At 39.9% G+C, this 72,089-nt stretch overlaps 1 protein-coding gene and 1 pseudogene across 1 annotated transcript; one reads left to right on the top strand and one right to left on the bottom strand.

Annotated features, from left to right (window-relative positions):
- LOC132013365 (lysine-specific demethylase 3A-like) overlaps positions 1 to 2,903 on the top strand; it is a 6,768-nt pseudogene extending 3,865 nt beyond the window's left edge.
- Positions 2,904 to 25,660: 22,757 nt separating this feature from the next.
- On the bottom strand, positions 25,661 to 52,138 carry WDR75 (WD repeat domain 75). The gene is made up of 21 exons (XM_059393026.1): positions 52,003 to 52,138; positions 49,992 to 50,121; positions 47,477 to 47,542; positions 46,516 to 46,606; positions 42,755 to 42,879; positions 41,229 to 41,299; positions 40,145 to 40,264; positions 39,732 to 39,820; positions 37,757 to 37,915; positions 36,647 to 36,706; positions 36,440 to 36,555; positions 35,324 to 35,499; positions 34,021 to 34,178; positions 33,359 to 33,539; positions 32,255 to 32,349; positions 31,359 to 31,454; positions 30,556 to 30,725; positions 29,957 to 30,016; positions 27,385 to 27,531; positions 26,869 to 26,960; positions 25,661 to 25,993 (listed from the first exon to the last, which is right to left on the bottom strand). The coding sequence occupies exons 1-21, from the start codon at positions 52,086 to 52,088 to the stop codon at positions 25,786 to 25,788; spliced, it is 2,496 nt and encodes an 831-aa protein (XP_059249009.1). The 5' UTR covers positions 52,089 to 52,138; the 3' UTR covers positions 25,661 to 25,785.
- Between the last annotated feature and the right edge of the window lie 19,951 nt (positions 52,139 to 72,089).

Below are 72,089 nucleotides of genomic sequence, written 5' to 3'. Positions count from 1 at the left end.
GGATTCATCTTCCCTGTGCAGCTCCTTATAATGAGCGTTTTTACATGAGGAAATACTCAGGCAAAGCTACACTGATGCATGAATATGCTGATGTAAACCTGTATCTTATTAGTCCTGGGCTGTGTGTGGTGGTGTGGTGAAAACATGAGCTCTAGAGCCAGACTGTGCGTGTTCAAATCCTGCTCCCTGATTTCTTAGTGTGTAACAAGGGGAACCTCTATGTATCTCGGTTTCCTGATATTTAAATTGGCAAGTAATGGTGCTTATTTTCATATAATCGATGATGCTTCATTCATACCTGACGTGAAAAACCCTTAGAAGAGTACCTTGGCACATAGCTTATTCATCTGAGAAATAACACACATACTTACATTGCACTCGTTTTTGAGTTAGCATGGAATGCCCACTGAGCTATAAAGCTTGGAGACTAAGAAAAAGTCCCAGAGGGCAGGGGCTGTGTCTGTGTCTTTGATCTGCATCTTCAACACTAAGTATGGCGCCTGACATGTAGGTAGTGGATGCCCAAGTGAATGAAATCGGACAGATTTGGGTTCTGGTCCTAGCTTTGCCATTTATAAGCAGCTGCCTAAGTTACCTGACCTCTCAGCTATAAAATAAGGGTAATTCATAGGTTTGTTGTGAGGATACAGTAAGCATGTAAAGTACTTAGTAGCTATCACATGCTGCATCAGACATGTCTGCTAATAGCAAGAATTTGGATATTGACAAATTAAGGAATTGATGGAATTGCACATTTGAGATGGGAAACTGTCTATGTCAGCCTGTTCAACTGTCCATCAAAGCTGTAGCTGGAAACCCCTGCCCAGGAAAGCAGTCTGTAGCACACTGATTTCCTCACTTCCTCCTCATCCTCCTGCTAATGAACACCCTCAAAACAAGTTTCTAAGTCTTCTGATTGTGCTTGTGTGGAAGGCAATGTTGGATGGCGTCCCAACAGTTAGTCCTTTCTTGCTGGCTGGTTCTCAGAGCTCCAGTTTGTTTGGAATGAGGAGATAGATTAGATTTTTGTTCCCAATCCTTCATTCTCTAATAGGATTTTACATCTACACGTTTTGGTATGTGACTTTGTAGCATTTCCACTGGAGTAGGCAGAGGACATACACATCCTTGCCCAGTTTGTGTTGGAGTTGGCCAGACAATTTGTTTGGCAAATGGAGTGTTACTGTACATGACATGAGCAGAGACTCTAAATGCATTTGTGTGATTTTTTTTCCGGCTTCCTGTGTACCTACCGTTTGCCATGAGACTATGCCAGGGGTGTCAGTCATGCCAGAATAAGCATATGCATCGGGCAGACATGAAAACACAGACAGCCCCGTATGCAAGCCCAGATGATCCCAGCCAAACCCAGGAGAATTGCAGATGGACTACGTGCCCATTAAATGAGGAACAAATGTTTGTTCTTATAAACCGCTAAGATTTGGGGGTTGCTTATTATGAAACATTATCACAGTGGAAGTTGGTTAATATAGGCACTAGTCTACCCACCACCAGAAGGAGAATCTTACTTAATATAAGCTAATACTGTTGTTCTTTTCCATACAAGAGAATTTTCCAGATTCACTTGGAGCTGAAGGTGGCCGAATGGCCCAGTCTTGGCCAGTGAAATATATGACGATATCTACCGGGGACTTCTGGGAAAGCTTTTGCCTTCATAGTAAAAGGCATTTTGGGGGCTGAAAGTGGTCTTGCCCTCTACTTTCTTGCTTGAAATTTCAGTGGGAAATTTTGAGACCATAATTTGAAAACACAAAGGTGAAAAACTAGCAGCTGTGGATGATGGAGCAAACAAGTAGAAAGTCCAGGCTCCTGACGGCATGGCTCAGTGGCTGCCCCGCATCAACAACCACATGTCTTCGCACTTCTTATTTAGTCACATTTTTTGCTTCTTGCTTTCTAAGCCATTCCTAACCTACAGCTGATATAATGTCAGTTTCATCATCTTAGTCACTATTTCTCTGAGGTGAGTGATGAAAAAGAAAAGGGAGCTGTGTATTCGCAAGTCTCCTCCCACAAACCTTGGAAACCTTGTTAGGTTATTACAGAGTGGTGTGTGTGTGTAGTCACTATTTGTTTTCCCTGTGTGGCCTCTTTGTTAAGTGTTTCTAATAATAATAATGAACAATGAGCTTATGGTTACTTTTTAACCAAAAACGTGGTGGGGACTGATTTGGATACAGAAAAACATATCTTGGCCAAAAGTGGAGATCACTATGTCAAACAGTGATTTCTGGAAAGGAAGCAGGGTCAACTGTAGAGCCACAATAAGAGCATCTTTTAGAGGGTTGCCAGGGAGTGAGCTGCCAAATGTATTCAAGAAATGTGTGATGTGTACAATACAACCATCTTAACTTGTTCTGGGTGTATCCTCAGTGTAAATTTAGAGTATGTGTGGATTCCTACCAAATGAAGAGCAAAAACTGCCGACAGGGTGCTACCTACCAGAGTTTTCCTCATTAGGATGAGTGAAGAGTCAGGTATATGACTAAGGAACTTGGTGTCTATACAGATTATTCTTGGAAAAGTTCTCTATAATGTTGGAGCCTGTTCATTTTGTAAGAGCAAAATGTGGGATAAAGGCAAGTTGTCCTTGTAAAAACAGGTAATTCAAGCTCTTCTCAAAGCCAGCCTTGGAGACATAAAGCAGATTCCTTTACTTTGAGAAAAATCTGTTCTTGAAGCTGCACTCCTATAAAACCCCTCAGCGGGAGCCAGCAGCTGTGGGTGAGAGTGCAGCCTCCAAGCCAATGACAAGCATTAAGTTGGCCTGTCTAGTCAGCACTTTTCCTATAAACTGGCCAGCAGACTTTACCAGAGAGAATGTTAACAAGGAAAACAATGACAAAAAGGGCACAAGAATACACAAAAAATCCTTGCTATAGAGGTGCCTGGGTAGCTCAGTGGGTTAAAGCCTCTGCCTTCAGCTTGGGTCATGATCTCAGGGTCCTGGGATCGAGCCCCACCATCGGGCTCTCTGCTCAGCAGGGAGCCTGCTTCCCCCTCTCTCTCTCTGCCTGCCTCTCTGCTTACGTGTGATCTCTGTCTGTCAAATAAATAAATAAAATCTTTAAAAAAATCCTTGCTATCTTTGCTTCTTTGGTAGAAAAGAAGATTTGCTCTGATTTATGTAAGAACCTCAAAGAATGATGACATCACAACATTCTGATAATCCTCACTATTGGATGTGGGGTAATTCCTTACTGTGCTTGCAAGATTCCAACAATAAGAGGAACTGGAATGAGTTCAAGGAGTACTAGACACAAGGGTACCCAGCAATGATGTATGGAGACATCATAAATAGAACACTGAATTTTGAAACCCTGAGTCTTTCGTCAAAGAGTTTGGTGACCAGTAAGTTGATCTAGTTAATTATAGGACTGTCTTAGTCTATTTGGGCTGCTATAGCAAAATACCATACATTGTATAGATTAAAAAGCAAGCATTTATTTCTCATAGTTCTGGAGACTGAGAAGTCCAAGATCAAGATGCTGAAAGATTTGGTGTCTGGTGAGGGCCACTTCTTGGATTCATAGACAACTGTATTCTTGCTGTGTTCTCATAGGACAGAGGCAAGGGAAATTTCTGGGGTCTCTTTTACACTGGTGCTAATGAATTAATAAGGGCAGAGTCTAATCAACTCCAAGGACCCCACCTCAAAATATCATCACACGGGGGGATTAGAGTCAAACAATGAATTTTGGGGAAGACACATTCATACTGTAGCAAGAACCAATGAAACCGTCACTGAAGTCACAACAGGAGACTTTTGAAATGACTTTGAAGGAGTTCTACATTTCTTGGAATGAAAAGGAATTAACAATGTTGAAACTTAAGGACTGCCTGCCAGGAAGAAATGTTAGAAATACGCTTTCCAGGTTTCATGATCTCATGGCCAACATTCCATTGCTTGAATACACAAGGTGAGATGGTGAACTGTATTTTGTCCCCAGGCTACTAAAATACTTTGGCCAGATTGAGATCTCAAGATGTATAATGTTTGTAGACTAATTACTCTGGAAGTTCAAGAATGTGGAGTAACATCTTTGCTGAGACATATCTGGTGCAGCTGATGTCATGGCCTATGTGGGAATTTCAAAAGGACAGTGTGATTGAGAAGTCCTTAAAACTGTCCAAAATGGAAATTTTCACAAACTCAAAATTAAGCAATTTATTGAAGGGAAAGAGAAGCCTAGAGTCTTCTGGTACATACATACCAGACATATATGAGAAGGCACAAAGAAGATTTGCACATTTCTTTTAAAGTTTTCAGAAAAGCAAGCTCAGGAAAACTCAGCAACCATGGTCTTACTAATCACATCTGGAATTTTTAAAAAGCCATACCTGACTTTGGAGGGTACTCGAATACTGTGTATTTCAAGTGCTTATGGATACTACATGTGTATGTGTAGTAAATATTCACAGAGTGTGCATCCTTAACCTGTGACTTCTCACCCAGGGCAGAGCTTTTACCAACCTGTGGAAACCACCCCCTTCCCAGCCTCAGAGAAATTCCTGCAGTTATTCCACAGCTACTGATTTGGATAGTTTAGGCAATGCATCTATAACTATTAGGAATCACTTTGCAGTTTATTTGGTTTGAATTTTGTTTCATGCTTGTCTAAGTACCCCTTCCTCTGCCCTTTAAGATTCTGAAGAGCAATGGTGGAAATCAACAACTAATGATGGAGCTTCCAGTATATTGCACTGGGCTGACATGAGGTAGAAATTAACTACTGTAAATCTCTGGGGGTTAATCTTTTTAAAAAAAAGCTTTATGGGGAGCCTTGCTGGTTTCAAGTGTTAAGCATTTTGCACATTTATATAATTTTTAAAAAGCTCGCAAAATACCTTTGCTGAAATAGAAGTAATGTAACATCAAATCATGCAAGGCAAAAACTAATAGATTTGAAAGAGAAATGGGACCTTATTATCATGATTTGAGACTTCAATAACCCTCTGTCAGAATGGACAGAGCCAGCAGGCAATATTAGTAAGGGCATAGTAGAATTCAACAACATCACCAATCAACTGGATACAACCAATATCCATAGGCCATTGTATCCAACAACAGCAAAACACATATTCTTTTTAAGCTCGCATGGAACATGCACATTCCAGCCATAAAACACTTAAAAAATTTAAAAGAATAGAAATCAAACAATATCTTCTCTTAGACCACAATGGAGTTAACTAGAAACCAATTACTGAAAGATAATAGGAAAATCCTCAAATATGTGGAAATTAAGCAACACACTTATTTCTCAAGTTTTTAAAGACTTTATTTATTTTTGCAAGAAAGACTGATTCTGCAAGCACACAAGAGCAAGCATGAGCTGGGGTGTGGGTAAGGAAGGGACAGAGCGAGAAGCAGGCTCCACTTAACTAACTAGCCATCCAGGTGCCCTAAACAGCATACTTTTACATAGCATAGTGGTCAAAGAAGGTATCTCAAAAGAAACTAAAAAATACCTTCAGGGCTTGAGTCCTGAATCCAGCTCCTTGCTCAGCAGGGAGCCTGCTTCTCCCTCTCCTGCTCCCCCTGCTTGTGCATGCTCTCTCTCTGTCAAGTAAATAAATAAAATCTTGAAAAAAAAAATAACCTTTCAACTATGTGAAAATGAAAATACAAACTTATCAAAATATGTGGAATGCAATAAAAGCAGCACTTAGAGGGGAATTTATATCATCGAATACATATATTAGAAAAGAGGAAATTTCTGCAATCAATAATCTAAATTTTCACCTTGGGAAACTAGAAAAAGATAGAGTAAATTAAATCCAAAGTAAGCAGAAGACAAGAAATAAGAATTTGGGCAGGAATCCATGAAGTGAAAATCAGGAAATCAATAGAGAAAATTAATGAAGCAAAAAGGTGTTTCTTTGAAACAATGAATGAAATTAATCTGCCTCTAGGCAGGCTAGTAAAAACGGGACACAAATTATTAATATAAAAAACGAAGGTGAAGACATCATTATAGATTCCACGGACATTAGAAAGATAATCAAGGAATAGTGTGGACAACTCTATGGCCCACAGATTTGATAACTTATATTAAATGGATCGATTCCTTGAAAGACACTATCTGTTAAAAATTCACACAAAAAGAAATAGGTGAAGCAAATAGACCTATGTCTATTAAAGGAATTAAATCAATAATCAATAGACTTCCAAAACAGAAAGTATCAGGTATATTGTGAATTCTACTAAACACTTAAGGAAGAAATTATACCAATTCTCTACAATTTTTTTCAAAGGAAAGAAGCAGAGGCATACTTCCTAATTCATCCTATGAGGCCAGGATTATCCTAATACCAAAATGCATTGCTAGAGAATAAAATGACGGATGAATATCTCTTATGAACATAGATGTAAAAATCTTCAACAAAATATTAACAAATCAAATCCAATGATGTATAAAAAGAATTGTATACCATCACCAAATGGGACTTACTGCAGGTATGCAAAGCTGAAAAATCAATTAATGTAATCCACCACATTAGTAGGCCAAAGGAGAACAATCTAATGATTGTATTAATACATGCAGAAAAAGCATTTGACAAGATCTAACAGTAATTCATGACAAAAACTCAGTAAACTAGATATAGGGAAATCTTCTCCAGCTTGATAAAGAATTAAAAGCAAACAAACCTTATAGCTAACATCATACTTAATGGTGAGAAACTTGAAACTTTCCCACTAGGATCGGGTACAAGGGAAGAATGACTCCTTTGACCACTCCTCTTCAACACTGCAGTGGAAGTCCTAGCAAATGCAACAAGACAGGAAAAGGAAATAAAAGATGTACAGATGGGGAAGGAAGAAATAAAACTGTCTTTGTTCATAGATGACATGATTGTCTATGTAGAAGATCTGAAAGATTCAACAAAAAACTCCTGGAACTAGTTATTAAGTAATTAGAGCAAGGTTGCAGGAGCCTAGATTAATGTACAAAAGTCAATCATTTTTCTATACACCAGCAATGAACAAACAGAATTTGAAATTAAATTTCAAATTTACCTAATATCATTTAGTGTCCAAAATATGAAATACTTAGGTATAAATGTGACAAAATATGCACAAGACTTACATGAAGAAAACTGCAAAATTCTGATGAACAAAATCAAAGAAAAACTGAATAGTGTATGTTCATGGATGGGAAGACTCAATATTGCTGTGGTGTCCGTTCTTCTCAATTTGATCGGTAAATGCAATGCAATCCCAATTAAAATCCCAGCTAGTTATTTTGTGATTATCAACACACTTATTCTAAAATGTATATGAGGAGACAAAGAGCCAGAATAGCGCACACAATATTGAGGGAGAACAAAGTCGAAGGATTGACACTCCCCAACTTCTAGACTTACTATAAAGCTACATTAGTTAAGACTGTGTGGGCATTGGTTAAAGAATGGACAAAGAGAGAACAGTGGAACAGAACAGAGAGCCAAGAAATAGATAAATAATGTCAACTGATCTTTGACAAAGTAGTGAGGCTTTTCCATAAATGGTGCTGGAACAACTGAATTTCCATAAGCAAAAAAAAAAAAAAAAAAAATAGACACCGACCTTATGCCTTTCACAAAATTAACTCAAAATGGATCACAGGCTGAAGTGTGAAATACAAAGATCCTCCTAGAGGATCACATAAGAGAAAACCTAGTTGACCCTGGCTATAGCTATGACTATTTAAATACAACACTGAAGGCACAATCTATGAAAAAATAATTGATAAATTGCATTTACTAAAATTAAAAACTCATATTCTGGGAAAGGCCAAGTCAATGGAATGAGAAAGCAACAGGCTAGGAGAAAAACATTTGCAAAAGACACATCTGATAGAGGATTGTTATCCAAAATATAAAAGAACTCTTCAAAATCAACCATTAGAGGGCTCCTGGGTAGTTCAGTTAGTTAAGCATCTGCCTTCAGCTCAGGTCATGATCTCAGCATTCTAGGATTGAGCCCCGAATTGGGCTCCCTGCTCAGCAGTGGCTCTGCTTCTCCCTTTGCCTCTGCCCTTTCTCCCTGCTGGCGATCCCTCTCAAATAAATAAAAACATTAAAAAAAATATTTTAAAAAATCAACCATGAGACAACAACCTGATTGAAAAAGCCAAAGATTTAAACAGATACCTCCTGAATGACGCTATCCAGATTACAGGTAAGGATATGAAAAGATGTTTCACATCATCAGGGAAATTCAAATTAAAACTATGAGAGACCTCTGGACACCTATGGAGTGGTCAAAATCTGGAACACTGGTAGCACCAAATGTTGGTGAGAATGTGGAATGATGGGAGCTCTGATTCACGGGGAGTGGAAATGCAAAATTGTGACGCCACTTTGGAAGTCAGTTTGATGGTTTCTTACAAAACTGAACATACTCTTACTATATAATCCAGTAATTGGACTCCCTGATATTTACTCAAAAGAGTTGAAAATTTATGTCTATCCGAAACCTGCACACAAATGTTTATACCAACTTTATTCATAACCGCCAAACTTGGAGGCAACCAAGAGATCTTCAGTAGGTGAATAGATACATTACGGTACACCCAGACAATGGCATAGTATTCAGCACTAAAAAGAAATGAACTATTAAGCCATGAAAAGGCATGGAAAAGCCTTAGATACACATTAGTAAGTGAAAGGAGACAATCTGAAAAGGCTACATATTGTATGGTTCTAATTGCAAGATATTCTGGAAAAAGCAAGACTATGGAGGCAGTAAAAAGATCAGTGGTTGTTGGGTGCTGTGGGAGGGGGATAAAAAATCTTATCTTAGATTGTCACATACTCCATTAGCCCACTTGCTGCTGCCATTCCCCAGTATTCAATTTACGTCATATGGCAACAAGTAGGACCTCAGTGCATCCTTACACAATTTTTTCAACTGGTTTGGCTTAAGGATTTGTAACATCTTCATGTTATAGGAAGTTGAAAGAAAGATACAGTAACTATTATAATAATTAACAATATATTGGCAGTATTGGGTGCTTACATAATATTACACAGAGCTTATTTGTGAACAGAATTCTGGTTTTATAATCAAAGATCCGAATTAGAATTTGAATTGTAGAATTTATTCATCATATGACTTTGAATAAGTCATTTAACTTCTTCTGGGCTATAACAACCATTCTTCTGACTCATGCAGAGTTACAGAGAGCAATGAGGTATTCAATGGGCATTGTATTTGGTACACTGCAAAGGGGTTAGGACAGGTACATTTCTTTTAAGAGTACATATCTTCAGAACAGATATGTGGAATGACAGAGCGGGGCAGCAGTTTGAGTGTGGTTGTTCTGGGGCTGGACATCTGGTGACAGTCTTAATGTTTCACATGAAATATATGCCTACATGTGATGATGATGGGCCTACTCTGAAACTGTTTGGTCTGACCTGTAATAAAGTCACCATATGCAGCACTGTTGCAGCTTAAGGACAGAAGCTGCATCTGACCTTTTCACAAAGTATAAAATTAAAATCTTGTTGAATGAAATGTATTTGGGGCACCAGAAATTTTTAGGCATTTCTTGATATGATGAGAACATTGTGGGTCTTTTCAGGGAAATAAAGCTTCCCTGGATTTCCTTGTGCTCCAGTGGAAAGCCCTGGGTCCCAAGACTCTTCACATACCGTAAGAATTAGATCTGTATCTACTTGTCTGGCTAATTGCTCTCATCTGAAATGATTATACAATTTCTTTTTTTTTTTTTTTTGGCTTATAATTACAATTTCAAATTAAAAAAAAATTAATTTTGTTGGTTACCACACAGTACATCGTTTTTGATGTAGTGTTCCATGATTCAGTGTTTGCGCGTAACACCCAGTGCTGCACGCAGTAGTGCCCTCCCTAACACCCACCACCAGGCTCAAACATCCCTTTACCCACCTCCCCTCCAGATCCCTCCGTTTGTTTCCGAGTCCACAGTCTCTCATGGTTTGTCTCCCCCTCCGATTTCCCCCTTCCTTCTCCTCATGCCCTCCATGCTATTCCTTATGCTCCACAAGTAAGTGTAACCACATGATAATTATCTTTCTCTGCTTGACTTATTTCACTTAGCGTAATCTCCTCCAGAATTTCTTTTATATTCCTGAGAGAGCCAAATGGCTACAGAACAGACTATGTCCCTAGGTTAAGACACAGTGTGCAGGTCAACCGGTGGCAGTGCTATCTCTATATGGACATATGGTATGAAGCCCAGACCTTGGCACCACCTCTAAGTCATAAAACCTGAGACACATGGGGCTATATGGTCCTTGGAGATATTTTACTCACATAAGGAATAAGGACCCAGACTCGTTATGTTTCTCAGAAGACTATTTCATTAGGGCAGGGGATAGCTGCTTCTTCAATTTTCACCGTCACTCGGCTATAGTGTGCAGATGTTTGTGCAGGATCTGTGACCTTGCTCTCATTTTGATACCCTCAGGGATGGAGGGGGAAGGGCCTAGTGACTCATTATTCATGTTCACTGTAAGGTAACTAACACGAGCTCTGTCTCTGATCCACAATACCTCACGTGCATATTCAGGATAAAATGATAGATATTTAAAACAATGGTTTTGGTGTAATTATAAAATAATAGTGAATTTCTAGCCAAGGGGACTGATGGCCAAGATGGGGCCCGAACTCTAGATCCCTCACCCAGCCCCTTTTTTAAAAATCCACACTTAGTTTAGGGAAAAAACAAACAAATATCTGAGTATGGGGCAGGACCCAGGCAGAGCATGTAGTGAGGGAGAAGTGAAAGGGCAGGAGATGATAGCACAGCTGGGACCTGGGAAGAGCCAGGAGTCTCCACTCCCGGAAGGCACATGGTAACAAGTTAAAGAGGGACACAGCAGCCAGGGGTCACAAGACTCGTAGGTGAGGGTTCCTTGGTAACTTATCTGCGGCTCTTCTAGGAGTCATACCCCTGGGTCGGGGCAGAGGTGCTCCAGAGGCCTGAGGGACATGCGGGTGTGCATCCCTTCCTGGCTAGGCTGGCTCCTCCCCAGCAGTGACAGGTCCTCTGGAGAACTACCCCGTCAGGAAGAGCCAGGCCACAGCAGAAGGATGCCCGGATCTGCAGAGCAGCTGAATCCACGGCCAGGTTGAGAAGAGGGACAAGGAGACCGAGGGCCTCCGGGGGTGGGGGTGGGGGCAAGTTGGCGATTCGTTGAGCACAGCACCGCTGGCAGGAGAGGCGACCCAGCGTTGTTGGAGGGAGGATGGCCCAGAGGCGCTGCCGCGTTACTGGCTATGGAGACCGCCCCGGATGAGACAGTGGGGCCCTTTGGCTCTAGGAGCCCCAAATGTATCTCAAACCTCCATGCGGCTACTTACTAGTGCTGTGACCCTGGGCAAGTCACCTAACCGTCCTGGGCCTCAGTCCTACCTGCAAAATAGGGAAAAGACGACTGCATTTTAATGTGTGACTACATGCTAAGGTGAGGACATGGTGAGCCCTAAAAAATGACAGGAGTTCTCATTGTTCAGTCATTACGCTCATGGGGCCCTTAGGGAGGTTGAAACTATTTCTGCGACGAGTTGTTTCATGTCTGACTCTCCCTCCACCCCGTAGCCCTAAACATGCAGACACATGTGGACTAAGCACCAAGAGAGAAGGACCAGGGCCAGTGTCATTGTGCCATGGGCAGAGGTAGTTGCCAAATCATGCTGCTTTTAATTGTATAAGGAATTCTGCACGCTGTAGTAGGCTTCCCTAGTCAATTAACATATTCAGTAACGAGTTACCGCTATAAAAATATTGCCATCTCTTCAAAAAATCTCTGCTTTACGGAAGTTGAAATTGCCCTTAAAGAAAGGGCGAGAGTGGGGGCACCTGGATAGCTCTGTCAGTTAAGCGACTGCCTTTGGCTCAGGTCATGATTTGGGGGTCCTGGAATCATGCCCCGCCTCGGGCTCCCTGCTCAGTGGGAAGACTTCTTTTCCCTGTCCTCCTGATTTGTGCTCTCTGTCACTCTGTCTGTCTCTCTCTAAAGGAAGGAGAGGGGAAGGGAGGGGGGAAGGAAGGAAAGGAAGAAATAAAAAGAAAGAGTAGGACTGTCCCAGGGCCACACAGCAAGTGAGGCTCTCTGTCTCCGCAGTCTGCTCTTCCAAACATCACATTACATGGCTATACAAATAGACTAAAGCCTAAATTTTTTCCTCAGGAAAATAATTCAATTTAGACCAGATCTAATACCCAGAAATCTAATCTTGGTCAAAATCAAAATCTATCATGAGTAAACACCTTTTAAAATTATTATTACCATCTTAATTGCAAAAGGTATTATGTAGTCCTCTTGCAGTCAAGAACTAAGTGAGCTGGAAGTCACTTCAGAGAGGACGGTCGCCTTCTACTTTACTGATGAGAAAATGGAAGCCAGGGAAATTTAAGTGATTTTTCCAAGCAGTTCGGCAGTGACTGAGTCAGGGATTGAGCTATACTTTCTTTGCCCTCTTAAGAGTGGTCTGGGAGGAGATACCACAACATCCTAAATAGAGACCTTATAGTGACTGGCATACAGATTGCTCCTGCTAGAGATCTTTAAAAAATGTAGAGATATTCAGGGTGACTTAATTTCCCATTAAAAGAGGACTTTGAAAGTGTTAGGAGACAAAGACAAAGAGAAAATATAGAATAGTAATTATTCTTGGCTCAAGGCACTCCCAATTACGGGGCATACCAATTAAAGGTGTACTTTCAGTGTAGTTTGGTTTCAGTAGTCAACCACACATCTGAACATCTTGGTATGTTTTGTAGGGTTCAATGTTTTCTTTCGGTTGTCTTGAATAAACGATAGGCTATTTTCTACCAAGGTTACGGACTGGAGGGATGAGAGGAGTGTTACATATTGGATACACGAGAGGGTAGGGTGGAATGAATTTGGATGCATTCAGTCAACAAGAATCTCAAAAATCTGCCAAATTACGGGGGAGACAGGGCAGAAAGGCAGAACAGTGAGAAAAATCTGAGTGGGAGTGCTCAGTCCCGGAATTGCAGGGACACGAAAATGGCAAAGATCTTAAAACTCCACCTGGAGGTTGCAAACTGGTTCAAATGCAGCAGAAGAGCAAGAAAAATGCAGAGGAGGACGGAGGAGAAGAGAGTCAGGGAGAAGCAGAGTCGTGTCATCGAAACTGAGTGCAGATGAGTTGCTTAAGAGGAAACTGTAGCTGCGAAAGTTGAGGGTAGCAATAGTTGAGGAGGAAAGAAGGAGTCATCAGGAGGCGTATCAGTGAGGGATCTGAGCAGTCCTGATGACAAGCTAAAGATAGCTAGCCTGGTTGCAAGCACTGGATCCTGCAAAGACAGAGGCAGCAGAAGTCGAATTTTTATATAGTTTTTGAAATTTATACTTTTATTTTGGGAACTTTCCACCTGTAGAAAGAAAATTTGCAAGAAGAGAACATTAAATATCCATATGCCCTTTACCTAGATTTACCGGTGGTTGACATTTTGCTAGAATTGCTCCTATCTCATAAGCATCTTTATGTAATGAAACATTTATATTATGTGTGAATTTTAAATAGTTTGTGTCACACTTAACACCTAAATATTTATTTATCATTATTCTCCAAGAACAAGGACATGATGACATGACTACAGTTTCTTACCACCTTCAGGAAATTTAACATTGATTTAGTCTTATATCTAAAATTTGTATATATGCAAATTTTCCCAGGTGTCCCAAAAATGTCCCCCAAATTTATAGCATTTTTCTCCCCTCCAATGCAGTATCCAAACAAGGATCACACATTGTATTTAGCTGTTGTATCTCTTGTGGTCTCTTTCAATCTACAATAGCTCCCCATCTTTATTTTCTTTCAAGACTGCTGTTTTTTTGAGTCCAGATCAATTGTTTTGCAGAATGTCCCTCAGTTTCGTCTTGTCTGTTTTCTCTTGGTTGAATTTAGGTTAAACATTTTTTTTGTGGCTGTACCGTACAAACGGTATTGTAGACAATAAGCTTTACAGTCAGTCACAGAGCACCGAAATCCTACAATCCTGCTGCTGATTGATTCTGCTAGTCATCTTGAATACATGTTTTGTGAAGAACATATGGGATGTGCTGAAAGCTGATCTGGACCTCGACGACATAAATGGGATTCATCTCAACATTCTACTTCCCTCTGTGCTACATGTCGCTCAGGAATCAGAGCTACTGGTTCCTTTACTGATAATCAAATCCTTTTCATATTCGAGTTTAGATTTTGTACTTTCTTTTGTCTTAAAGGAACTGACTTATAAATATAATATAAATACCAAGAATATAAATACCAAGAATTAACCTCAAGATAGGTTTTAGTCTTCACTGCAATTCATCGTCAAGTGAAAGTGAAATCCTTTCACGACACATTTTAGTCAGAGTGGTTGAATTTGCCAACTGCTTTGCTTAGCTTCATGCAAAAATGTGTATTTTTTTGAAAATCTTTATTATACATGATTATATTTAATGCTCAGGATGATCCTGTGAGGCCGTGAGATGACTGGGGCCTCAGAGAGGAGATTGGTTGGCCCTGATTTCCAGTGAGACTCACATCTTGGCTTGTTGGGGCCACTATACAGCCGTGCATACACTACCTTCCCATCTGCCTGATGGTTTCTGTTTCAGATTGGTTACTGGAAGGATCAGGTTAATTAAAATTTGAATCTCCACAATTTTTGTAGAAAAACGGCCAGTTCTAAAACAAAAATCTCATTTTAGTATGTTGTTTTAATTGCATGGTACCCAATAAATCATGACATCTATTTGCTCATTGAGTTTTCAAACTTTCATTTGGAACTCACTTTACTAGATCTAGGTTGACAAGTTGGATATGATACCTGTTAGGGTACGTGAATATTTGCATGCCCTTCTATTCAAGTCTGTGTCCAAAGAGATTTAAGATTGCTTACAGAAATATGTGTGATCTAACAAAAAACAGTAAGAGGAAAAATAAGTAAATGCAGTGGGGGTCAAAGAAAAAGGACATCGACCATGAGATTCACATGCGACACTGTTGGCTGTGGGCTTGTTTTAAAAGTTGAAGATATTTGAGTGTAAGCACGTTCCTATGCCAGGGGAAAGGAGAAAGTGAAAATTAGAGATAGACAAGTCAGGGGTGAGGACTGCTGGGCAGGAGCGAGAGTTAGTCACTCATCAACACAAAGGGTGTGCTTGTGGAGGACACACAGGGATGAAGCAGCAATGGTTCTTGTCAGCGTGGAACAGAAAGTAAGGCAGCATCCTCTCCCGATGCTGAAGCATGTGGGCAGTGATGTGGGCAGTAGACAGCAGCTTCAAATATCCGGAGAAGCACTGTATTCTAAGATTGGAAAAACCGGTCTGTATTCAGTTTTCTTTAGCTACCCAGGTGACTACTAAAACTCATGGACTGTGTTGCCTGTGTTGCAGAACATGGAAGTCCTCGTCGGTTTCTGGGAGCACTTGGGGCCTGGGAAATACACTGTTTGGATAGGGCAAAAGTTGTTCACTTAACTCACCACCTTTAGTCTGCAGGAGATTTCCTTCATTCAACACACGCAAGTGCCTCCCGTGTGTCATCCCGACTGCTCCCTCCTTCCAGCTTTTGCTTTTGCTCATCGCTTCTGAGGAAATTACCAGTGAGGAGAGCTCTCAATCTAATCTGTTCTCTTGGGTCAGTCTGCAGAGATTCAGGTCAAGTGCATCTCAAAAGCCCAAGTAGGTACAGGATCATCTTTCCTATTCAGAAATAAAATCTTTTAAGCTGCTTGTTTGCTCTTGTCTCCAGCGCCAAAGGAGGCTCCAATGAAGCAGGAAAGCCACACGCATTTCTTTGAGTAGGGCTGATGGATTTCTGGGCATGCTGGGGAACCACAAATTGAGAGGCCAAACAAAACAAAACAAAACAAAACAAAACAAAACAAAACAAAAGCCTTAGAGGACCATCTAACACAGCACAGCCCTCTTATTTTGGAGGTAAAAAATTATGTCTTCAAATAAACTTAATACAAGTGTACACCCAGAAAGAGGGCAAGCTGGAGCTACGAGTCTTCTGACTCCTAGACCAACGGTCGTTCTGGCCCACAATATGGCTCCCCAAATAAATCTCGACTATTGAACTTAAATTTCACAACTGCAAACAGGCATTTTTGAGGGAACAAGTTTAATTTTACCTTCCCATGTGAGCTAGAATATATCAATATTTGCATTTAAAGTGATTGTTTTCAGAGCACTTATATTTGTCCTTCCGTTAAAGCAGACAACAGCCGAGCAGCAAGGATTATCAAAACTCTATGCAACAATGGGAGGAACTGGTGCACTTTCATGTCTGATTATTTTGTTTTGTGAACTAAGTGCTCTGATCTCCCAAGGAGTTTCCAAGCTAGAGGTATGTTATGCTTGAAGATAGGAAACTAAGATAGCTATATCTCTACATATTTATATACAGATACTCCAAATTTAGTACTTGCAAGAACAGATTCTTGGCATTTGGGGGCCTGCGGAGGGAACAGTACTGTAATATACCGCTCTGGCATCTTAGTTTTGTGGTCACGGACTATCAGAGCTAGAAGAGGTCATTTTACTTCAGCAGTTTAGAGGAAGGAACTGTGATTCAGAGAATAAGTGGTTTGTTCATGGTTTTTGAAAAGCAAAACCAACTGGACAGTTAAGTCACTGACTGCATCTCTCTGGTTGATTCTATTCTCCTCACATCTACCCCTCCGTGGTATCCTACCATCAAATCCCAGCTACTTCATTGTGATTTCTCTCTAATCCCAATGCTAAGTAATCTACCTGGGATCCCAAATCCCTTTTGGGTCTTAGCTTTTACATTTCATTTAGGGTTGTGTGGTGTTACAGAATCTTGGCTTTGTTGTTGTAAGACAATTTTGCCATTTTCGTGGCTTTCAAAAAATAGAGCTAACAGAAGCAAGCACAATTTTCAGAAGCTGTAGTTCAGATAAAACAGCCTCATAGAAAAATCAATGCCATTTATAAGACTTAGTTTTTAACCAAGCTGTTATGTTTAACTTAGATTTCTATTAACAGTGAGCTTACACTAATTAATATGTATTCAGTTGGCTTACTTTTCATTAAAAATTTGCATATAACCAACCATATAACTCAAACAATATCTAAATGTTATATACTTTTCCTGTATTTGGAACATGATAGTACTAATCAGATAATCAAAACCATTTGAATAAGGAAGGAGAGCTTCATTTTATGGAAGAGGGGCTAAAGTCCAGTGGCTTGAAAGCCTTCAGCCAGGTCACAGAGCTGGCTACTATTTGTCTCTGTGGTTGGGACTGTCTAAACCTGGGCTCTCTATTCTTCTCTATTCTGCTTGTTTCTTAGTATGATTCCTCCCCAGTTACAGATGACTTTCTAATGCTAAGTAGCTGTCTTAAGTGCCTGGGAGACCATATGCTAGTCTAGAAAGAGCATAGGATTTAGAATTTGATGGAGAAGAGTGCTTAACTCCACTTTTTTTTTTTTTTTTTTTTTTTTTTTTTAAGATTTGTCAGAGAGAGAGAGAATGAGAAAGAGCACAAGGGTGGGGGGAACGGCAGGCAGAGGGAGAAGCAGGCTCCCTGCTGAGCAAGGAGTCCGATGTGGCACTTGATCCCAGGACCCTAGGATCACGACTGCTCAACCGACTGAGCCACCCAGGCATCCCTTAACCCCACTTCTGGAGGCCAGTGATCTAGATACAATTCACCTGCCCTCTCTGGAGCCAGTTTCCTCGTTTGTCAAATGGGGGTGACTACACGACATACGGAGTTGTTGTGGAGAAAGTGTGATGCATGGGGAATGTGTGGCACATGGTGAGTGGTTACCCTGTGGCGCATCCATCCCCCAAGAGGCTGACGCTGGACACTTCCTGAAGTACGGGCTGCCCCCGTGAAAGCACCACGTAATGGGTTCATGCTGGACAGACAGATTGGATAAATGAGGAAGGGGACAAGGGAATCATCTTTATTAGTTCACTTATTATGATGAAACTAGTTCTTTGCAAGGGCAGGGGGAGGAGTCTGAAGGGCCAGAACGGCAAATCTGGTGGACAGGTCCAGATTTTAATGACCAGAGTTGTCATTTTCCTTTTATTTTTATAGTTGTCTTTGGAAAAAGAAACAGTATATATACATTTTTAATGTTGGAGGAGGAATAATTAGAATAATTTTTTCCAAGTGTTGTCATGTCTTAGTGTTAGACTGATCAACTTTTTAGAAAAAGTAATTAAATCCACACAAAGCAACTATTCAGATTGTATAATAATCATTATTTTAAAAAGATATGTTTCAAATGACTTGATTGAAACTATGGAATCTTTCATATATAGCTGCAAAAAATATGTATTTCTTAAACTTGGAAGTACCATGTCAGCATCTGAATATGACAAAATAATAATGAAATTTATTTGTAACTATGTCAATATGTCCTACTTCGTCGGCTGAGAGCAGGCTGAGAATACCGGGGTTCTGGTCATCCTTCCCCCGGCTTGCTTAGGGCAGAGGATCCATGAGGAGGGACAAGCACAATTGAGGCTGTTGTCTCTCCCAGCTTGTAAAGCAGGGTGTCCCTAAGAGAAGGTGCCATTGTGCCTACCGCTAGTTCTGGAGCTGTGACTGACAGATTTTGTCCAGGGGCAGTCTGTAAGAATAGAGAACATTAATTGAAATAAACATTAACATTATTTGAAATAAAGTTCAAGCCTAAAGATGTCCCTGAAAACAATGGAGATTTTGGTGGTAAGTAATTAAGGGGAGGTTTGTAAGTAGCTCCATCAGTGCAATAAACTAACCCATAAACCAGCTAGTTTATCAGAAAGAAACAGGAAGAGACAGCTAAAAAGAATCCTCCTGGAATCAGAAAAAAACCCTCAAAAACTAACCCTGAAAAAGGACCTAAATTTAATGGACCAGATTATGGAACAATGAATGCTCCACATAATGTAAATAATGTAAAATTCTGGGACTGATTTGTAAGTCTCCTGATTCTTCAGAAAGTTAAACACAGACTTACCAAGTAACTTGGTAATTCCACTCAGGTGTATTACCCAGGAGAAATGAAAATAATTAAAAAGAATGATGTACTGCTTCATAGTATGGCATGAATGCCAAGGGAAAGAAACCAGCTAAAAAAGATCACATATATGCTAGGATTCCATTTACACGAAGTGTCCATGTAAACAAACCTATAAAGACACAAGTATTATGTTTGCCTAGGGTGTGGGGTGGGGTAAGTTGGGAGAAATGGGTAGTGGTAGCTAACGCAGTTTTGGCATGAGGAAAAAAATCTGAAATTGATTGCGGTGATGGCATATGACTCTGTGAATATTCTAAAAAACGAAATTGAACAGTTTAAATGAGTGAATTGAATAATGTGTGAGTTCTATCTCAATCTTGCTATTATTTAAAAAAAATTATATAGGCCTGACTTGGATACTGACTTAAACATACTGAAAAACTATTTATGGCAATTCCGTTAACATGTGTTGAGATGTGCTCTTATGATTTGTATACTTTACTGTTTTGTTTTCAATTGAAGTATGGTTGACACACAACGTTACATTCGTTTCAGGTGTACATTACCATACGCTCACCAGAGGCAATCATCTGTCACCGTGCAACACTGCTACATCATTGACCATATTCCCTATGTGGTAACTGTTATCCTCTTGACTAATTCATGACCGGAAACCTGTCCCTTCCACTCCTCTTCACCCATTCTGACCATCTCCTACCTCCTTCCCTCTGACGACCATCAGTTTGTTCTGCTATCGGTCTGTTTCTGTTTGTTCATTTATGTTGTTTTGTAGATTCCACATGTAAGTAAAATCATATGGTATTTATCTTTTGGTCTGATTTATTTCACTTAGTATAATGCCCTCTAGCTCCATTCATAAGACAAATGCACGATCTTGTTCTTTATGGCTGAGTAATATTCCATTATTCCACAGATGCACACACGCCTGCACACACACACACATCCCCTATACCTTCTTTATCCGTTCACCTGTCAATGGGTATTTAGGCTGCTCCCATATCTTGGCTATTGTAAATAAAGCTACAGTAAACAAAGGGGTGTATATATATATCTTTTCAAACTTGTGTTTTCGTTTTGTTTGGATAATTAGCCAGTAGTGGAATTACTGGATCATTTGGTGTTTCTACTTTCTAATGTTTTTAAGGAAACTCTATACTATTTTCCACAGTGCCTGTACCAATTTACTTTCCATCACTCACAGTGCATGAGGGTTCCTTTCTCTCAACATCCCAGCCAGTACCTGTTTTCCTGTCTTTTTAATTTTACCTGCTCAAATAGTTAATATCTCATTGTGGTTTTGATTTGCATTTCTCTGTTGATTAGTGAGTGATGTTAAGGATCTTTTCATGTGTCTGTCATCTGTAGTCTTCTTTGGAAAAATGTCTATTCAGGTCCTCTGACCATTTTTTAATTGGATTGTTATGCTATTGAGTTGTAGTTCTTTATATTTTGGATAGTAAGCCCTAATCAGAGATATTAGCAAATCTTTCTCCCATTCAGCAGGCTGCCTTTTTGTTAATGGTTTCCTTTGCTGTGCACAAGTTCTGTGTTTTGGTGGAGTCCCAATAGTTTATTTTTGCTTTTGTTTTCCTTGCTTCAGGAGATCTATCTAGAAAAATGTTGCTATTGCCGATGTTAGAGAAATTGCTGCATTTTTCTTTTAGATGTTTTATGGTTTCAAGTCTTACATTCAAGTTTCCAGTCTTACATTTATGTCTTTAACCTATTCTGATTTTTGTGTATGGTGTAACTTGCTCAGTTTCATTCTTTTGCATGTAACTGTCCAGTTTCCCCAGCACCATTTATTAAAGAGACCATCTTTTCCCCATTGTATATTCTTACCTCCTTTGTTGTAGATTAGTTGGCCATATAAGCATGGGTTTATTTCTGGGCTCTCTACTCTGTCCCATTGATCTATGTGTCTTTGTGTCAGTTCCATACTGTTTTGATTATTATAGATTTGTAGTATATCCCAGAAATCTGGGAATGGGATACCTCCATTGGTTCTTCCTTCTCAAGATTGCTGGCTATTCAGAGTCTTTTGAATTCCACATAAATTTTATTATTTGTTCTAATTCTGTGAAAAATGCTGTTGTTATCTTTTAGGGATTGCTTTGAATCTAGAGGTTGCTTTGGGTAGCATGGGCATTTTAGTATTAATTCTTCCAATCCATGAGCAAGGAATATCTTTCCATCTGTTTGCGTTTTCTTCAATCTCTTTCATAAGAGTGTGTTATAGTTTTGAGAATACAGGTCTTTCACTTTCATGGTTATGTTTGTCAGTATTTTGTTATTTTTGATTACTTATTTTTGATGCAATTGTAAATGGGATTATTTTTTCAAAAATTTCTGCTTTATTATACACTATTTCCATAGTGTATAAAATCACAACTGAATTATGCATAGTTTGTATCCTATAATGTTACTAAATTCACTTATTATTTCTAATAGTTTTGTATTGGAATCTTTAGGTCCTATGTATAATTCTTTATGTCATCTGCATATAGTGACAGTTTAACTTCTTCCTGACCAATTTGAATTCCTTTTTTCTTTTCTGGTTGCTGTGGCTAGGACTTCTAATACTAGCTTGAATAAAAGTAACAGGTGGACTCCCTTGTCTTATTCTTGGTCTTAGAAAAAAGCTGTGTCTTTATTGGAGTATGTTAGCTGTTTCTCCTATAGCCTTATTTATGTGTAGGTACCCCCACTTGTTGAGTTTTATCATGAATGGATGTTGAATTTAGTCAAATGCTCTTCAACTATTGAGTTCTGATTTTTATCCTTCATTTTGATAATGTATTATCATGCTCATTTGTGAATATTGAAGCCTCTTTGCATCTGAAAAATCCACTTGATTGTCGCAGATGAAACTTTCAATGTATTGCTGAATACAGTTTAATATTTTGTTGAGGATTTTTGCATCTATGTTCATCAGGCTTATTGGCCTGTAGTTTTCCTTTCTGTATTGTCTTTGTCTGGTTTTGGTATCAGGGTCATACTGGCCTTGTAGAATTTATGTGGAATCTTTCCTTCCTTTTCTATTTTTTGGAATAGTTTTAGAATAGGTATTATCTCTTCTTTAAATGTCTGGTAAAACTCACTGTGAATCCATCTGATCCTCCACTTTTATTTTTAGGGATTTTTTTTTTTTTAAAGATTTTATTTATTGAGAGAGAGAGAGATCACAAGTAGGCAGAGAGAGAGGGGGAAGCAGGTTCCCCGCTGAGCAGAGAGCCCGATGTGGGGCTCAATCCCAGGACCCTGAGATCATGACCAGAGCCGAAGGGCAGAGGCTTAACCCACTGAGCCACCCAGGCGCCCCTTAGGGAGTCTTTTGATTACAAATTTAGGTTTGGTATTAGTAATTTTTTTCAGATTTTTCTATTCCTTATTCAGTTTTGGAAGATTATGTTTCTAGGAATTCATTTCCTCTAGGTTGTCAGATTTGTTGGCATGTAACTTTTTGTAGTAGTCTCCTAAAATCCTTGTATTTTTGTGGTATTTGTGGCTATGTCTTTTTTTTTTTTAATTTTTTAATTTTTAATTTTAATTTTTTTTTATAAACATGTATTTTTATCCCCAGGGGTACAGGTCTGTTTTATTTCTGATTTTGTGTCTTTTTTTTTTTCTTGATGTGTGGCTGAAGTTTCATCAATTTTATCTTTTGAGAGAAACAGGTCTTGGCTTGGTATTTTATACTTTGTATTTCATTTATTTCTGTTCTGATCTTTATTTCCTGCCTACTATCTTGAGCTTTATTATTATTTTTTTGTTCCTTTAGGTGTAAGGTTAGATTTTTGTTTGAGGTAGGACTGGATTGTTATAAATTACAACTGTTCCCACTGTGTCCCTAGGATTTTGGACAGTTATTTTCATTTTTCTCTGTTTTCCATTTCTTCATTAATCCATTGGTTGTTTAGCAGCATGGCGTTTAGCTTACGTGGTTTTTTTTCCCTCCCCCTTGTGATTTTTAAGTTTCTTACCATAGTGGTTAGAAAAGATGTGTTATGAATTCAGTCTTAAATTTAGTAAGACTTGTTTTGTGGCCTAACATGTGATCTATCCTGGAGAATGTCCCATGTGCACTTGAAAATGTGTTCTGTTTTTGGATGGTATATTCTACATATCTATCTGTAAAGTTCATTTGGTCTAATGTATTGTTTAAAGACCGTTTCCTTATCGATATTCTGCCTGGGTGATCTATCCATTGATGTAAGTGGGGTGTTAAAAGTCCTTACTATTCTTTTATTATTATCAATTTCTCCATTTATGTCTGTTAATAGTTGTTTTCTGAATTTAGATGCTCTCACATTGGGTGCACAGAGCTTTATAATTATTTTAAGTTTTTGTTGGCTTGATCCTTATATCATTATGTAATGCCCTTGTTTCATATTATAGTTTTTGTTTTAAAGTTTATTTTGTCTAATATAAACATTGTTGCTCTTTTTCTTTCACTTCCATTTGCATCAAGTATTTTCTACCCTGATTCATTTTTGGTCTGTGTGTATCTTTAGGTATGAAGTCTCTTATAGACAGCATACATATGTACCTTTCTTTCCTCTCCCGCTCTACCTCTTTGGATTGAAGCATTTAGACCATTTGAAGTAGTTATTAGTAAGTATGTACTTATTGCCATTGTCATTTTCTGGTTTTCTTAGTACTTCTCTGTTTCTTTTTTCTCTTGCTTGCTTTCCTTGTGATTGATGCTTTTTTTTTTTTTAAGATTTTTATTTATTTATTTGATAGACAGAAATCACAAGTAGGCAGAGAGGCAGGGGGAAGCAGGCTCCCCGCTGAGGAGAGCCTGATGTGGGGCTCGATCCCAGGACCCTGAGATCATGACCTGAGCTGAAGGCAGAGGCTTAAACCACTGAGCCACCCAGGCGCCCCGATGCTTTTCTTTAATGTTATGCTTGGCTTTTTATTTTTTGTGTACCTATTAAAGGTTTTTGTGTAGCTATTACAGGTCTTGAATTTGTGGTTATCATTAGGTTTAATGTAACATTCTAAGTATACAGTAGTCTATAGTAAGTTGATAATCACTTAAGTTTGAACACATTCTAAAATTCTAAAAGAACTTTTTTACTCCCTCCATATTTTATGTATAAGCATTTTCTATCTTTATTCATAGTTTTCCTATTCCTAATTATGCTTTTTTTCTTTTTCACTTAAAGAATTTCCTTTAACTTTTATTTATCTGGGAAGCTTATTTCTCCTTCAATTTTGAATGATAACCTTGCTAGGCAGAGTATCCTTGGCTGTAGTTTTTTTCCCTTTAGTACTTCCAGCAGATCATGACACTCCCTTCCGACCTACAGTTTCTGCTGAAAAATCAGCTGATAGTCTTGTGGAGTTTCCCTTGTAGATGATTATTTGCTTCTCTCGCTACTTTTAAAATTCTCCTTTCTTTAATCTTTGACATTCTCATTATGTGTCTTGGTTGTGGACCTTCTTGGGTTTATTTTGTTTGGAACTCTGTGCTTCCTGAAACTGGGTGTCTTCCTTCTTTAGGTTAGGGAAGTTTTCAGCTGTTCTCTCTTCAAATAAGTTTTCTGCCTTCATTTGGGGCCTCCTATATATGCATGTTTGTTGGCTTGACGTTGTCCGACATATTCCTTACCCTATCCTCATTTTGTAATTTTATTTTTTTTTTTGCTACTCAGCTTGGGTGTTTTCCATTAGCCTGTTTTCCAGATCGCTGATCTATTCTCCATTCTCTAATCTGTTGATTTCCTCTAGTTTATTTTTCCTTTGTTACTGGATTCAACTGCATTCAGTCAGCCTTCAGTTCTAGAGGACGTGCTCCAGAAACAGATGTGATGTGTCTGTGGAGGAGGGGAGTTCAGGGCCTTCCTATGGAACTATCTTGGACCATAAAGTTGTGTGTACTTTACTGTTTTGTGTTAACTTTTAATGTCAATTTAATAAGAGTTGAATAGGAAATCTCCAAATGCTAAATGGTTAAAAAGTAGTCACCTTAGTACTTAAATGTAATATAGAGAATTGGATTCTCTTCTACTAGCAATGAGACTTTGGTTAAAATAGTGGTTCTTTGACTCAGTATACACAGCCATAACACTGACAAAATAATATCAGCTCCTCTTCTATCTTCCAAGACTTTCCTAAAAATTTATATTTACAAGTAGACCACGCTACTTGTGGTAAGGCCTTTCAGATAAGTCCTTATCTGAAAGCCTTGGGGACAAATGATTTGAATTTAGAATTTTTCTGATTTTAGGCAGCCCATATTATTAAATGCCCTCAGTGGGATCTGTGGAACACTGTATAATCAAATTATTTCTCTAAATTTCTCTTTGAGAAATAAACACACTAAAGAGGTATAAAGCAGGACTATGGAAAATATCACATCTGTTCAGGTCCTATTGGTCACCAAATAAATTTTGCTTGCTAAACTTAACAATATCATCAACAAAAAGTTCTGATTTTCAAAACTTTTTGTATCTCCAAATTGTAGCAAAGGGGATGTAATGATGTAATCACTTGTAAAGAAAATATCTGGTTATTTCTAAGGCTGACATAACTCAAAATAAAAATGAGATAGTGTGTGTATGAATGCACCCAGCAACTCTAAAGCATGATGCAAACACAGCTTTGTATTACCAATTACTTAAGAAGGAAAGCCTGTTTACATTTATTATTTTAAGGAGAGAAATAACATCAAAGTAGATGTTTTTGGAGTATCAATATATGATAAAAGAAATACAAAGTGCAAGAACCTTCCATCTCCCAGGCTCAAAGAACAGTTATCCAGCTGTAGTCTACTTTCCTGAATTTTCTTAGTTCTTTTTCTTCAGATTTTGACAACTGATGTATAATGTCTTCTCCCAGTTCTGTGTCATTTGTATCCTGGGTATTTTCAGTAAAATCATGTTCTTCATCTGAATCATCACCACTTTCTTTTTCTTCTTCCATATCTACATCTTCAAGGATTTCTTCACCACTTTCATAACAAAATAAAATATAAACAATTACTATTAAAAAATTTTCTAGATAACTCTCTAATTCAAGACACCTATATAGAATTGTAACCATACAGAAAAAGTAAATTAAAAATCTTGTTATTGAGTACACATCAAAAATGGGTGATTATAGAAGAATAGGTGAATTTACAAAGTATAATTTTTAGTTGTATAACAAATCCTTAAACTATACACACAAGAAATCTTAAATTTTCAATGTATTTTATTCACTTGGCTTAATAGTCCTATATCCTTTAACTGCATATTAAAGCTAAAATAAAGAGAAATACTTTTAACAACATGGATTTGGACTGTACGGATTCACTTATACATGGATTTCTTTTGGAATACAATATCATAAATATATTTTCTCTTCTGTATGACTTATTTCTCTAGTTTTAAGAATACAGTATATAGGGACACCTGGGTGGCTCAGCTGGTTAAGTGGCTGCCTTCGGCTCAGGTCATGATCCCAGCATCCTGGGATCAAGTCCCACATCGGGCTCCTTGCTCGGCGCGGAGCCTGCTTCTCCCTCTGCCTCTGCCTGCCATTCTGTCTGCCTGTGCTCGCTAGCTCTCCCTGTCTTTCTGACAAATAAATAAAATCGTAAAAAAAAAAAAAAAGAATACAGTATATAATACACAAACCATACAAAATGTGTGTGAATTGAGTGTTTATGTTATTAAGACTTTCAAGCACCATCAGGCATTAGCAGTTAAGTTTTATGGAAGTCAAAAGTTATGTGTGGATTTGACTATGCAGGGGGTCAGTGCCTCTACCCCACACATTGTTGAAGAGTCACAGTGAAAGAATATTCTAGGAAAAGGTAACAAAACATTTTAAAAACTGCTTTACCTCTTTGTCTCCTTGGACAGCAGCAATGAATTTACAAACTTGGAGCACAGGAAAGAAGCAGATGGTAGTACATGGGCTGGAGTATGAAGAAGCTAGAGTAAAAAAACAAAAACAACAACATTAAAACAGGGCTTCATTTAAAAAGACTTAATGCCACCAGCGGAATCCAATAGGGTTTGTTTCCAGTAATCTGGAATCATAAATTTATGTTATTTGTATATTGTGCAGTTCTAATACCCAAACCAAGTAATTATTCAAAAGTTATCTGTTACAGGCATGCTTGGGTGGCTCAGTCTTAAGCATCTGACTTGATTTTGGCTCAGGTCCTGATCTTAGGCAAGTGAGATGGAGCCCCGTGTCTGGCTGCTAAAGATTTTCTCTATCCTCCTCTGCCCCTCCCCACATACACACACTCTCTCTCTCAAATAAATCTTAAAAAAGAAAAAACAGTTATGTTACAAATTGTATAAACTCTAACTTAAGGCACTTTAAATCTGTTTGTTATGAATTACTTACCTCACTAATTGCAGGTATGTTTTCTGTTAAGGGTAGTTGTACTAATTCACTCTCCAAAGCCTCATTTATTTTTTTATCCTGCTGTTGCCTGTGTTTTCCCAATATGAAATAAAATGGTGTTGTTGGAAGACTTTCTTCTGCTAGTAGCTGTAAGGATTTAAGACAAAGGGAAATTTCTACAATAAAAAGGAGGAACTGACTTTGATTCAATAAAAAGTATTGGCAGTCATAAAATGTCAGAGGTGAAAGGAGCTTTAAAAATTATCTAATATGATTCTCTTTACAAGTAAAACAACTGAGGCCTAGCAGCCCACTTATTGGGGAAAAGCTAACAGTGGACATTTAGATAACAGAACAAAATACACACTACTGTTTCTCCCCCAATGACAAATGACAGCAAATGGGTTTTCAAAAGGACATAAACCCACAGTGAGAAAGAAAATGGGTAAGTAAGATGTTGGAAGGTTTTGGAAAACAAGTTCAAGGTAGTAGGTAACTTAGTAGACCTGAGAAAGAATTCTAAGCTGGCTGGGGGTAAAGTCAAGAAACACCCAAATTTATATTGCTGAATCCTACAAATGCTCAGGAATTGGTACAATTGCAACAGTACCTCAGAAAAAGGCTAACAATAACTGGGTGTCCTGGTTTAAAGTCCATTTAGAGAGCATGCAGATTCCTAGATTTCCTTCTGAGCCCCAAGAGAGGGCTGGAAGTACATTCCTTGGAGGGATGGAACAGAAGTATGTCTTTAAACTGAACTGCCTTGGTGGGGCTGGTAGCAGTGTCTTCACAGCTGAAGGCAGCTGTACCTCAGAGGGTGCTTTTAGGTTGCTATCCTCCAGTAAAGAATTTAGAAGAATTTTATCGGGGAAATCTAACCGGTCTAAGAAAAAAGACCTACAAACAATGACTTTGGAGACTTTCTCAAAAATAGCTAGGTGGCAGAGGCCCGCAGACAAACTCCATCTCGGCGGAACCTTCCAAATGGCTTTCTTGATCCCTTTTAAAAGACAGCCAAGGATGATCAGGCTGTGATGAAAACCTATGAAAGAGACCAAAATAGACGGAAAACAAATGATGGGAATGGGAACGTGCAAACCAGAAAAAAGCAGATTAGATGATGGGGATGAAACAATCTCCCAGGAAACAGAAGATGGTCCAGCACTAAATAACAAGAGTCCCAGAAAAAGAACGGAGAAAATGAAGGCAAAGAAGTAATTTCCTCAGTCATTTCTAGGACAAAAGTGTACTTTGCCTGGCCTACATAAAATGGCAAGCTGCACCCCACACCGCTTTTCCTCTATTCCTCCACCCATAATTCTTACTACTTCTAAAGTACTACATATTTCACTTACTTAACGCTTGCTGTATCTTTCTGCTAGACTATACACGTTGTAAGTTTAGAGAACTGACTGTTTTGTATTCCAAGCGTCTAGAACTGACCCTAGTCTATTGATGTTCAACAAAAAAATTGTTTTACAAATTCAACTGAGTTTTCAGAGGAAAATAAAGCTAGTTTACAGATAAAAAAACAGGAATAAGAATGGTATTAGACTTCCAGTAACACCCAAAACTATAAAATAGGACAATACCTTCAAAGTTCTAAGAGAGAATGATTTTCAACCTATACCTTTGCAACGCGAACAACCAGACAAGTGGGTGAGAACAGAGATTTCCAAACATGCGAGGTCTTAAGTTTACATCCCACGCACTAACAGAAATGTGCTTCACCGAAGCAAGGGGAAAGCTAGAGGAGGAATGAATGCCCAGACGATGGCAAACGGAGATCCCACGACTCCTGTGCAGCAGGTATTCACAGAGTAGCCGGTCCAGACTGAAGCAGGACAGAGGCTCTTGGAAATACTCCTTCAAGACTTGAAAGAGTACCTCATGTACCTGAAATACTGAGAGAAGACTCACACCACTTGAGTCTGGGGGTGAATTAGATGAGAAGTAAATGGAGAACTACGCAAAGAAGAAGATGGCAATCCTTAACTCTGGAGAAAACAGCTGCAAATAAAAGGAAAATAATCTGTCTGGTAACGACATGACTCAGCTAGGAACTGTGTTTACAGTGTTCTAACGAGTACTGACTGATTTATTCACACTGAGAAAACCGGGGAACAGGAAAGGGGTTTGTGTTATGTGCATGCGGGAAGTGGTGGTGTGGAAAAGAGTAACAACTTGAATAGATCAGTAAACAGACAATAACCGAAAAATGTAGAATTAGCAATAGAAACACGTTTCTTAGAGATAGGAAGGCAAATAAAAACTAGCTAAAAGAGTTGAAAGTGATTATCTTTGTGGGTAACGGCACAGTGGTGTTGGGAAGTTTTCCTGAAAGTCTTGTAGAATTACTTGACTCTTTAAATCACAAGCATATATTTTTGATATTACAAATTAAAGCTACACTTTAGAAGAGTAAATATAACCTCAAAGAGGCAAGTAGCTTTTAAGTTTATGCTTAATACCATGTTTGGGCAGATGGAACATTTTCCTCATAGCTGAACTCAGATAAGGTTATCTCTGGAGGGAGGCAATGCAGTCTGCACCACGAGCGGCTGAAACATACCTGTTTGCTGGTTGGTGTGAGTTTCTCTTCTGGAGACTTCGTACTGAATGTCAGTAAACTCTGAAAAGAGAGATTAATGATGCAAAATCTAAATAAAAATGAGGTCAATTCTTCATCCTTATATAATATGCCCAAAGGAAAGTAATAGAAGATTTATAACATATTTAATAACTGCTGGGACAATTAGAAGATTGTCCTGAGAAAAGTTATTGAAGAATTGGCAATGAAACAGATTCAACTCTTGGATCAAACTAAAGCCAGTTTTTATTATGGCAAAGCAAATACTAAAACTAAAATCTATCCACCACACTAATAAGTACCATTTAAAGTATTTTAGTTTAGTTTTTTTTGTTTTGTTTTTGTGTGTGTCATGGAGATAATGCAAACAATACCCAAAGAGACTCAAAGGTGTGGGGTAAAGTTGTGCTAATACACTTAATACTAGTAATACTGTTCTACTGAGCATATTAGATTTACTTCTTTTGGGAAGTAATCCTTTAATACCCCTGGTCCAGCTGTTATGGGCTAGTACTTTCAAATACTAAGCAACTGAAAATTACATATACAAAGTGGTTGCCTTTTTGAGGTGGGATGGTCACCTGTGACTTTGTTAGGAAGTAAAACTGGGATCTGTTCAGCCACTGGTAAGCTTCAGAGGTGAACGATTCGGGCACATCTCGTGGAACAAACACTCCCCACTGGACTTCCTCTCGGGAGATATTCTTTTGAATATACAATGGTCTTGGTTCACTAGGTTTAAATACAAACACTAGAGGGGAAAAAACAAACAGACCATAATATTTTGCCTGCGAAGGTTAGTTCCAGCCTCAGGATGACAGACCACACTAATCTGGGACTTACCCCACTGAGTAAAATGTTCAAGTCATGATTATTTTAGGCTTTGATTCAACAAATATCTACTGGATGCCTGCTATGTGCCAAGCAGCTTAGGAATGAGGGCTATGAAGATGAAAAGGAGGAAGAAGAATCCATGCTCCAGAGACCAGGTTGGCCTCCTGCAGCAGGCACCAAAATGTGATTGTGGAATTTTGTCTTAACATACTGGAACAGGGATCTGTAGACAGTGTACAGAGGAAGAATGATTAAAGCTTCTTAAAATGCTTCAGAGGGGAAAAGTCTCTCTTGGGATGTTCTGAATGTCGAGTGGGACTGGCCTGGTAAAAAATGAGGGATGTACTGGAAACCTCCTAGGAGTCAGTTATGAATGCGTACGGAACGAGATGTTGGACTAGGAACTCGAGAGAGGACAGTACTTCAGGTAGAGTGGCCTAAAATGAATACTTGATTTAAAGGCAGCTTGACTCACGCTCTATTAAAGTTGTCAAAAAGAAAATTTAGCTAATAGATCTCCTCTTATTATCAAAATATGGTCTGTACTTACAGTCTGAACCCGCTGAAGACTGAGAGACTGCAGCAATATTCTCCGAACAAGGATCGGGTTCCATAACTCTAATGGTTAACTTTGCGCTCCATTCCACTGGGGAGAAAAGAGCAATGCACTTCTAGAGAAAGAGTCACTGAAAGCTTTTTTACTAAGCCTGTTATTTAAAGTGGGTACTCAATTTTTACTGGGACAATCAATTCTATTAATTCTCAGGAAGAGGGATATTACACTTCCAAATAACACATGGAGACAAACTGAAAACGTCTGTGGAAGCTTCCTGCGAGGGGCAGGAAGCAGAAAACCCAGGTACTATGAAATGGTTATTATTTCAGTGCAACTACTTTCCGGTACTTTTCCGCAGCTGCTGAACATGGGCAAAATGTTAACCAGAACCACTGTAGAGAAGACATGCAGAGTTTCACACATGGTCATTACTAAGCAACCACCATGCCTTGCAAACATACTCAAATGCATAAAATACCAATAAGTAAAATGAGTAAAAGTCCACATTTGTTATTGAGGCTTGTGAAAGGAGACATTCAAAGTTAAAGCAGCCATGGATTCTGCACGTTAGTGCAGGTTACAGATTTGCAGAAACACTCCTCGGGTTGTTTATGAGATTATGGAACACAGAAGGCAACAGAAAGTTATACACAGTAGGGAAAAGCAAGGCTAATGGAAGTCAATTTATGGTCAAGTACACAGATTACAAATAATGTGCATTTCTTACATGCTCAGCACTCCAAAGTTTGCTGGTATAATGTGACATGTGAAAAATTATATGTACTCTACGGATAGAAACATGAAGATATGATCCAGAAGTCCTAAAATGCCAAAGCTTACTGGCCACTTAACAGATGCTTCGCCACTTTATAGTAAAGTAAGTATCTTACGTGCACAACTGAGCAGATTCCAACAGCAAAGAATGCCATTTTCAGTAGCGCCAAGAAGATACTTTGAACAAGTCAATCTCCCAAAGCAAAGGTGCCTATATTAAAAAACCATAAGAAGTTAACCATCAGTTCCAGCACGCTGAGTTCCAGCATGCAGATTTCTAGGATAGTTTTACGCAATGCAGATTTTTAGAAAGACACATTTTTGCTCTCAATTATCCTGCAGAAAAATGGGACTAAGGAGAGCAAAATATTAAGCTATTTTCTTTACAAAAATAGGTTTGATGACCAATTCTTTTCTTTAATATGCTATACAGTATAGTTTATTGAAACATACTATAAACATGTATGCGAAATATACAGTCATTTAACAAAACCCTTTTTTATGTTCATTTAACTTAGAAGAAAATTTGCAATATAAATTCTGAAGAATTTTTACAAAGCAATTTCAGAATCAGGTATGCTGGGAATTAAAAACTATTGTTAGCTTTTTTTTTTTTTTTTAAGATTTTATTTATTTGATGGACAGAGATCACAAGCAGGCAGAGAGGCAGGCAGAGAGAGTGAGAGGGGGAAGCAGGCTCCCTACTGAGCAGAGCGCCCGATGCGGGGCTCTTTCCCAGGACCTGAGCTGAGGTCCTGAGCCAGCAGGCGCCCTCTTGTTAGCCTTCTGCCATTCTTTCCTCAAATGGCAGTTGCCTGAAGTGCCAGATGTTGCTGTTTTTTCTTTCGCCTTTTTGAACACAACAATGTTTGAACATGACATTGTTTTTTTATAGGAAAACAAAAGAAAAGCATTGTCTGGATCCACTGACCCTTATTAGCGTTTATTTTTAGTAGCACAACCATGAAAAATATTGATTTTGAAGAAAAAAATCTGTAGGTCAAGAGTTAAATGTGAACTCTCATTTCAGAAATGGGTAAAGCCACAGCAAATGGTTCACATACCCCAAATTTTTATCTTCCTACATTTTGGTTTGGTCCTGACCCCCACTGACCCACAGACTACCATTAGCAGAAGCATAAATTACTACTAAAGTTTATGTGGAAAGACTCATTTAAATAAAAAACAAACCAGTATGACATACTTTCCAAATTATTTACCTTATATTCCCAGCTCGCTGACAAAATGTACATTTAAGCTCCCATGTCTCTGAATCCCATATTGTAACGATTTCCTCGAAACTAACTGCTAGCAGAGAGCCATCTTCAGAGAAACAACAGTTAGTCGCTTGGTATTTGTGGTAACTACCCACAAAGTCACAGGTCCAGCCAACAGCTTTTTCTGTGGAAACATAGAGCATATAGTTCAGAAATGGTATAAATGCTAGATAATACTTTAACGGTAGTTAGAAGCAGTATGGATTACAGAAGAAGCGACAAAAAACCCTGCTCCTTGAAACCGGAGTTAGAAATGCTCCAAAGCACTGACTGGCTTAAAATATATGCCCCATCCTGGAAATCCTGACCTCCCTCTAGTGGACAGTGAAGGAACCGTGAAAGAACCGCCCACCCCCGCCGCCCCCGCCTTAAACACAGACCCTCACTGAAATAATCAGCACATGACTGATCAAAAAAGTCATGAAAATGTACAGATTTTGGGGAAAAGGATGTAAAATGTAATCTCTTAAATCTTTTAAAATTAGGCAATAACCCACAGAAGTTAAATAAGGCAGAAAATGTCCTCCCGGAACGGAGACCATTATTAAAGAGGTTAATTCTTAAAATTATACACTCTTTAGACATATCATATTTAATTAACTTACTGTATATATCAGAATCATCTGTTAATATCCACACTTTGAAGTGACCATCTTTACTAGCTGTAACCAAGGTGGGGTTTTCAAATTTTTCTGCATTACAGAAACAGAGAGCTGTGATGTGGTCTTCATGTGGCATGTTAATCTTTGTATTGAGAACAAACCTGAGAAAGAGGCAATCATCAATTTATTCTTACCTCAGAACAATATGATATATTGTCATGTAAGAATTTTTTACTGTACATTTTACAATAGCATCTTTAAGAATGGGCAAGATACATTGTCATCTAGAATGACCAACAACTGGGTGCTCTATCCCTAATGGCCACAGAATACAAAGAGGTCTAACACATGACCTCTTTGTGTTAATTTATGCAATAGAGAGATTATGTATACTGTCAACCTACATAAAATAGCAGTCATCACAGAACAATACAGGGAAGCCTATCACACTAAAGTCTGCAAGAAAACTATACAGAACTCAGATGGCTATCTACTTTCAAAAATAAGCCCCAAAGCCCCTACCTGTGGCAAGAAAATACAGCAAACTACCTCTTCAAACCATCCTGGTTAGCATCTAATATTGAGCCATCCAAACTACCTCTCAAAGCTTGTTTCTAGCTTGACAAGGTGCTGCCATGAACGCATGATAACCTAGCATGGTGCTCTTAAAAGAACAGTGGGGCAAGACTCTGCTGTGATTTTTTTTTTTTTTTAGAAGTCCATACTACAAGAAAAGTGACTAGCAATCATCGATTAATCCCTCTGGGTCTGTTTCCTCAACCTTAAAATGTGGAAAACAAGTTCATCTTACAGTGTTTCTGTGAAGACTGGTTCTAGACAAGCCACAGGGACTTGATAAATGGCTACTATAATCAAGGTCTGAGAAACTAGTAAACTCCCTATCTAATCAAACATACATGTTACACTACAACATACCTCTGCTGCCTACCAGTGCATTTTCCCGAAAGTAATATAATTGTGAATAGAGCAAAGGAACTAAGAAATTTGGATTCTAACTCCGGCTTTGCTTGCTATTATGTCTGATGTTTTTGGGGATGAAGGTGGGGTCACGTTCCCATGTTTCCTCATTCATACATAGAGAGGATATTACAATTTGGGGGTACACCAAAGCTTACTCAGAGCAGAAAGCTGAAAGGCTATTTATTAGTACAGTAACACCTCCCTCATTCCTCTAATTCTAAAATTTATCAATATAAAACATTTTAAAGACTGACAAATGAAACCATAAAATACAAAGTCCCATATTTTCTACTCTGAAATTAATTAGTCATATCGGTAGTATTACCCTTGTGTTTTCTTGTCGTACATCCACAGTTTCATCTGCGACTCAAGCTCTGTTTCCTTTTCTTGACGTTGTTCCACTGTCGCAAGCCAGTTACCGTAGCGGTCAAATGCAGCCTTTGTTAGCTCGATTTGGATCAGACCATAATCATTGATATATTCCTGCTGTATTATATCTAACTGATGGGTTAAAAATATCCAAAAAAGTTAATTAATGTAAATACATAAATGTTAAAGTTTTCAAAGAAATGGTAACTACAAAGATAATTTCTAGAATCTGCAGTAATAAGTTCTCAGATAAAGGAAAAAACTGAACTATTAGTTATGGATATCAAAACTGCCATTAAAAAAGCACATTATAAGCACCAGTTCAGTGGCATTATTCTTTAATGACCTTTTAGTGATGACATGTACCTGTGTACATGACACAATAGAACCTTTAATTGACAGTAATGCTTTTCTCCCTTGTTTCTATGAACAAAGAGCTTGATATTAAATCTCATGGTTAAATTCCACATCACTAAAAACTAGAGTAAAAATAAAATCTACAATTTTGACATGGTAAAGATAGCAATGTTCTAAGTAGACTATTTTGTTTCTTTTATCCCATTCCCTTGTCTATTTACTAAACATGTATTGAGTAAGTTTATTTCCAGGCTCTGTACTGGAAATGTATAAAGAACTAAGTTTCCTTTCTTCGGGGGTTTAAAAGCAAGGGAAAGAAAGAGATCAAGTGGAGAGCTGCTATGACAGAAATTAATAAAGGGTACTATGGGGCATAAAGAAATAGCAAGTCTGGATTAATAAGCAGCATCCCTCTTTATACTGAAAATTTTATCATTGGTATGTACATATGACAACACTTTACCACAAAGCAGAAACATATTTGTATTTACAATCCTTATTTTCTTATTTCCCTACTCTTGTAATTCAAAGGCAGAGATATTTGAGAGCTAAAACACAATTACACGGACAGCCAGCACCGGAGTGCCAACTGCTACTAAGTGGGGCACCTGGGTGGCTTAGTCTGTTAGAAGCTACTAAGTAAGTTACTTAACTCTAGTGGTGTTGTTGGAAACCTCCATTAGTTTTAAGGTTAGTTAATGGAGGGCAATCTTACATTGTATAACTGCTTATCATGCTGTAGAGAATAAAACTGCAAATGGCCAGGTTTTCCATTCAAAACCAAAGCTTTAGTTCTGGGATCAATCATCAAACCAGTAAAGATATTGCTGTCTGCAAAAGAAGTGACAAACAATAGTTAAGATCATACAAATATTCACTTTTAAATTGTGCATGATTATAAATCCACTGGGTTTTGTAATACCTTTTACTAGGCCTTGAATTACTGCGGATGCCTCAAGGTTTCGGTGAATTATTATTATCTCTGTGGGTTAAAAAACAAAAAACAAAAAACAAAAAAACCTATAAATCAGTCAGAGCTTCAAGGTTAAAAAAAAAATCAGTTCAATTTATATCATTCTAAAATACAACAGAATACAAAACAACTTAGTAAGTTCAGTTTACTCAGTATTATTAGAAAATCAGGAATTAAAAAAAAAAAAGACATCAGGAGTATATTTTGGGATTTAGCTAAAAAACAGGCTGGGAAGGAGGGGCTTTTTTGTTTTTGTTATTGGAAATTTTAAGTTTTATCAGTTGTACCTATGAATATATTTCAAGTGTTAATTCAGAAACTTACATACCCAAAAAGAGATTGTTTACTTTGAAATGAGTAATTGCACTAACGGATTGCTCACGGTTATTTTTTTTTAAAGGTATTTATTTATTTGACAGAGAGAGACACAGCAAGAGAGGGAACACAGCAGGGGGAGTGGGAGAGGGAGGAGCAGGCTTCCCACTGAGCAGGGAGCCTGACATGGGGCTCGATCCCAGCACCCTGAGATCATGACCTGAGCTGAAGGCAGAAACTTAATGACTGAGCCCCCCAGGTGTCCCCAGTTATGGTTTTTTTTTGAAGGGAAAGGACGCAGTGGGCTCTGAGATCTACATTTAGGCTGAAAAGCAAAAGAATGAGCAAAAAGATCTGGAGGTATACAAGACTGCCTCTCATCTTGTCAGCACCCACAGGACCCCCCTGCTGAGAGTACGGAACATACCTCGTTCTTTTGAAAATATCACTGCCTTTTGTGAAGGCACAAAAGCCTCCCATTATCTCCACATCCCACATGTAAAGGTTTTGAAATGGAGACGGCACAATGAGAACCAAATACACTTAGCCCTACGTTTTTATAACAACTATCCTGAAAATGTGGATTCTGGTGGCCTCTAGAGTCAAAAAAAGGAAATGGAGAAAAGAGGAAGAATGGAAGAAAACAACGCTTATTAAATCTTAACGTTCCTCTTAGTTTTAGGTCTCTCGTTTTCCACTCCCCAGCTGCACAGTTCTATCTCTCCACGACAAAGTCAGACGTACTGTTATCAGAATGAGAAGTACAGAACAAATCCCCTGCTGGCGAGACTGAGATGTGTTCAATAGTAGCTCCCAAACGGGGGAGGAACTCCTTATTCTTCTCTGTTGCATCGCGCCACTCGACGAGGACAGATTCACGACCACCACTCAGCAGACTGGTGCCTTCCCATCCATCCACGCAAACGAAAAGGACGGTATTTGGGGGAAAAATAGAAAAATATAATCAACACTTAAATTTTTCCTACCATGCTAGAGATATAAACTATTTTGTAAAATATGCAAACAAGTATCTTCCTATCTTTTAATAAACTTGACAAAAAATTTTTTTTTAACAAATAACGTTTTTTTTGTCACATACAAATAATACAGGCCTGTATACAGGAATACGGGTCTGTAATTCATCAGTCCTACACAATTCATAGCACTTACCACAATACATGCCCTCCCCAGTGTCCATCACCCAGCCACTCAACCCCCCACTCCCCTACCCTCCAGCAACCCTCAGTTTGTTTTCTGAGATTAAGAGTCAACAGACTTAACAATCACTGATTCTGGGATTTTCCTTTCCAACAATATCTAACTAGTTTGTTCTGACCAACTCTTCTGCCAATAACAGAAAAACTAAATGAAACAAACATCCTGTAGGACCAGATGGCTTCAACGACAAATTTTTCCACTTAAGAAATGAACCTATTTCATACTCTTCCAAGCAACAAAAAAACCACAAACAAACAAAAAAACAAAGAACACTTCCCAACCTGTTTAAAAGAACAGCATAATCCTTTACCAACCCAATAAATTATAAGAAAGTTCTAAGCCAATTTCATGATCGATGAAAATTCCCAAAGTATTAGCAAGCTGAATCCAAGGATATATTAAGAGGATAACATATCGCATAGCTGAGTTTACTGTAAAACTGTGAAGTTATCCTAACTCTTGAAAAATAAGTGTAATTAACTCCATTTACATAACAAAGAGAATGATCATGAGTATCTTAAAAAATGTAGAAAGAGCAAAAGAATTCTACACCCATGATAAAAATTCTCAGTAACTCAGCATTAACTCGAGGTCCTAATACACTGACCTGAGACAAGAAGGGGTTAAGGACTGGAAAGAACTAATTAATTCAGTGTTCACACGGTGTGACTGGGCGCAAAGCATAGCCAAAACAGTTTATACTGTTCATATTTGCTTGAACTTATAACTAGTTCTCAAAGCAACTATAATTTGTAGCTCAATTACAAAGACAACTAATTTTCCTCCTCCATTCTCTTACACTGATACAGGACTAATGCTGACATTTTACTGACAACCTTGTACTAGATATACCACAAACAGTACATATATGTGTACCTATTTTTTAAAATGTTATTATTTATTTGAGAGCACATACAAACAAGAATGGGTGGAGGAACAGAGGGAGACAGAATCTCAAGCACAATCTCATGCAGCTTAAACGAAACACAAGTTCTGAATCTAAAATTATAAATGCAAATGAGGTAATCTAACAGTTAAAAACACATTTCTGAATTAGACTTAGGTCCAAATCCTACTTAACAACTGTGCGGCCTTAGGCGAGTCAGTTCTCAAGTACAAATCTCATGTCATGGGCAAAATGACATCTATTTCATAGCTTCAAGAACTAAGTGAGGTAGTAGACATAAAGCACAGCATGATCGTTTGTACCAGATAAACTACGGCTACTCTTACGGACAACAAGCACTTAGCCATGTGCTAATTACAATTACATTTTTAAAAACTAACGTAATTTAAATAGGTTCTTTATTGTTAACAAGGATTTTATCACTTGACCTATAATATATCGTACTGTGCTGAAGAAAGCTCAAACCACAGGAGTTATATACAAGTGTCCACAATTCCTTTGGTCCATGCAATTCTAAATCTTTCAAAGTATAAATGCAGTGAATACTAATCCAGGTATTTCAAAAGTTCACTTTAATTATTAAACTTCACTTACCTGTCACTGAAAAAGCCAAATCCATAACCATGTCATGGTGCCAATGTAAACATGTGTACGTGTATTTTTTATCATCATCAAAATTCCTCCTATTGGAGAAGACCAAAATTGTTAATTCGACCAAAGGCATTAAGTTAGGAAAGGAAGGGCAAAAAGTAATGAAAAGTTCTCCTCGATAAAACAATTTTAGGCAACATGGAAATTTTAACTCCTCTCTCAACCCCCAGGTTAGAAATTCAAAAATAATTAGTCTATGAAATGAAGAACACAGGAAGACAAGAAACAAAGGATGCCAGCAAAGCCTCATCTCTATTGCCAGTACATTCTTCACCCTGAACCACAGACAGCTCTGCTCTGCACGACTAATGCAAATGATACGTAAGGGGTCACCGTGCTCTCCACAGTGAACTGACCAAAGACGAATTTTGCCATCCTTGTGTCCCGTGGCTATGCAGTCTTCCTTCGGGTGACATGCTACACACGTAAAATTGTTCTTAGCATGTTTCTTATTTTTTGATGATGATAAAGTAAACCTAGAAGAAAAAAATTGTCAATTATTAAAGTCACTTGGTAAGTGGTGATAAAAAGTAGAAGGGAGTTCATGCCCTTATCAACCAAATTGGAGAGCATTGAAAATTCACTGAATATAAATGCATGACTTTAAAAAGAAAAATCGTGACTAAGAATCAAGAATACATTTTTTGCAAACACTTACTAATATACAATATAAACTCCATGTGACCAACATTCTACCATGATCACTTGTCCACAGAGGCCACTGACATCAAAGTAAAGCCCAGACAGTACTTCTAGTGGCTTTTGCTCGAGCCAAGCTTGTCCAAATTTCTTGTCAACCGAAGCTAAATTTTAACATTAGGTACGAACAAACCTAATAACTTATATCTAAGACAACTAACCGATGTGTCCAAAGACATCAGGATCCTTATTTCACTGCAAAGAAAGACACGTTAATCTTGACAGGGTGAAAGGGAAGAGGGGACCGTGTCACTGGAAGAGTCACTACTCGTGCCTGGCACAAGTCTCCTCAAAATGTGTTATTTCATTCCTCCTTACAATTCTATTAAATATATATTAATTTGAGTTACACTGAGCTTCAAGAAAGAGACTAAATTTAACTCATTTTAAACCCAGGTATTCTGAAGCCTACACTCACTCCTATAGCCAAAAAAAAGAAAAAAAAAAAAAAGGCAGTAAGGACCACCTGGGCTAGCCTTTTCAAACTAGATCCGATTTTGACATAAATGCACACAAGAATCTAAGTGGACAAGGGGTTTTGCTTGGACAAAGCTCTCTAGGTTTTTGTGACTAATGATTCCTTTAACCCTATCCATTGTGGGTTAAAAACTACCTCTATATGTAGCAATTTAATAATCACTTGCAACACGAAACTAGAACCAGCTCTGAATCATAGGTATGAAGTTGAAATAAAATTACAACAAACTCAAGTAAGTAAGGTGATCAAAAAGAAATTCTTACCTCGATGTTGTTTTCTTTTTGAAAAAATAGACAGACAAGTAAAAGTCCCGTACTGCAGCAACATACTCTCCCTAGTATTGTAAAGAGGTGACATTCACTAAGATAGGCAACACTTTTTGAGAAATGGTTCTCATCACAAAAGTTAACATAGTAACAACCCCCCCCCCCCCACACACACACTAAGCACAATAGAAAATGCTATAGTTAGCTGTGGATAGAATAATCCTTCTAAAATTAAAAGAACTTGGGTCCTCTATTTGAATTTTTTCCATTAAGGCATAATTTACATACAAAATAATGCAATGTCTGACATTTATATTCATGTAACAACCACCACAGGATTTAGAACATTTTCTTCACCTTTAAGTGTTTCCTTGTCCCCTTTTCTAGTCATTCCCAATGTCCCCACCCCGGCCAGCAGCCACTGATTTCTATTACTTCTCTGGTCTAGAACATCACACAGAAATCTTGCGCAATGTACAGTTTTGCGTCTGAACTCCAGCTCCTCCTCATCTTTCCGAGATTCGCTCATGCTCTGATCCGTATCATTAGTTTCTAGTATTACGAAGCAGCATTCCAGTACGTGAATACATACCACAAATTACTTATTCTCTTGTTAATGTACATTTAGGTTATTTCCACTTTGGAGCTCCTATGAATACTAAATCATTTTGGTCACGTCCTCATTTCTGTACGTAGGAGGCAAACTTCTGGCTCATGGAAAGGACAGATGTTTACCTTTGCTCTGTATCTTGCTAATGTTCAACACTGTCAGTCTTTACTATTAAAGTGTTTTCTCTACTATAAGAAATCAACCTTTTTTAGAACAAAGCCAAAAGAATGCTACCAACTTAGACTATAGAAACACGCCACCACAGTGTGTCATCTAGGGACTTTTGGTGGTGCTTGACTTGAAAATAACAAAGTGATTATTAATAAGGAAAGGCTAAATCAAGGTAGAAACATCACAGAGTTATTATTTCTGATGAATATTTAAATATACACACATGTTACAATATTAAATGAAGACAAAGGTAAAAAGCCTTCGGATCCTAATTCAGTTTGGGAAAAGTTATTTTACATATGCTTAGGAAAAAGTCCAGAAAGAGATTCTTCAAATATCAGCAGTAAGGTTTAATTTCTTCACTTTAAACTTCTCAATTTTCTAAAATGGGCACACTGATTATGGACAGGAAGGTCATATTTTCTAAAGACACATAGTCTAAAATGAAAGGATCTGAGTGGCTTTTACATGGAGCAGGCTAAGAAAGAGTTCCAGTGCTGAAGTATTGGTATTTTTTTGAACAATTAGAAGGTTTACAAGAACAATAGACATATACAAAATTAAGAATCCTAAAAAATCCACACCACAAATACAAGCTGAAGTAATGGAGCAAACTTCTTAGCTCTTAACAAAAATACTATAACTCAGGGCAATACTCATGGACTATAACATAAAATGCTCAGAGGAAACACTGCTGCCAAGAGGTATTATATACAAAATAGAAAACCAAAACAAATTTTACCTCATTTCCAAAGGCAATGCACTTGGGTGACTGGTTTATATAATCCAAAACAAAGGAGAGCTCCTTAGCTTCTATTTCCTGGCTCGATGATTTTGGCAGTTTCACTGAAACCAGCTGAAATACATCTAGCCAAAGGAAGCTATATTAATATAAAGCTTCTCTAAAAAAAATGAACATGTACACGTATTTATATGAAACTGTTAATTAGTATTCTAGAATTCATTGATGGCAATAATTCTAGGCCACCTTGAACAAAATGAGTCTTCAGGTTGGAGTACTCATTTGAATTTTCAAGTTTGAAACGGAAGTCTAATTTTACAACTCCTAAACATACATGCTCTATATGTGTTAAAACAGAAAACAGTTTATCTTTCTAGTATAATCTGTATTCCACGGTATTAAGCTGACCTTTACAATGGAGATGGAATATGGTGTACTGATGAACTTAGCAGCCAAAGGCAACAGCCCATCCGAGAGCTTTCAGAAATGCTATATGCTTGCCACATACTCACAAGATAGATCTCCTCTTATATAATACTGACATGCGGTTCTCTTTATGTCCCATTAAAAAAAATCTCCTGAGAAAATAGCTGTATTTTATTATGCTATTTCCTTATTCTCTCAGGTATTATAATGACTACAAACTTCTGTAACACATCAATTTACCATTTTCCCGTTTCCAGTCCACTTATTATTTGCTCTGAACTCCTGGTTCTTCTAGCCTTCTGAGTCATCTCAAACTTCACAAGCCCAAATGCTGAACTCTGGATTTTCCTTTTTAAATTTAGTCTTCCCCAATTCTGCCCACTGCAAGGAATGGTACCACCATTCCCCCAGTTGCTTAGATGGAATCCTCGTGTTGTCCTGGACTTCTCGCTCACATCTCACATCAAACTATCAGCAAACCCTGTTGGCTCTGCCTTCCAAAAACACTCAGAACACAATCAATTTCTCATCGCCTAAGCAATGACCTTTTTTTTAAAAAAAAAAAAAAAAAAAAAAAAAAAGGTTTTTATTTATTTATTTGACAGAGAGAGACACAGTGGGAGAGGAAACAAGCAGGAGGAGTGGGAGAGGGAGAAGCAGGCTTCCCGTCGAGCAGGGAGCCCTATGTGGGGCTCGATCCCAGGATCCCCGGAGCATGAGCTGAGCCAAAGGCAGACGTTTAATGACTGAGCCACCCAGGTGCCCCAAGCAATGACCTCTTAACTGTACTCTCTAATTCCATCCTTGTCCGCATTTACTCTATTCTCATCAAGCCAGATCATCCAGTACAATTAAGTCAGATCATTTTACTCTTCTGCTCAAGACTCTTCAATGGCTTTTTTAACAACTCAGAGTAAAAACTGAAGTCCATTCAATGGCCTTTATGGCTATATATGATCTATTCTCCCCTGGATCAAATTCAACTTCCCTGCTATTCCTCAAACATGCTAGATATCCTATAGCACATGCTTCTCCAATACTGTTCTTCTCAGAACATTCCCTGACCACTTATTTAAATACATATTTCTCCAATGCTGCCTATTCCCCTCCTGCTGTATTTTTCTCTAAAGCATCTTTCAGCTTATTATATCTGATGACTGATATAGTGCTTATTGTTGGGATCATCTGTTTTGTTCTCTGCAGCCAGAATAGTATCCAGCACATAGTACGTTTTTAGTTAGATATTAAATGAATAAATTATATACAGTCAAAAAAAAAAAAAGATACCATAAAAGATGAAAAGTAAATAAAAAATGTTTTTAAAACGGCAAAGCACACTTCAACATGATTTATACAATTTTTAATCAGAGACTGGTTTTGGATTGTGGAACAAAGAGGAAACAAACGAAGGATATATATTTAGATCTATTCTATGAAATGCTATTTTAAGCTTAATTCACATTTTCATGTTTACATTTATTCTCACATGCTGAGGGTTCATGTGTTAAGTACTGGAGAGTAACACTAATCCCACCATGAATCGAATTCAGACTACATTACAGCATTTGGTTAACTCCAAGAGGTGAAGGCCAAGGTCTTTACTTTAGAGATCAATAGTTTTCTATCCTGGCTTGCATGCTGGACTCAACTAGGGTATATTTAAGTAAACAGGCTCCCACACAGGGCATCTGAACATTTTGTGTTAGTTGAGTGATTCTTATGTTCAGCCAGTGTAAAGAATCACCAATCTCACTAACATGGATAACAAGTTTTGCTACAACTATTAGCAACTACCACTGCCACTGAGAAATCGTGGTGTTAGTACACAGACTGGTTACCAACTGTGAAGAATGAGCTTAATCGTCTGGGGAAGTAAAAAAAATTCAGATTCCTAGACTAAATTTCAAAACTAATGAATCAATTGTCAGGGAGATTAGGAATCTAAATTATTAGTATGTGGACAGACATTAACAATCTATCCATAAAAAGAACTTAAATACTGAAAAGTGTTACTTACCTAAAACAGTCAACTAGGAAGGAGACTTAATTAAGAAATGTTGCCATTTTCAGAACATTTTTTGGAAAGTCATTGAGAGGTGGTTTATGGGCTACATAAGAAAACTGAACTTACTACTGCTTTTATGATTTCGTGAAAACTGAACTTACTACTGCTTTTATGATTTCGTATCACATTTTTGATTAATAAAATACTCATTAATAAACTTCATCAAGTGATTTTTAGCTAGAAAATGTACTTTTTCCAGTTTTAACTATTCTCAGGTAATTTAAAAGTCCATGATATAAAACAATCTGCAAAATTTGTTCCAGCCAAAAACACACAAACACACATACACACACACAAAAATACCTCTCCTCCCTCCAACTAAATCCAGACAATAAACAAAAAAACACCCTGGAAAGGATTCATTTAGCTAGTGAGCCATGAGCCAGTCTAGCAGACTTCTCAGTAACCATCTTAAAGCTGCTTTCATCTTTGACTTTTTTTTTCAAGTTTTTTTAAATTTATTTGACAGAGAGAGATCGATCACAAGCAGGCAGAGAGGCAGGCAGAGATAGAGGGGGAAACAGGCTCCCTGCTGAGCAGAGAGCCCAATGCGGGGCTCGATCCCAGGATGACCTGAGCCGAAGGCAAAGGCTTTAACCCGCTGAGCCACCCGGGCGCCCCTCATCTTTGACTTCTAAAGACAGCTATATTTTATACAGAACACCATAGGATGCAGTGGCCTTACTGAATTCCAGTTTTAGAAAAATTCTTTGGATATATCCCTCATGTCAGTGTTCTGATGTATCAAATTCTCTGCTAAAGGGCAATTTTTGTTACCACTGAAGATATTCTAGGAATTCATAAAATGCTCTAAAACATGGCAATTTCAATGAAATCATGTTCCAATGATAATGAACATGTAATCAGTAACCCAGAACCACTACTAGCTCTTAGTATCAAACTGTTTTCTACACTATTTCTGACAGATCAACAAAATGGGTGTTCAATAATGGATAAAAGGACAGTGAGGCGTAAGAATGACCAATTAAGGTTAGGAGAAAGACAAACTCTAGCCCACCTCTTCAAAACAGCTTTGAAATTTGAGCTCTGCCATCTATTTTTACAACTATATAGTAAGTAATCATTCCCACACTGTATTTCAGAACTAGAGGGAAGCATCCTCAAAATGAATGCTGGAACAGAAGGAATTTAAACGCTTTAACATTTAAACTTAAATGTTAACTTCAAACTAAAACCAAACTCTCAAATTTTGAGAAATTATGGAAAGAGTAACCCAATGCTATATAAAACAAACTTAATTATACTATACCTGGTTTGTCTTTATTTATTATAACAAAGACAGAATCCTCAGCACAGGCTAGAGTAAACAGGGCATGAAGTTTATGTCCCACTGTGAAAGTCTGAAAGATAAAAAAAAAAGTACCATATTGTTTATCATCTGTCTACCCCCAACCCTCAAACATAAGTTCCATAAAGGGTAAGGACTTTTCTTTAATCCATTTTGTTCACTGCTGTATCCCCAAATCAGAATACCTGGTATACAGAAGACACTCAATATATATTTGTTGAATAAACTTTCAAATTAATACATATAGATCCACCTGCTTCTTTTTAATGGTTACATGGTATTCTACTGAATGAATATGAAACTTTAATGGACATCAAGGTTATATTAATTTTTTTTCCTACCATAAACAATGCTACACACACATCATTATTTCAACAAGAGATTCCTAAAAGTGAGATTGCTAGAGCAAAAGTTATTTTTTCATTTTCATTTGTACTCTAGTTGATTATGTACAAAAATCAAAGTATCTGTTTCTCTATACTTTACCTATCACTAAATTGTTTTTGCAGTTTGCAATTTGGCTAAACTGACAGGGGAAAATGCTGTGCCATTTCGTTATTACTGAGATTAAACACCTTTTTATGTTTACTGGTTATTATTTTTTTCCGTGAATTACATATACTCACCCTGTGCCAATTTTTTCCTACTAGGTTATTGGTTTTCCCTTACTGGTTTTCTGTATATTTTCTGTGTATTAGGGACAGTAACTTTTATAAATATTTTCTTTTGATTTTATTGCTCATCTTTTTGTTACAAGTTTAACATTTTCAAATAGTCAACTTTCTTTTCTTTTATGATATATGAGTTTCATAATTTGTTTAGAAAGGCTATCTAAAGATTAAGCCTTATAACATCGTATCTGTCATTAAATTATGTTGCCACCCCTTTTCAAATAAGAAAACTAGAAAATCAAAACACATACCTTTATTAAAATGCCATCTATATAGTCCCACAGTTTAATCGTGCCATCAAAGGAACAAGAATACAACTAAAAGAGTAAAAATAGTACAAAATTTATTACAAAATAGAACTTCATTAAGATATCAAACAAATAATTAAGTGATACAGATGACATGTTTTTGTTTATTCAATTAGTAGCCCTAAACAGGTAGAGTCATATTGTTTAGGAACTTCAAGTTTTAATTAAAATGAGGGGGCACAAAAGTCAGCCCTCTATCTTCAAGAGGGAGATGGTAAGTCACTAAGCTATGGAAGCACTTCAGAGCCTGCTGATATTTCTCGCAGTGCCCAGTGCTTTTTTATTAGCAGAACTGTTATCATCTTACATGGGTATTAAAAGAGTGCTTCTCAAATGATAAGACTGTCCTGTTTAAAAAAAAAAATTGTCCAACACATCCAAGGGACAATACTTTTATAAAGTACAACAGTAGTTATGTGCACTTGGATGCTGTGGCAATGGCGGGTGCTCTAAAGTTTTGGCCACTCAATTTCTACACCATCCTCACTGCAGTTGTAACCAAACGTTTGTGGCAGTGGGTTGTGCCCAACACTTTGGTAGCACCAGAAGGCCTTAATAACATATATTTTTTGTCCCGATGGACTTGATTTTACTTAGGTCACAGTGGATTCCTTGGTGCTGTTACTGTGAAAAATACTTTGCTTATAACGTTTATAAAGAATTTAGTTTTCTGAAAGTGGCAGTTTTAAGATTTCTGCCAAAGTGGACATGGAATTAGAGAACAGAAAATTATGACTACTATCTATTCAAGTAAAAGAATTACAGTGAAAAGAAACATGCATTGCAAGTACTACACATTAAGGAAAAATCATGAACATGGATCAGTAAAATCAAGTAAGGCAACCACAAAATCACTGTCGAAACAATGCTTAGCACACAAATCCCAAGACTCTGAAGTCCAGAGAATCTGCATTCCCGATCACCTCCACCAACGCTGTCAGTAAAATTCTCCTCCTCTAAGTTTGTTAACTTTCAGTCATCTGAGATAGATCTTTTATGCATTGTATATGTTGTTTTTTTGTTTTGGTATAAAATTTAGTAATACAGACTTCACAAATACCAATTTTAACAAACGGTTATTTCTGCTATGAAAAAGATTCAAATGCAACAAGTAACAGCACTTTTGTCAAATCCTCATAGGACAGTAAAGAAACAAATACGCGTTTGCACGGTGAAAAAAAGCTACTTAACTTTGATTTTCACAGTAGCTCATTTAATTCTGGAAAGAAAAGATCACTGTCTCTTTATGCCCTACTTCCTCTGTGATAATAAAGTGAATGGCAACGCAAATTTATTCTTGTATCAAGCAATAACTTCCACATGGGCTAATCCAGAAAAATGGAACTTGATAAAAAAACGAGAGCAAGAGTAAAATGTTTGAGATCTCTTTAGTAGCTGCTAGAATGTAAGGATAGGATGAAAATGACATTTCATTATTTTTGAATTCTGAGAAGAGCTGCTTTTGTGGGGTGAGTAGGAGGGTTGCATTAAACTGGACTCCCAAGTTCATCCTGCAATTATCTGGTCCATCCACTGACTAAAGAACCCCTTCTTGTCCAGCACTGGCTTTAAGATTAGGTGAGATCTGCACCAGCACTGGAGTCTCATCTGTAACAGAACATGTCTCTAACAGCAATCCCTTTTAGCCAGCATTTTCAAAAATGTGTTCCAGAAACCAAAGGGCTCAAGGGCATATAAACTGGAGAAACGAAATGGTATACACCCCTTCCTGATATTCACAACGCTTATAAAAGGACTTGAGAGGCTCTACAACCAAAAAATTCACCTAACTGTGCGTAGCCCTGAATTTCAGAAACTCATATAGCCAAGAATGTCTTCTTTTAAACAACACCTATCAGCATCCCTTGGAACAAATGGTTTACAGAATACAGTATGGGGGGCAATGTAGTTCTAGGCTGTGAACCTATTTTAATAACTAAAAATATGTGGAAAAATACCCTGAATCTGAAAATCTGATCTGTAAGTATCCTTTGGAAACCTTTTGCAGTGGAAATGGTATAAAACAAAAGTAACTGCCATTAATTCATATGGAAAAATTTTCCAAGACCCCAAAAATAACCTCTCTTATGCTTTTCTGACACCTTGGGACTCATCTTGCTGATGGATGTATGACATACATGGAGATAAAGCACAGATGCTCCCAGACAGTTTAAAGGTAGAGAGGTAGCCCCTGGGAAAGGAGACTGGTGGTGCCACTCTCGCTGGAAGGGTGCATGCTGCCTCTGTAACACCTTGTTGCAAAATAAATACTGAACACAATTTTTGCTTTTCTTTTTTCTTTGTAAAAATGAAGTGGCATAATACAAACTTTTGAAAAGCAAGAGATATCTGTATTTTTCTAATTATAACCTGGAAAGTCTCCCAGCCAAAATCAATTCATAATCTCCTGGGAACAACAAAGCCAATACTAAAATATCGATTATAAATCATTTGAGACCTGTAGATGATTGTTGGGGTTGAGTTCGATTCCGGTCACCAGATTTCTGTGTCCTTGCAATATGTGTACACATTCTTCTGTAGCTGTGCTATGAACTTTAACAAAGTCTCCAGAGACACAGAAGATATACCTGCAAATAAGAAAAAATCAAGCCTCATATATTCTGCAGAAAGCATCATCTTTTTTTATAGCCCATGAGAAAATTTGTAACTTGCAACAGAGGTTTCTTTTACAACAAGTTTCCGGAACTCTATAGTAAAACTTGTGCGGCATGTATTAAGTCTGACAGCAGCACTCTGACAGCATGGTCCCATGTCCCTCACGGTCCCTGATCACTGGGACCTGATCACTGGGACACCACCTCATAAACGCTCCGTCGGAGCTCTGTCCAGTTGGCAAGGCCTCTTCTGCAGCAGAGTACACAGACGATGACAGCTCTTGTTGCTAAACGGTTGGTCTTGCTTTTTGGATCTGCGGCAGAGGTTCCTAAAGTACTAAAGGTCGTTAAGTGGGGGGCAAGGTTTACTCGACAGTTTTCATTATGGATGCAGTCTCAGAACAAAGCTCAGAGGTCCAAATCTTCTAGTTTCTACAAAGAAAAAAGATGTGTGTTGTGTGCCCATTTCTACTAGACCCTGCACCTGCGTGACCGGCACCTGGAAGGTCAACCGCAGAATTCCTGGGCTCCACCTCCGCTCTGTGCCCCCCACGCCCTGTACGGGCCTCGGCCCGAGTCCTGCCCGCGCGGTGCCGAACCGCTTCTCTGCACAGGCGCGGACATCTGCGCGCATCTGCCTGCCGCCCAGAGTTCGGAAAAGGCCGTCACGGCCTCGGATTCCCACGTCCCATCCAGTCTGAACCGCATCACCCGACGCCCAAGGACCGAGGCACCGCGGGAGGAGGAACCCGCGCATCCGGCCTTGCCGTGCCGGTCCCCGTCGCGCTGCTCTTCAGACACGTTCGCCTCGGACCCAGGACGCGGCCGACCGCAGCCGCAGGCGGGGGACGCAGCAGATTAGGGACGTCCGAGGTGTGCGGTTCCCCTTGGGCTGCGGCCGCCTCTTCGCTCCCCGGAGCACCTGCATCCCGCGCGGCACCCGCAGCCCGCAGCGCCCCCGTCGCGGCCCCTGCCTTCTCGTGCCCCGTCCCGCGAGCCTGGTCCCGCCGTCGGACCGCAGCCCCCTCGGCCGCGACGCTGCGACAGTCGGTCGGTGTCCCCCGCCCTGAGGACACGGTGTAGACTTGAGCCCTGGGGCGCTGTGGCCGGTCTGCCCGGAGCCGCCGCCGCGGTCCCGCGAGCCCCTCCTGCAAACGCGCAGCCCCCGCGGCGGATCAGCACCGCGTCCGGGGACGCTCAGGGCGGCGCGGGGCCGGGCGAGGACCCGTGCGGAGGCGTCTCGGGCGCGACGCGGGGGCACAGGGGAGGCCCCGTGCCCGGTCCGTTCGGCTCCAGCGCGGCGAGGCCGGCCCCGGAGGCACCGCCCGGCGACTCTCGCCCACCCGGAGCACCGCGCCGTGCGGGACACGAGCCCCGGCGCCCGCACTCCTCCGGGGTGGGAGGCGTCTCCACCGACGCAAACGCGCGGGACCCCTCCGCCCCGCGGCCCGCCAGACGCCGGCAGGGACGGGGCACCCGGAGGCTGTGCGGCCGCGCCCCGCTCCCGGCCCCGCGAGACGACCGAACGCGGCTCCCGCACACCGCCGCGGCCGCCGAGGAGCGGGTCCCGCCGCGAGCGCCGGGCACGGGGGCGGGTCCCGCCGCGAGACCTGAGCCCCCGCCACGCGAGGCCCGGCTCTTCCCGACGGGGGCGCTCCTCGGGGCGCGCAGGGGCCGCGGCGGCCGAGCTGTCCCCGGGCTGCCGCGCCGGGTGGGGACACGCGGGCCGCCCAGCCGGCCGCCGCCGCACGCGCTTCCCGGAGCCACAGACTGCGAGCCCGGCCCGGCCCCCGCCCCGCCCCCGCCCCGCGACTCACGCCCCCCAGCCCGGCCCGACGCGCCGCGGCCGCGTACTTAGAATCCGCGGAAAACGCCGCCCGCCTGAAGCTCAGCTCGCTGCCGCCGCAGCGCACCACGCGCACACTCTCCGCCGCCACCATCTTCGCGCAGGCGCAGGGCCCCCGGCTCGCGGGCCGCCCCGAACGGCCTCCGGCGCGCGAGTCTCCGCCCACAGAGCCCGAGCGGGGGCTCCTCTAGGCTTCCGTCTCGGTGGTAAGACCCAGCCGCCATCTTTGGTGTGGGCGACATTAACGTCGGACACGAGTGGAAAAGGGGGAAGCGAGACGGAGACACAGAGACGCTCCGTTGAGGTTAGACGCCGCTGAGCGCGTACTTAGTACAAGGAAGCTTCTCCCGGCTCTGTCGATCGGCTTCTGTCCCTTCTTCCGCCAGGACTGAAGGGCGGCGTCGGGCTACCACGTGACGGCCAGCCGGCCCGCCCCGCCCCGCCAGGGGCCGCTCCCGCGCTGTGATTCGGCGCCGCGGGCTGGCGCGGGCGCTCGGCCTTCTCGGGGCCGCCGCCGCGCTCCCGGCGAAGGGCCGCTACCCGCTGCCCGCTGCCCGCGCGCTGGCTCGTCCCGCCGCCTCCTCGCGTGCCGCCGAGCGTGGCGCGGGTGCCCGTGGCCTGCACAGCCCCGAGGGTGGGCGCCGGCCGCCTGCCCCGCGACTCGGGCCGCTGAGGGCCTGCGCGGAGCCGCTCGCACCGCCCGCCGCTCCCTCCGACCTTCTCGTCCTTCGACCCTTTCGTCGGCTCCTCGGCGCCGGCTGCGTGGGCTTCGGCTGCCCCGTCGGTCGGCGGGCGGGGCCCTCGCGGTCCGTCCCCGCGCCTTCCCGTGCGGCCGCGGCCGGGCTCCGCTTCCCCGCAGGCCGGGCAGCCTCTGGTCCCCGCCCGTCAGGCCACCGCGCGCCGGGCCCGGCCGCGCCTCTGCGTCCCGCGACGGCTGCGGCTCGGCGGGGGGAGCGGGTGCGCCCTGCGGCGGCACGTCCCGCTGTGACGCGTGCGCGGCCCCGGTGCCCCGGAGAGCAGCGACGGTGCCCCGTGGTGGCCGGCGCGAGTCAGCGGGGGAGAGACGAGCCCGCCCGCCGGCGCGCGAGGAAGCGCGGGTCTCTGCAGGGCTGAGGTGCGACCGGGCGAGGCCGTGCGTGTCCGCGCCGCGCGGTGACGAGAGGTCCAGCCCCGCGGTAGCAGCTTTACTGGAGCCGCCGCGGCGCGGACGTGCGGTCGGAGCGGCCCGTCTCGGGCCGGAGACTTCGCCGTCGACGCCGGGCGTGTTTTCCGGCCGCGCGTCACGTCGCCTTGTCCCCGGCCCGGGCGCACGTCCCTCGCTTCGGCTGCGCCCGGTCCCCGCTCTTGAGCGACGGCGCCGTGTCCGTCGGGCGGCGCCGCGGAGCTGGCCGAGTCCTCGTCTGCAACGAGGATGCTGGCTCGTTGGCGCTGCCCAGGCGGCCGTGGGCACGGCTCGCTGCGGGGCCGCGGGACTCCAGCGCTGTCCGGGCCGATCGCCCCGTTCTGTCCGCGGGGACGTCCGTGGAACCGAGACGAGTCCCGGGGAAACCGGGCGGACGACTCACGGCAGCCGGGACCGGAAGACCCGTCGCCGCGTGTTGAGGCTCGGGTTTGGGACGATCCGCGGAAGACGAGGCCTGCAGACGGGGCGGGGAGGACCGCTGACGCGGCGTCCGGCCCGCGTGGCCTGGAGCGGGCGGCGAGCAACGGCCGGAAGGCGGCGGGAGCTGCGTGGTCGGCGTCGGGATGGGGCCTGTAACGCGCGCCGCCCCGTGGAGGAGGACGATGACCTTCAGCCCCAAGGCCGGGCTTCGCTGGTCCCGGCGTTGGTGCGGGGCCGCAGGCTCGGGTGCGCGCGGCCGTCCGGAGGAGGCCGAGGCGGAGGGGAAGGCGGCGGGTGCGGCCTGCAGGGGCGCGTGAGGGGCCGGACACTTCCCGGGCCTTCCGGAGACGGAGCCGGGCGAGGTGGCCATCTCCCCGCGATCTCCCCGCTCTCCTCCGGAGTCGTGCGAGAAGGTCCTTCCAGGGCGATCGTGACCTCGAGTAGCACCTGAAACCCTTCTGGCCACGTTCACCCTTTCAGGGGTGAGTCTCCGGGCTGAAATCCGTTTTGTCCGGAGTCCCCGGAGGAACAGACCAGTAGGATCGACGGCGGCCCACGTCGGGTTGAAAGGGACGGGGATGGGCGCGCTCAATTCCGGCGGCGGGAAGGTCCCACCGTCCGCAGGGGACACCCTGGAGGGCTGGTGCTCCGGGGCGGCTTGCGCGGGAAGGTGATGGTGTCGGTGTGGTCCGTGCAGGGGAAGACCTGTGCCCAGGCCCGCAGGCCGGTGCAGAGCAGCGCAGCCCTCGTTCCGACTCTGTCCTCGCAGGTCCGTAATGGGCCCCGAATGCCGCCCGCAGCGGGCAGTCCGCGACGCCATCCACTCCAGTGCCGGCTCCGTCTCGAAATCCCGTCGCAGACAAACCGAGAAGGAAGGTTCAGCCGAATATCTGGGAATCCACCCGATGACGCAGTTAGGTTGACGCATGAAATGAGCCATAAACCGGCAACGACTGATTGGTTCTTTGTCCCTACAGTTTTGCCTTTTCCAGATACTCAAACAGCGTCATCTAGTACCCAGCTTTCGAGTCTGGCTTCTTTCATTCCTTTTTCATTCCTTTCATTTCTGGTGATTCACAGACCTGTACCCCTGGGCCTAATAATACATTATATGTTTATAAAAAAATTTTTAAAAATTATTTTAAAAAAAGACAACTACTACTCATACACACAACCGTCTGGATATTCTTCAAAGCATTATGCTAAAATGTGATACACAGTATTATTCCACTTATATGACATTCTCAAAAAGACTGATGTATAATAAAAGACAAGAGATTGGGAAAAATAATTACAAAAATACATGAGTAGCTAAGCAATAAATACAGGTCCCAAACTTCAAAAAAAAAAAAAAAAAAAGAGTTATGCCAACTCTTGGTTTAGGAGGTAGGAAGGAAGTATGGAGGGTGTCCATGAAAGGAAATACAAATAATATTATTTTAATTTTTACAGATTGAAGACATACTGGGAAGTACCACTATAAAAGAGAACTTTTGTTGTTATACTGATACGTTGTTTTTCTCATTATAAAAGTGGCATCTCAAAATTTAAAAATTCTAGTTGAACTCTCAGATCTCAGTTTGAGAGACTAGGCAATAGAGCATAACTCCTTAAAGCTAAAAAGACTGAAGATTTTGTACAGCTATGCAAAAAAGTCCTTAGGTAGATCCTGAAGGATCCCCCCAAAATGTAATTATGCAAAAGACTATACTTTTAAGTACCTGGTGTTAATAAATACTTTATGCTAGTTATATCCCCAAAGAATATTCTAGTTACTGATCCCAATCTCTTGCTAAATTCTCATTACTATTTATAAACAAGTAGTTAACCTTAGCTATACATAGGAAGTACCCTGGAGTGTTTTAGAAAATAACGAAACTTGGTCCAACCCCTGGAGATTCTGTTGTAGTTGCTCTGCAGTGTCACATGGGTATCAGAGTTGTTGGGTTTTTAAAAAAATTGTGGTGACATACACATAACAAAGGTTTTTATTAGTGACATTTAATATATTCACAGTGTTATGCAACCATCACTGTATGTATCTATCAAGAACATTTTTGTCACTCCAAAAGGAAATCCTTTACCATTAAGCACTCACTACCTGTCCTCCTTCAAGTGCTAGTGTATAAAAATAAAACTGAGGGATGCCTGGGTGGCTCAGTTGGTTGGACGACTGCCTTTGGCTCAGGTCATGATCCCGGAATCCTGGGATCGAGTCCCGCATCAGGCTCCCAGCTCCACGGGGAGTCTGCTTCTCCCACTGACCTTCTCCTCGCTCATGCTCTCTCTCACTGTCTCTCTCTCAAATACATAAATAAAAAATCTTTAAAAAAAATAAAACTGATTTTTGTGTGTTGATATATCCTGCAACTTTGATGAATTCATTTATAGCTCTAATATTTTTTTGTTGTGTATCCTTTAGGATTTTTTTTTAAAATTTATCAGATTATGTCATCTATGAATATTTACTTCTTCTTTTCCAGTTTGGATATTTTTTGTTTCTTTCTCTAATTAATCTGACTAGAACTTCTAGTTCTAATATATCTAGATCGAATAGTTCTAGATCTAATAGATTTGACTAGAACTAGAAGTTCTAGTGGACATCCTTGTCTTATTCCTGATCTAAGGGGGAAGGTTTTCAGTCTTTCACTATTGAGTATGATGGTAGCTGTGGTATTTTCATGAGTTCCTTTTATCTTATTGAGAAAATTCCCTTCTATTACTAGTTTGCTGAGTGTTTTAATCATGAAAAGATTTTGTCAAATGTTGAGATGATTATGTGGGGTTTTTGCTTGATTCTATTAATGTGGTATGTTACCAAATTGATTTTCATATTTTGAAACGCTCCTGCATTTCTGGGATAAACCACTTGGTTATGGTGTATAATCCTTTTAATATGTTATAGGATTTGGTTTTCTTGTATTTATTGAGGATTTTTATTCCTACATTAATAAAGAATATTGGCCTATAGTTTCCTTTTCTGTGGTGTCTTTGGCTCTGGTATTAGACTGATGCTTGCCTGATAAAACAAGTTAGGAATTGTGTCCTCATCTCCATTTTTTTCTGGGTGACTGAGGGTTAGTGTTAATTTTTTTTAATTTATTTTTTTTTTAAATTTATTTTCAGCATAACAGTATTCATTGTTTTTGCACCACACCCAGTGCTCCATGCAATCCGTGCCCTCTCCAGTACCCACCACCTGGTACCCCAACCTCCCACCCCCCACCCCTTCAAACCCCTCAGATTGTTTTTCAGAGCCCATAGTCTCTTATGGTTCAAATATTTGGTAAAATTCATCAGTAAAGTCATTTGATCCTGAACTTTTCTTTGTTGGGTTCGTGATTGCTGATTCAGTCTCTACTTGTTATATGTTGAAATAATTCTGTTTCTTCTTCTGTTAGTTTTGGTAATTCATAAGTTTCCAGAAATTTTCTTATTTCATCTAGGTTATCTAGTTTATTTGCTTATAATTATTCATACTATTCGAATCTTTTTTTTTTTTTCTATAAGATTGGTAGTGATGTCCCCACTTTTCCTTCTGATCTTATTTTCATCATCTTTTTTTTCTTAGTCTACCTAAATGTTCAATGAAACATCTTGCTGATCTTTTTAATTTTCTCTATTATTTATTATTTTCTATTTTATCTACACTCTAACCTTCACTATGTTTTTCAACTGGCTGTGAATTAGTTTGCTTTCCTTTTTTTATTTTCCCCTAGTTCTTTAAGGTGTAAAATTAAGTTACTGATTTAAGATCTTTCTTTTTGGGCATCAAGTTTTTAAATGCTTTCCAGTTGATTCTAATGCTGAAAGACAAGGTTAAAAATACTGCTGTGTTTGGGGACAGGCTAGGCCTAACTTACTGGTTCTTTTCCTTGGTTTCCCATTAGAAACATCTGAAGATAGTTCTAGATTTGAATTGTGATCATCATTATGGACTTGTGATGTATTCTGTTTCTTTACAATGTATTTTGTCATGAAATTGGTAGCAGTGGGCACTCTTAGCACCCAGATACGGCTTCTAAATTCTGTTTTCCGCTAAAAGGAAACAAAGCTGCTTGAAGAAATGGCTGATTTTAGGTCTGAGACACAGATGAACAAAGCAACTTATCATTACCAGAGAGCAAGAGATCCATCAAAGACTACTGTGGTTGAGTTGAATGGACTCCAGAACAGCTTGAAGATGGTCCCACTGAGGTGGAACATTTTGAATATAAAAAAGAAGAATAACTGCAATGGATTGAGATATATGTTACGGATAAAGTCATGAGTTCATCATAACACAAAAACAAAAACAAAGTCATTGGTCATCTTTGAAGGATACCAGGAATAAAGTTACTACTTCAAAGAACTTACTGAAGCCCACCCAAAGAATCAAGCATTTATAATCAGGGGTAAAATGATAGAGGTAGGGTTTCTCTAGTAGAGGAGATTTTATCTAGGTATAATAGTTTTATAAAACTAATGGTACATAATAGCATAAATAACTAATATCAACAGATATTTCATAGTGGAAAATAAACTTCAGAGTGTTTTTAAATTTGGTTAAACTCTTACTTTATATGTATTTACCAAGGAGATTGTTTTAAGTCAAGTGGTAGGAGAGTATTGCATATATTTTGCAGCCCTAAGCAAGGTTCTATAAGAAAAATACTAGCTCAGACAAAATTTAGCTCAACTGAAAACTGAGAAGGAAAGACATGGAAAAAGCTGGGTTCATTATTCCAGCTTGTTAGTGAGAAAACCCATGCAGAAAGGCAGAAAATATTTGGCAGCATTAGATGGGGTCAAACAATAAGGGTAATGCTACAGGTCTGTCTTCAGCCCCTCCCTTTGAGAATATTAGAGGTAAACTAGTGGTTTATAATAGATTATGAGTGGTAACTCCTTATCTAAAACCATTACAATATTTCATCAAATCTACAAAACATTTTTGGATCTCTGAGAGAGGTCTTACAGTCAATGGCATCTTATAGTTGATAGCATCTTAATTCACTGTCTGTCAAAGAAGTCATAATGTTATTGTCTGTATATATAGGCTGGGTATTTGATATTCTGGTGACATAATATCTACAAACTCTTCACATTTCAGTCAACAGGCCATTTAGGGACATTTCTTATGCAGTGACAAGGGAGTTTTTATGATCCATCAAGTCTCTCAAAAGAATATAGCTGTAACAATTTTTGTGTGTTTTGTTCAATTTTGTTTTTTAAGAACTCTTAAGTAAACTTGAGGCTTATCTGACATACACATCTTAAGTACTTGCATTTCTCAACAAGCCCCCATACTTGTAAACTTCCCTCTGAGTCCTATATGCTTGATTTATACTTGATTTGAGTTCCTCGACCTGAGTGAGGTTTGAAATAGTTCTTGTAATCCTTAGTTCTGCATTCTGGGAATATCTGCCTTGTTCATTGTTCTCCATGGCTACATCTGAGATGGTGATTGGCAGACTGCCCTTTGGGGGGCCATTTATTTTCTGTGGTGCATGTCATGTTGCTATACATTCTTTCAGAGACTCAGGGATTAACTAGGGATTAAGCTGTTGCAAAGCAGTTTTGGGCCAGGCTTTGAGTTTCTTCAAACAAACTCTGTAAAAATTGAAGTCATTTAGTCAATTTCATGGTAAAAGAGTATGATACACTGAATAAAATCATCACATGTATAGTAATATTTCAAAAATCTATCTCTTGTTACTGCTAATAACACATTATCCCCAAAATGTATTGGCATAAAACAATTTTTTTTTCTTTTTTGTTCACAGTTTTGTTGGGTTGGGAATTCAGGAAAGGCCTAGCTAGGCACTTTCACTTGGTGTCTTGTGCAGCTGTAATCTTCTATTGGTTGGGCTGCAGCCTTTGAAGGTTTGATTGGACTGGACATCCAGAATGGATCACTCATTGTTGGCAGTTGATGCTAGCTGTCAGCTGTAAGCTTAGCGGGGTTATCAACCTGGGTACCTAAACCTGGCCTCTGCAGCATGGCAGTCTCAGGGTAGCTGGAATTTTGACATAGTAGCTGACATTTTGCAGAAAGAGTGACTCAAGAGAATCAAACAGTAGCTTCATTACCTTTTACGACCTGTCAAAAGTCATAAGGGTCCCCACTGCTGTATCAAAGTTGTCATAATTCAGCATGTAAGGAGCGTAGAAATCATTACTCTCATCCTCCCAGCAAGAAAAAGCTGAACCAGCTGAAAACCCAACTATTCTTAGATCTTTCAAAGAATTAAGGTTATAGGAAAAAGTACTGTCTCTGCTCCCCAAACTGGAGACAGACAGATACAGAAAATCATGGCTTATTAGAATAGATCCCAAGAGCAGTAACCACCACTGCTGGAACCAGTACTTGGGAAAGGAAATTTAAGCTGTAATTGACAGATTACTGAAGGCTTAGTGTGGAGAAGATTAAAGGTTAAAAAAGTACTCATGAGGGTCTGGTCTCAGAAGACCCTAACGCTTTCATGTGTTTTGCCTCAAGAACCCTACCGGACACTCACAGTGAAAATGGGAGGAATAAATTCCCTCATGTGTCCATGACAGGGAGGGGAAAATAGCCATTTTAAAATAGGCCCAGAGCATTCTGCTCTTCTTGACAAATTCTGCCCTCGACAGCTATCTTACCAGAGCCCAACTGACTGAGATTTTACTGGAGTCCAAGTGACCAGGGGGAAGGGAAATAAATACTCAACTCTGCTCTCTCTAGCCTTCTTGTCTCACCAAAGGGGGGAAAATCTGAGAAGCACTTGTGAAGGTTTTAACCTATGGGAATAGGTTCACTAAAAGACTAAGATCTAATTATAACACTGTAGAACACTTGCACTTCCTCACACTTTACCACCATATCCTCCTGTAGAATGAAAGGAGAATATCACTGACATAACTGTGTGGCTCAGACCCTATTTAAGGATAAGTCTCTAGGGAAACCCAAAGACAATATGGAAACCTAAAGACAAGAAGGGAGACAAAAATAAGAATACCATAAGATATTTTAATTTCTGACACCTAAAGCTAAATGAAGGCTAAAGCTACTAAAACAGTAAGGACAGCTTAACTAAAGCTGCTATAAACAATAAATATAGCCAAACCCTAGCCAGATCAACAGAAAACCTTACTAAGCCTATTGACCTCAATTTCTTTTACCCAATGTATCATGTCTGTCTTTCAACAAAGTTGAGAAGTTTCAACAAAGTTGAGTTTAGTATAAGTCATACTAAAAGACAAAAACTAGTTTGAAGAACCAGAGGAAGCATGAAAAACAGACACAGGTATGGCAGAAATGTTGGAATTATTAGACTGGAAATTAAAACAACTATGATCAATATGCTAAGGACTCTAATGGAAAAATGGATAAAATGCAAAAACATACAGGTAATGTAAACAGAGAGATGGAAACTCTAAGATAAAGAGCCAAAAGGAAATTCTAGCAATTAAAAAATACCTTAACAGAAATGAAGAATGTCTGATATGCTCATTAATAGAATGGCAACTGCTAAGGAAAGAATCAGGGAGCTTGAAGAAATTCAGTAGAAGTTTCCAAAGATGAAATGCAAAGAGAAAAAAAAATGCAAAAATGGAACAGAATATCTAAGAGCTGTGAGGCAATTACAAAAGATAAAACTGAATGTATAACGGGAATACAAAAAGGAGAAGAAGGAGCCATAGGAGTAATAATGATTGAGACAAAACTAATGATAGACACCAAAGAAGAGATCCAGGAAGCTAGAAGAACACCAAGCAGGGTAAATATCAAAAAAATTTACACCTAAGCATATTGTATTCAAACTGTAGAAAATTAAGGACAAAGAGAAAATCTTAACCCAAAGGGGGGAAAACCCATTGTAGCTATAGAAGAACAAGGGTGAGAATTACACTGGACTTCTCTTCAGAAACTATACAAGCAAGAAGGGAGTGGAGTGGAATATTTAAAACATTGAAACAAACAAAAAATCATTGACTCAGAATTCTGTATAGAGTGAAATTTTCTTTCAAAAATGAAGAAGAAAGACTTTCTCAGACAAAAACTGAGGAAATTTATCTCCAATACACGTGTCTTGCAAGAGATGTTAAAGGTTCTTCAGAAAGAAGGAAGATGAGATAATAAGAAAAATGAAAGATTTCCTACTAACAGTGGTTTGTTCAAAATTAAAATACCAACAATGTATTGAATGATTATAGCATATGAATAAGTGAAATAAACAACAGCAATGTTATAAGGGTGGAAAATAGGTAGGTATAGGGGATATTTAAAAGTAGTGGTACGGTGTTATTTGAGTGGACTTGTATTAGTCATAAATGTATGTTGCAAATTGAAGGGCAGTCGCTAAAAGAGTAAAATACATACATATATATATATATATTTGATATGCTAAAACATGTAAGGAAATGGAAACATGTAAAATGCTCATTTAAAACAAGAGAAGGCAGAAAATGCATGGAAGACAAAGAATAAGGGGCAACACATAGAAAAGAGTAAGAGAATTATGGTAGATGATAACCCAACTGTAAGAATAATCACTTTAAACATCAGTGATCTAGACACACCAATTAAAACCCAGAATATCAGAGTGGAACAACAGCAATGAAAAAAGACCTAACTGTTTTTCTATAAGAAATTTATTTAGATGTAAAGACACAGATAGATTAAAAGTAAAGGAAGGTGTGCTATGCTTACTCCAATCAAAAGAAAGCTAGAATAACTATATTAACTTCAGACAAAACAGGCTTAAGAACAAGAAATATTGTAAGACGTAAAGGGGCCTCACATCATGATAGAGGGTTCAATTCTCCTGGAAGACATGTCGGTCTTTAGTGTGTATGTGTTTAACACCAGAGCATCAAAATGCAGGCGGCTGCTAGGACTGCAGGGAGAAATAGATCCATTGTTAGAGCTGGAGACTTGAAAGCTAGAGTCCAAGGCTGCCCAGTTTCAAGTAAAGGGGAAATAGACTCACCTTTCAAGGGAAAAAGTGGTATCATTATATTGTAGAAAAGACTAAGGCAGGAGATTTTTTTTTTTTTTTTTAAGATTTTTACTTATTTATTTGGCAGAGAGAACAAGCACACAAACCCAGGAGCGTACAGGTCAGGGAGCGGCAGGCAGAGGGGGAAGCAGCTCCCCATTGAGCAGGGAGCCTGATGCGGGGCTGGATCCCAGGACCCTGGATTATGACCTGAGCTGAAGGCAGACACTTAACTGACTGAGCCACGCAGGAGGCCCTAGGACAGGAGATACTACAGCTATCTTTGGAAAATACAGTCCTCAGAGGCCTATACTCATACAAAGGAAGTCTCATCTTTTGCAGCTTTTCCTCCGCTTTACAGGATGTTCTAGTCTTAGCAGTTTGTGTGTTCTTGGTGAGGTTACTTTTTGTCGCGGCTTACACTGGTGTTGGAATTGTTCCTACAGTTGGAGCCTCTGCCAGTGGTATAGCTGCCCTATTGCTCTAGTCACTGCTGCTCTATTGGGGTTTGCCTGTCTCTCCAGCCAGCAGGGAACAGTCTTATGCTTTCAGTAATCCCTGATAGCACTACGTGAACCCGTGGCAATGTATCTTTTCGTTTTACTGCACGAGCACTTGTAGAGGATGAGTAGGCATGCGGTTAAGAACAGCCTGGAACCAGTACTGGGAACCTCTGTTCTCTTGACTCTCAGGCTCTAAAATCTTTTCCAGTGCTGGGAAGCTTTTCTCTCAGGATTCAGCTGGGTACAGCCTGGACTTTGTTGTGCTGTACCCCTTCGTCTTGGTCACTCTGTCAGATGGATATCTATATCTCAATCCGTAGCATGTAGATAGGGCTAAATTTCTTTCCTATAGGTCGTAAGAGTCCCACCCACATTTGGGTATTTCTGGGCAACAATTGTGTTTCCCAAACACTTTTGGAAGGAGATTTGGAATGTGGGTACAGGGCAGGAGAGAGGTGTGCACCTAACACCACTAACACGCTATGGCCCATGTTTTACTTGTTCAGGAGCCACTTCAAATCAGATCTGCCAATCCTAGAAAGTACTTTAAAGAACCCATTGTGGGGATTGTGGGTAAAGGATTTAATAAAACCTTGACTGCTTCTACCATAGTAACATGACCTTGAGTTAACTTTCTTCTTCTTTTTAAAATTATGTTACGTTAGTCACCATATACTACACCATTAATTTTTGATTTAGTGCTCCATGCAATGTGTGCCTCCTTAATACCCATCGCCGGGCTAACCCATCCCTCCCCCCGCTCAAACCTCAGTTTGCTTCCCAGAGTTGGTAGTCCCTCATGGTTCATCTCCCGCTGATTCCTCCCCTTCATTTTCCCTTCCTTCTCCTAATGTCCTCCATGCTATCTATTCCTTATGTTCCACAAATAAGTGAAGCCATCTCTGTTCCACTGGAAACTGTATGAAGATAGAATATCATGTATATTATAGGCAGTATCATCTGTGGTAAAATGACCCCTGATCAATAAGTTGCATCTGGACAAAGAGGAACTACAAATGAGCCATGAATGCCTGATAAGGACGTTTTAATTTATGCTCCTCTGAGTGTGTTGAGTCGTGTGTGTGTGTGTGTGTTTTTTAAAAAATATTTTATTTATTATTTGACAGAGAGAGATCACAAGCAGGCAGAGAGGCAGGCAGAGAGAGAGAGACTGAAACAGGCTCCCCGCTGAGCAGGGCGTTCAATGCTGGGCTCGATCCCAGGACCCTGAAATCATGACCTGAGCCAAAGGCAGATACTTAACCCACTGAGCCACCCAGGGGCCCCCAAGTTATGTTTCTTATGATAAGGTCATTTGTGCATAGGAGAGATATCAGAGAAGAATGTCCTAATTCCGTAGGTCTATGGACCTTCTACAAGACTGGAGACCAGTTTATATTTAAGTGAAGTATATTAATACTTTCAAAATATGACTAGGAATAAAACACCTATTGCCAAATTTAGCTTTTAAAATTATTCTTGGATTAGTGAGTTCTTGCAGCTCTGTTTCTAAAGTAAATTTATCAGGATAGCAATCGATTCATCGTTGCCTCAAATATTAAACAATAGCATTATTTTAAGTAGAATACTTCAAATGTATATAAATGAAAGGAACACAATGAGTTATAAGTAAATAACATTTACTTATAAATTATTGTTTTCATGATCATTTGATTGCAAGAAACAGAAATACTCTCAATAAATGTCCTTATTGGAAAAAGTTACGGATAGGAGTTTGGGAAATCTCATGGATTCAAATTATGTGAAGTATAGCTGGGCTTGATGGAGAGTAAAAGCATGAAGACCCTAAAAAATAGTTTTTCTGCTTTTGTAACAGAATGACCAGTCACTGCCTCTGATGAGGGTCAGATGTCATTAACCTCTCTTTGTAGCTTCTCTGATATTATTTCTCTTCAGTTCTATGTTGTTTTTGTGTTTATAAGATATGATCATAGTACTAAATCTTTATATTTCTATATTTACATGTTTATATGTATACAGGACATTTATAAATAAGTAAATACACATATGTTTGGGTATGTGTACCAAAATTATTTCTTAAGCTGTTGAGGCGCACAATTAAACAAGATTGGAGACCAGTTGTTAAGAAATGAGCGAACATGGAAGAAACTTTGGACATCTCCAACACAGTATTATTTTCAAGACTGCATTCTACAGCAAGTTGGTTTTCCAAATACTGTAGAACTTCAAAAAGTTCTTGATTACATGTAGCTGTTGTCTACTCTGTTTTGTACTGTCCATATCTGGACCTTCCTTATGTTGGGCTCCCTGCTCAGTGGGGAGCCTGCTGCTTTTGCCCCCTTTGCTACTCCCCCTGGTTGTGTTCTCTTTTTCTGTCAAATAAATAAACAAAAAATTCCTTTAAAAAACACAAAAAATATTAGAAATCACGAGAACACTAACTCACCAAAACTGCAAAGAAATCAGTATTAAAAAGAAAATTTTTATCTTTTTTTTTTTTTTTTTTTGGTTTTCATTTTTTTTAAATTTTCATTAAAAAATTTTTTTAAAAAACTTATAATGGGGGCACCTGGGTGGCTCAGTGGGTTAAGCCTCTGCCTTCAGCTCAGGTCATGATCCCAGGGTCCTGGGATCGAGCCCCGCATCGGGCTCTCTGCTCCGCGGTGGGCCTGCTTCCTCCCTCTCTCTCTCTGCTTGCCTCTTGGCCTACTTGTGATCTCTCTCTCTCTGTGTCAAATAAATAAATAAAACCTTTAAAAAATTAAAAAAAAACACTTATAATGTATTTTTATCCACAGGGGTACAGGTGTGTGAATTGCCAGGTTTACATACTTAACAGCACTCACCAGAGCACATACCCTTCCTAATGTCCATAACCCCACCCCCCTCTCCCAACCCCCCTCCCCCCAGCAACCCTCAGTTTGTTTTGTGAGATTAAGAGTCTCTTATGGTTTGTCTCCCTCCCAATCCCATCTTGTTTCATTTATTCTTCTCCTACCCCCCTAACCCCCCATGTTGCATCTCCACTTCCTCATATCAGGGAGATCACATGATAGTTGTCTTTCTCCGCTTGACTTACTTCACTAAGCATGATATGCTCTAGTTCCATCCACATCGTCGCAAATGGCAAGATTTCATTTCTTTTGATGGCTGCATAGTATTCCATTGTGTATATATACCACATTTTCTTGATCCATTCATCTGTTGATGGACATCTAGGTTCTTTCCATAGTTTGGCTATTGTGGACATTGCTGCTATAAACATTCAGGTGCATGTGCCCCTTCAGATCACTACGTTTGTATCTTTAGGGTAAATACCCAGTAGTGCAGTTGCTGGGTCGTAGGGTAGCTCTATTTTCAACTTTTTGAGGAACCTCCATGCTGTTTTCCAGAGTGGTTGCACCAGCTTGCATTCCCATGAACCGTGTAGGAGGGTTCCCCTTTCTCTGCATCCTCGCCAGCATCTGTCATTTCCTGACTTGTTAATTTTAGCCATTCTGACTGGCGTGAGTTGATGTCCCATTGTGGTTTTGATTTTTATTTCCCTGATGTCGAGTGATGTGGAACATTTTTTCATGTGTCTGTTGGCCATCTGGGTGTCTTCTTTGCAGAAATGTCTGTTCATGTCCTCTGCCCATGGATTATTTGTTCTTTGCCGTGTTGAGTTTGCTAAGTCCTTTATAGATTTTGGACACTAGCCCTTTATGTGATATGTCATTTGCAAATATCTTCTCCCATTCTGTCAGTTGTCTTTTGGTTTTGTTAACTGTTTCCTTTGCTGTGCAAAAGCTTTTGATCTTGATAAAATCCCAATAGTTCATTTTTGCCCTTGCTTCCCTTGCCTTTGGCGATGTTCCTAGGAAGATGTTGCTGCGACTGAGGTCGAAGAGGTGGCTGTCTGTGTTCTCCTCAAGGATTTTGATGGATTCCTTTCTCACATTGAGGTCCTTCATCCATTTTGAGTCTATTTTCGTGTGTGGTGTAAGGAAATGGTCCAATTTCATTTTTCTGCATGTGGCTTTCCAATTTTCCCAGCACCATTTATTGAAGAGGCTGTTTTTTTTTCCATTGGACATTCTTTCCTGGTTTGTCGAAGATTAGTTGAGATTATTTGATCATAGAGTTGAGGGTATATTTCTGGGCTCTATATTCTGTTCCATTGATCTATGTGTCTGTTTTTGTGCCAGTACCATGCTGTCTTGATGATGACAGCTTTGTAATAGAGCTTGAAGTCCGGAATTCTGATGCCACCAAGTTTGGCTTTCTTTTTCAATATCCCTTTGGCTATTCAAGGTCTTTTCTGGTTCCATATAAATTCCAGGATTATTTGTTCCATTTCTTTGAAAAAAATGGATGGGATTTTGATAGGGATTGCATTAAATGTGTAGCTTGCTTTAGGTAGCGTAGACATTTTCATAATATTTGTTCTTCCAATACAGGAGCATGGAATATTTTTCCATTTCTTTGTGTCTTCCTTAATTTCTTTCATGAGTACTTTATACTATTCTCAGTATAGATTTTTAGCCTGTTTGGTTAGGTTTATTCCTAGGTATCTTCTAGTTTTGGGTGCAGTTGTAAATGGGAATGACTCCTTAATTTCTCTTTCTTCTGTCTTGTTGTTGGTGTAGAGAAATGCAACTGATTGCTGTGCATTGATTTTAAATCCTGACACTTCACTAAATTCCTGTACAAGTTCTAACAGTTTTGGAGTGGAGTCTTTTGGGTTTTCCACATATAGTATCATATCATCTGCGAAGAGTGATAGTTTGACTTCTTCTTTGCCGATTTGGATGCCTTTAATTTCCTTTTGTTGTCTGATTGCTGAGGCTAGGACTTCTAGTACTTTGTTGAATAGCAGTGGTGATAATTCATCCCTGGCATGTTCCTGACCTTAGCGGAAAAGCTTTCAGTTTTTCTCCATTGAGAATGATATTTGCGGTGGGTTTTTCATAGATGGCTTTGATGATATTGAGGTATGTGCCCTCTATCCCTACACTTTGAAAAGTTTTGATCAGGAAGGGATGCTGTAATTTGTCAAATGCTTTTTCAGCATCTATTGAGAGTATCATATGGTTCTTGTTCTTTCTTTTATTAATGTGGTGTATCCCATTGATTGATTTGCAGATGTTGAACCAAACTTGCAGCCCTGGAATAAATTCCACTTGGTCGTGGTGAATAATCCTTTTAATTGACTGTTGGATCCTATTGGCTAGTATTTTGGTGAGAATTTTCGCATCTGTGTTCATCAAGGATATTGGTCTGTAATTCTCTTTTTTGATGGGATCCTTGTCTGGTTTTGGGATCAAGGTGATGCTGTACTCATAGAATGAGTTTGGAAGTTTTCCTTCCATTTCTATTTTTGGGAATAGTTTCAGGAGAATATGAATTAATTCTTCTTTAAATGTTTGGTAGAATTCCCCTGGGAAGCTGCTGGCCCTGGGCTTTTGTTTGTTTGGAGATTTTTGATGACTGTTTCAATCTCCTTACTGGTTATGGGTCTGTTCAGGTTTTCTATTTCTTCCTGGTTCAGTTGTGGTAGTTTATATGTCTCTAGGAATGCATCCATTTCTTCCAGATTGTCAAATTTGTTGGCGTAGAGTTGCTCATAGTATGTTCTTGTAATTGTTTGTATTTCTTTGGTGTTGGTTGTGATCTCTCCTCTTTCATTCATGATTTTACTTATTTTGGTCCTTTCTCTTTTCTTTTTGATAAGTCTGGGGTTTATATGGCGTTTATAAATCTTATTCATTCTTTCAAAGAACCAGCTCCTAGTTTCCTTGATTTGTTCTATTGTTGTTTTGGTTTCTATTTCACTGATTTCTGCTCTGATCTTTATGATTTCTCTTCTGCTGAGTTTAGGCTTTCTTTGTTGTTCTTTGTCCAGTTCCTTTAGGTGTAGGGTTAGGTTGTGTATTTAAAACCTTTCTTGTTTCTTAAGAAAGGCTTGTTCTGCTATATATTTTCCTCTCAGGCTGCTTCTGCTTTGTCCCACAGAATTAGAACCATTGTGTTTTCATTATCATTTGTTTCCATGATTTTTTTCAATTCTTCTTTAATTTCCTGGTTGACCCATTCATTCTTTAGAAGGATGCTCTTTAGTCGCCAAGTATTTGGGTTCTTTCCAAATTTCCTCTTGTGACTGAGTTCTAGCTTCAGAGCATTGTGGTCTGAAAATATGCAGGGAATGATCCCAATCTTTTGATACTGGTTGAGACCTGATTTATGACCCAGGGTGTAATCTATTCTGGAGAATGTTCCATTTGCACTAGGGAAGAATTTGTATTCTGTTGCTTTGGGATGGAATGTTCTGAATATATCTGTGATGTCCATCTGGTTCAGTGTGTCATTTAAGGCCTTTATTTCCTTGTTCATCTTTTGCTTGGATGATCTGTCCATTTCAGTGAGGGGAGTGTTAAAGTCCCGTACTATTATTGTATTATTGTTGATGAGTTTCCTTGATTTTGTTATTAATTGGTTTATATAGTTGGCTGCTCCCACATTAGGGGCATAGATATTTAAAATTGTTAGATATTCTTGTTGGACAGACCCTTTGAGTATGATATAGTGTCTTTCCACATCTCTTATTATAGTCTTTGGCTTAAAATCTGGTTGATCTGATATAAGGATTGCCACTCCTGCTTTCTTCTGATGTCCATTAGCATGGTACTTGTTTTCCACCCCCTCACTTTAAATCTGGAGGTGTCTTTGGGTCTAAAATGAGTTTCTTGTAGGCAACATATTTTTTTTTTTGGTATCCATTCTGATACCCTGTGTCTTTTGACAGGGGCATTCAGCCCATTTGCATTCAGGGTAACTATTGAGAGATATGAATTTAGTGCCATTGTATTGCCTGTAAGGTGACTGTTACTGTATATGGTCTCTGTTCCTTTGTGATCTACTACTTTTAGGCTCTCTCTTTGCTTAGAGGACCCCTTTCAATATTTCCTGTAGAGCTGGTTTGTTGTGTGCAAATTCTTTCAGTTTTTGTTTGTCCTGGAAGCTTTTTCTCTCTCCTTCTATTTTCAATGGCAGCCTAGCTGGGTATAGTATTCTTGGCTGCATGTTTTTCTCATTTAGTGCTCTGAATATTTCATGCCAGTTCTTTCTGGCCTGCCAGATCTCTGTGGATAAGTCTCCTGCCAATCTAATATTTTACCATTGTATGTTACAGACTTCTTTTCCTGGCTGCTTTCAGGATTTTCTCTTTGTCACTAAGACTTGTAAATTTTACTATTAGGTGATGGGGTGTGGACCTATTCTTGTTGATTTTGAGGGGGGTTCTCTGCACGTCCTGGATTTTGATGGTTGTTCCCTTTGCCATATTAGGGAAATTCTCTCCAATAATTCTCTCCAATATACCTTCTGCGCCCCTCTCTTTTTCTTCTTCTTCTGGAATCCCAATTATTCTTATGTCACTTATCTCTTGAATTCTTCCCTCGTGGTCCAGTAGCTGTTTGTCCCTCTTTTGCTCAGCATCTTTATTCTCTGTCATTTGGTCTTCTATATCACTAATTCTTTCTTCTGCCTCATTTATCCTAGCACTAAGAGCCTCCATTTTTTATTGCATGTCATTAATAGCTTTTTTTATTTCAACTTGGTTAGATTTTAGTTCTCTTGTTTCTTCAAAAGGGCTTTTATCTCTCCAGAGAGGGTTTCTCTAATATCTTCCATGCCTTTTTGAGCCTGGCTAGAACCTTGAGAATCATCATTCTGAACTCTAGATCTGACATATTACCAATGTCTGTATTGATTAGATCCCTAGCCTTTGGTACTGCCTCTTGTTCTTTTTTTTTTGTGGTGAGTTTTTCCGCCTTGTCATTTTGTCCAGATAAGAGTATACGAAGGAGCAAATAAAATACTAAAAGGGTGGCAAAGACCCCAGGAAAATGCACTTTAACCAAATCATAATAGACTCCAAATCGTGGGGGTGAGAAAGGGGATAAAAAGTTCAGAAAAAAAATTAAAAAAAGAAAACAAATAAAGAAAAAATATAAAAAGAAAAAAAATATATATATTAGATAAACTAGTTAAAAATGTTAAAAAAGAAAAGGGTAAAAGTTAAAAAAATTTAGCAGAAGAAAAAAATAAAATAAAAAAAAATTAAATTAACTGCAAGACTAATGAATCATGGGGAGAAAGCCATGAGCTCAGTGCTCTGCTTTCTCCTCCTCTGGAATTCCGCTGCTCTCCTTCATAGGTGAACTTGGTTTTGGCTGGATTTCTTGCTCATCTTCTGGGGAAGGGGCCTGTTGTAGTGATTCTCAAGTGTCTTTGCCCCAGGCAGAATTGCACCACCTTTACCAGGGGCCCGGCTAAGTAATCCGCTGAGGTTCGCTTTCGGGAGCTTTTGTTCCCTGAATGCTTTCTGTAGAGTTCCGGAGGACAGGGATGAAGATGGCAGCCTCCCAATCTCTGGCCCAGAGGAGCCGAGAGCTCGGGGCCCCACTCCTCAATGTGCCCTCAGAGAAAAGCTCCCAATTACTCCCATCTCCCTGGCCTCCAGCCATGCTCTGAGCTCACCCAGGCTGCGACCGGTTCAAGGTAACCCCAAGCTGAAAGCTCACTTCTCAGCTTCTGTCTCTGTAGCCGGTTTCTCCGGTCTAATACCTATGAGCTGTGCGACACTCAGACACCCCGATCCTTCTGTGACCCTGCAGGACCTGGGGTCATGCTGACCCCACGTGGGCTTCACCCTGGTTTAGCCTCTGGAGCGATGTCCTTCAGCAGAACAGACTTTTGAAAGTCCTGATTTTGTGCTCCGTTGCTGCTTCTTCTTCCTGTCGCTTTGGATTCACTTCTCTGCCAGTCCTACCTTTCAGAAAGTGGTTGATTTTCTGTTTCTAGAATTGCTGTTCTTCTTCTCTTCAATCTCCCATTGGATTTGTAGGTGTTCGCAATGGTTTGACAAGTTGTCTAGCTGATCTCCTGCTACCTAATGTCATCTCAGCCACTACTTCTCCGCCATCTTGACTCCTCCTCCGGAAAATTTTTATCTTTCAATGGCATTTTTTAGAACATTAGAGAAGACTGAAAATTAGTTAGCT

The sequence above is a fragment of the Mustela nigripes genome, chromosome 3, assembly GCF_022355385.1.
Source record: "Mustela nigripes isolate SB6536 chromosome 3, MUSNIG.SB6536, whole genome shotgun sequence".
Taxonomy (NCBI): Eukaryota; Metazoa; Chordata; class Mammalia; order Carnivora; family Mustelidae; genus Mustela; species Mustela nigripes.
This window is presented reverse-complemented; position numbering and strand designations above follow the sequence as displayed.

What these genes read in the sequence shown, in the direction of transcription:
- WDR75 (XM_059393026.1), bottom strand. Translation starts at nt 52,088, where the DNA reads ATGGTGGCGGCGGAGAGTGTGCGCGTGGTGCGCTGCGGCGGCAGCGAG. An exon ending in ACCCCAACAATCATCTACAG is followed by an intron (nt 47,543 to 49,991) that starts GTCTCAAATGAT and finishes TTACTCTTTTAG; the next exon opens with TTGTATTCTTGTTCCTTTGA. An exon ending in ATGATAAGCAGTTATACAAT is followed by an intron (nt 35,500 to 36,439) that starts GTAAGATTGCCC and finishes TTAACCCATCAG; the next exon opens with TTAGATATAATACAGCAGGA.